Here is a 63,161-nt window from a genome sequence, read left to right as displayed (position 1 = left end):
GTGTAATAATAGGAGGTAAATAATAAGGGGGTGTAATAATAGGGGGTAAATAATAAGGGGGTGTAATAATAGGGATGTAATAATAAGGGGGTGTAATAATAGGGGGTAAATAATAAGGGGGTGTAATAATAGGGACGTAATAATAAGGGGGTGTAATAATAGGAGGTAAATAATAAGGGGGTGTAATAATAGGGACGTAATAATAAGGGGGTGTAATAATAGGGGGTAAATAATAAGGGGGTGTAATAATAGGGGGTAAATAATAAGGGGGTGTAATAATAGGGACGTAATAATAAGGGGGTGTAATAATAGGGACTAATAATAAGGGGGTGTAATAATAGGGGGTAAATAATAAGGGGGTGTAATAATAGGGGGTAAATAATAAGGGGGTGTAATAATAGGGATGTAATAATAAGGGGGGTGTAATAATAGGGGGTAAATAATAAGGGGGTGTAATAATAGGGGGTAAATAATAAGGGGGTGTAATAATAGGGACGTAATAATAAGGGGGTGTAATAATAGGGACTAATAATAAGGGGGTGTAATAATAGGGGGTAAATAATAAGGTGGTGTAATAATAGGGGGTAAATAATAAGGGGGTGTAATAATAGGGATGTAATAATAAGGGGGGTGTAATAATAGGGGGTGAATAATAAGGGGGTGTAATAATAGGGGGTAAATAATAATGGGGTGTAATAATAGGGACGTAATAATAAGGGGGTGTAATAATAGGGACTAATAATAAGGGGGTGTAATAATAGGGGGTAAATAATAAGGGGGTGTAATAATAGGGGGTAAATAATAAGGGGGTGTAATAATAGGGACTAATAATAAGGGGGTGTAATAATAGGGGGTAAATAATAAGGGGGTGTAATAATAGGGGGTAAATAATAAGGGGGTGTAATAATAGGGGGTAAATAATAAGGGGGTGTAATAATAGGGACATAATAATAAGGGGGTGTAATAATAGGGGGTAAATAATAAGGGGGTGTAATAATAGGGGGTAAATAATAAGGGGGTGTAATAATAGGGGGTAAATAATAAGGGGGTGTAATAATAGGGACATAATAATAAGGGGTGCCATTACACCAGCGGTTCTCAACCTGTGGGTCGCGACCCTGGTGGGGGTTGAACGACCACAACACAGGGGTCGCCCAAAGCATACCTCCCAACCGTCCCGATCGGTGGGAGGTATGTCCCGCGCCTACATCTATATGAGTGAGCGAGACTGCGGAGGGAGCGTTGGAAGGTGAGTATAAGTGTTTTCTTTGTTTTAAACATTAAGGTGGAACATAATGAAGGGGCCCATGAAACTGGGGGCAGATGAAGGAAGGGGGGGATGGCATGACACTGGGGACAGAGATGGAGGGACATGAAACTCTGGGCAGAGACGGGGGAACATGAAACTGGGGGAGAGGTGGCGGGGGGATATATAATGTACGGGTGACTGTAGGAGGATTATACTGTGTGCGGGCACAGGAAAAATGAATGAGAATGGGCGGAGTCAGAATAAAAGTGGGTGGAGCTAAATCCGCCACGGCGCACAGAGAGCGCTGCATATTTTGTCCCTCTTTCTGATCTTTAAAAGTTGGGAGGTATGCCTAAAGCCACCAGAAAATACATATTTCCGATGGCTTTAGCCACTGAGAAGCTGCGCTACTGTCTGCAGCAGCGCTATTCAGCTGGAACGCACGCCGTTATGGACACACGTTCCAAACTGAATGGGGTCACCGCAACATGAGGAACTGTATTGGGGGGTCACGGCATTAGAAAGGTTGAGAAGCCGTGCATTACACCCAAGGATCTGCATTCCTCTGCCTGTATTCCTGTGTCTGTATACCGGAGCCGCTCTGTATAGGACGTCTTCAGATACTTCAAGTGGCTTTTGGAATATATAAGCATACATTAGACGCGATCATGTGGCGCTCAAAGTCAGCGCTAAGACAATCCATTGCTATTCATTCCCTGCGAGCCGCTCCTGATAGACTGGAGTGCGGAGGCCATTGTTTGTTTGCATCCTGAATATACAGAAAGATCAATGTATACGACACGTTATATGTCAGCGATCCCCGCGGCGCCACATCTCTCGCCATCAGCCCTGCCTGTTATTATCAGACTATTCCTGCAGATGGAGGAAGCGATTCCAGTCATCAGATTATATTCTCCGATTACTGTTTGGGCTTTGTTCACATTAGTGCCACTCTGCCAGCTCTATTCTTACACGGATCCTGATGGGCACCCACTTACGTATAATAGGAGCCCAAACACCTAGAGAAAGGCGGCGAAGAGATCTCAGCGCTCAATACAGAATCAACGGAAAGAATAAAGTAGTAATGTCACAAATATCATAGAAAAGCAAAAGTTGTTTGAAAGTGAAAGCCAGTATGGCGAAACGTGCGTCAGGGCGCGTTCTCGTACGGTGAGACAGAATGGCGGCGTTTCATTCTGATATTGCACCTTGTATGGCTTTATGTATCCACCTGATTGTATTATTATGCGTTCCCTCTCTAGTTGTACATATTATGTCACTTACTTGTTACTATATAGATACATTTGTGTCACCAGCTGTGTCCTTGTATCATAGTATTGTTTCTATTTCTCCATATGTGATTGGTCTCCCCCTTTCTTTGTTTGTTCCTTTCACTATTTGTCTATCTATCTATCTATCTATCTATCTATCTATCTATCTATCTATTTATTTATCTATCTCCTATCTATCTATCTATCTATCTATCTATCTTCTATCTATCTATCTATCTATCTATCTATCTATCTATCTCCTATCTATCTATATATCTATCTATCTATCTATCTCCTATCTATCTATCTATCTCCTATCTATCTATCTATCTATCTATCTATTTATCTCCTATCTATCTATCTATCTATCTATCTATCTATCTCCTATCTATCTATCTCCTATCTATCTATCTATCTATCTCCTATCTATCTATGTATCTATCTATCTATCTATCTATCTATCTATCTATCTATCTATGTATCTATCTATCTATCTCCTATCTATCTATCTATCTATCTATCTCCTATCTATCTATGTATCTATCTATCTATCTATCTATCTATCTATCTATCTATCTCCTATCTATCTATCTATCTATCTATCTATCTATCTATCTATCTATCTATCTATCTATCTATCTATCTATCTATCTATCTCACTTGCCAGTAGTCGCTGTCCTTGGTGCTGAGTCTTCTTCTCCCTCCTATATATGTGGATGTAGTTGGTGCAGCAGGTAGAGGTGATTCTCAGCTCTGTCCAGCTCCAGATGGGTTAAGGCTGTTTGTCACTAAAGCCATAAAGTTTGCTTATCTGGGCCAGAGATTCCCAGGAGAGCTGCAGCCTGCAGAGTGTGAGTGGGAGGACTGTGTGATGGCTGGGTATATGTGTAATAGCTGTGTATATATGTATATGTGTGTAATGGCTGTGTATATGTGTAATGGCTGTATATATATATATATATGTGTATATATAAGATAAGATAAAATAAGATAATCCTTTAATAGTCCCACAGTGGGGAAATTTCAGCATGTTACACCAGAAGAGTAAGGTACAGGATAATAGACAGTAATATATTACAGACGTAGACACACATAAGCTGAGGAGAGAAGATATACTAGGAGTCCATGGCAGCTAAGGAACAGAAGAAGAAAGAAGCAAGACTTCATAGTCATAACCTTTAGTTTTCTGTGCGGGGTGTATGTAGCTGTATATATGTGTATATATTTAACTGTCTATATGTATATATGTGTGTGTATGTAGCTGTGTATATGTATATATGTGTGTATATGTAGCTGTGTATATGTATACTGTATATGTGTGTGTATGTAGCTGTGTATATGTATATATGTGTGTATATGTAGCTGTGTATATGTATATGTGTGTATATGTAGCTGTATATATGTATATGTGTGTGTATATGTAGCTGTGTATATGTATATGTTTGTATATGTAGCTGTGTATATGTATATATGTGTGTATATGTAGCTGTGTATATGTATATGTGTATATATGTAGCTGTATATATGTATATATGTGTGTATATGTAGCTGTGTATATGTATATATGTGTGTATATGTAGCTGTGTATATGTATATATGTGTGTATATGTAGCTGTATATATGTATATGTGTGTGTATATGTAGCTGTGTATATGTATATATGTGTGTATATGTAGCTGTATATATGTATATGTGTGTGTATATGTAGCTGTGTATATGTATATATGTGTGTATATGTAGCTGTATATATGTATATATGTGTGTATATGTAGCTGTGTATATGTATATATGTGTGTATATGTAGCTGTATATATGTATATATGTGTGTATATGTAGCTGTATATATGTATATGTGTGTGTATATGTAGCTGTGTATATGTATATATGTGTGTATATGTAGCTGTATATATGTATATATGTGTGTATATGTAGCTGTGTATATGTATATATGTGTGTGTATGTAGCTGTGTATATGTATATATGTGTGTATATGTAGCTGTATATATGTATATGTGTGTGTATATGTAGCTGTATATATGTATATATGTGTGCATATGTAGCTGTGTATATGTATATGTGTGTATATGTAGCTGTGTATATGTATATGTGTGTGTATGTAGCTGTATATATGTATATATGTGTGTATATGTAGCTGTGTATATGTATATATGTGTGTATATGTAGCTGTGTATATGTATATATGTGTGTATATGTAGCTGTATATATGTATATGTGTGTGTATATGTAGCTGTGTATATGTATATGTGTGTATATGTAGCTGTATATATGTATATATGTGTGCATATGTAGCTGTGTATATGTATATGTGTGTATATGTAGCTGTGTATATGTATATGTGTGTGTATGTAGCTGTATATATGTATATATGTGTGTATATGTAGCTGTGTATATGTATATATGTGTATATGTAGCTGTATATATGTATATGTGTGTGTATATGTAGCTGTGTATATGTATATGTGTGTATATGTAGCTGTATATATGTATATATGTGTGCATATGTAGCTGTGTATATGTATATGTGTGTATATGTAGCTGTGTATATGTATATGTGTGTGTATGTAGCTGTATATATGTATATATGTGTGTATATGTAGCTGTGTATATGTATATATGTGTGTATATGTAGCTGTGTATATGTATATGTGTGTATATGTAGCTGTGTATATGTATATGTTTGTATATGTAGCTGTATATATGTATATGTGTGTATATGTAGCTGTGTATATCTATATATGTGTGTATATGTAGCTGTGTATATGTATATGTTTGTATATGTAGCTGTGTATATGTATATATGTGTGTTTATGTAGCTGTATATATGTATATGTGTGTGTATATGTAGCTGTGTATATGTATATGTGTGTGTATATGTAGCTGTGTATATGTGTGTATATGTAGCTGTTTATATGTATATGTTTGTATATGTAGCTGTGTATATGTTTGTATATGTAGCTGTGTATATGTATATATGTGTGTATATGTAGCTGTGTATATGTATATGTTTGTATATGTAGCTGTGTATATGTATATATGTGTGTATATGTAGCTGTGTATATGTGTGTATATGTAGCTGTTTATATGTATATGTTTGTATATGTAGCTGTATATATGTATATGTGTGTGTATATGTAGCTGTGTATATGTATATGTGTGTATATGTAGCTGTATATATGTATATGTGTGTATATGTAGCTGTATATATGTATATGTGTGTGTATATGTAGCTGTGTATATGTATATATGTGTGTATATGTAGCTGTGTATATGTATATGTATGTGTATATGTAGCTGTGTATATGTATATGTTTGTATATGTAGCTGTATATATGTATATGTGTGTGTATATGTAGCTGTGTATATGTATATGTGTGTATATGTAGCTGTGTATATGTATATGTGTGTGTATGTAGCTGTGTATATGTATATATGTGTGTATATGTAGCTGTGTATATGTATATATGTGTGTATATGTAGCTGTGTATATGTATACTGTATATGTGTGTGTATGTAGCTGTGTATATGTAGCTGTGTATATGTATACTGTATATGTGTATATATGTAGCTGTGTATATGTATATATGTAGCTGTGTATATGTATATATGTGTGTATATGTAGCTGTGTATATGTATATATGTGTGTGTATGTAGCTGTGTATATGTATATATGTGTGTATATGTAGCTGTGTATATGTATACTGTATATGTGTATATATGTAGCTGTGTATATGTATATATGTGTGTATATGTAGCTGTGTATATGTATATATGTGTGTGTATGTAGCTGTGTATATGTATATGTGTGTATATGTAGCTGTGTATATGTATATGTGTGTGTATGTAGCTGTGTATATGTATATATGTGTGTATATGTAGCTGTGTATATGTATATATGTGTGTATATGTAGCTGTGTATATGTATACTGTATATGTGTGTGTATGTAGCTGTGTATATGTATATATGTGTGTATATGTAGCTGTGTATATGTATACTGTATATGTGTATATATGTAGCTGTGTATATGTATATATGTGTGTATATGTAGCTGTGTATATGTATATATGTGTGTGTATGTAGCTGTGTATATGTATATATGTGTGTATATGTAGCTGTGTATATGTATACTGTATATGTGTATATATGTAGCTGTGTATATGTATATATGTGTGTATATGTAGCTGTGTATATGTATATATGTGTGTGTATGTAGCTGTGTATATGTATATATGTGTGTATATGTAGCTGTGTATATGTATATATGTGTGTGTATGTAGCTGTGTATATATATATATATATATATATATATATATATATATATCAAATCAAATCAAATCAAAAAAGCTTTATTGGCACGTCCGAATAGATATTTGGCATTGCCAAAGCTAGTAGAGTGGGGGGGAGGGGGGAGTTGGACTCGGGTGGGTGAGTGGTGGGGGTGGTGTGGGTGGTTTGGGGTATAACAGTCCATGGAGTCTCATCTTCCTCTTCGTTGGTGACCGTTATATGGGGAGGTGGGGCGGGGCGGTTGGTTTGGAGTATAACAGTCCGTGGAGTCTCATCTTCCTCTTCGTTGGTGACCGCTATATGGGGAGGTGGGGGTGGGGTGGGGCGGGTGTTTTGGGATAAATATAACAGTCCATGGAGTCTCATCTTCCTCTTGTTTGGTGACAGCTGGACACGTATTGGGCAGCGATCTCCACAGTGGCCTCTTGTTCTCCCAGTAGGATGTAGAGTTTCCTCTTCTCCCAGTCTGGGATGTGGGCAGAGAGTCTTTGGTAGTAGACGACCCTCACAGCTGAGTATTTGGTGCAGTGTAGCAGGAAGTGGGTCTGGTCTTCTAGGACCCCCTGGTCACAGTGCTGGCACAGTCTCTTCTCCCGTGGCTTGTACGTCTGCCTGTATCGCCCCGTCTCTATCTCTAGGTTGTGGGCGCTCAGTCTGTACCAGCTCAGGGTCTGTCTGTGCTTGGGGTGGCGTACTCTCTCCAGGTAGGTGGCCATGGTGTAGTCCCTTTGTAGGGATTGGTACACGGTGAGTTTCTTGGAGTTATTTATTTCGTTTCTCCATTCTTCAATGTACCGCTCTCTGTTTGCCTCTGTGGTCGCCTTTATTTCGGCCTTGGTTATCATCTGTTGGAGTTTTTGGTTTGGTGGTTGGCTGCTGTTTGGTTGGTGAGTGTCTGGTTTGCTCGGGTGGCTTAGCCAGGCTTGGTGGTGGTAGGAGTCGCTCCCCTGGATGTGTGCCTGGAAAGCTAGCGCCCTCTTCTGTATGGTGAGCCATAGGGGGAGTCTGCCTAGCTCTGCCCTGCAGGCTATGTTGGTGGTGTTGCGATGGACATGTAGCAGGTATTTGCAGAACTCCAGGTGGAAGTTCTCTGTTGGGCTGGAATCCCATTTTGACTGGTCTGGGTAGGTGGCTGGGCCCCAAACCTCGCTGCCATAGAGAAGGATCGGGGAGATGACTGCGTCAAATATCTTCATCCAGACCCTCACCGGTGGTTTGAGGTGGTACAGTTGTCTTCTGATGGCGTAGAAGGTTCTGCAGGCTTTTGCTTTCAGGGTTTCTATTGCTGCTTTGAAGCTTCCTGATTGGCTGAGCTCCAGCCCCAGGTAGGTGTAGCTGTTGGTTTTCTCCAGTGTGGAGCCGTTCAGTGTGAATTGTGGGGTGGTGGAGGCTTTATTGTGGCCCTTCTTCTGGAATACCATGACTTTGGTCTTCTTCTGGTTGATGGGTAGGGCCCATGTGGTGCTGAATTTTTCCAGCACTGACAGGCTTTCTTGGAGGTCTTTCTCGGTGGGGGCCAGGAGTAGGAGGTCGTCGGCATACAGCAGGAACTTCACCTCTCGATTGTTCAGGGTGAGGCCTGGGGTTGGTGAGGCCTCCAGGGCTGTAGCCAGTTCATTGATATAGATGTTGAAGAGCGTTGGGCTCAGACTACAGCCTTGTCTGACCCCTTGGGCCTGTTGGAAGTATGCGGTCCTTTTCCCATTCACCTTCACACTGCACTGGTTTCCGGTGTAGGAGCTCTTGATGACGTTGTACGTTCTTCCTCCTATTCCACTCTCTAGGAGTTTTAGGAGTAGGCCTGGGTGCCATACTGAGTCAAACGCCTTCTTAAAGTCCACGAAGCAGGCGAATATCTTGCCTCTTCTGGTGTTGTGGACGTGCGTCTTGATGAGGCTGTGCAGGGTGTAGATATGGTCTGTGGTGCGGTGGTTTGGCATGAACCCTGCTTGGCTCTTGCTGAGGACCCCGTGTTGTGTGAGGAAGGTGAGGATTCTGTTATTGATGATGCTGTTGAACAGTTTCCCCAGCTATGTGCTGCTGACGCAGATCCCTCTGTAGTTGTTGGGGTCATATTGGTCCCCATTCTTGTAGATGGGGGTTATGAGGCCTTTGTTCCAGTCTTCGGGGAAGTGTCCAGCATTGAGCACGAGGGTGAATAGCTTTGCCAGTGCCGCGTGTATTGCTGGAGGGCTGTATTTGATCATCTCTGGTAGGATGCCGTCAGGGCCACTGGCCTTTTTGCCTTTCAGCAGGGCAATTCTTTCCTGTATATCTTTTATGGTGATTGGCGAGTCCAGAGGGTTCTGGAAGTCTTTGATGACTTTCTCCGTGTCCCTCAGTTTGGTGATTATCTGTTGCTGTTCTGGAGTTAGTTCTTCTTCTGGGATGTTTTTGTAGAGACCTCTGAAGTAGTTGAGCCAGATATTGCCATTTTGGATGTGGAGAGAGTTTTTCTTGGGCTTTGTGCCCATGTGGTGCCAGGTCTCCCAGAATGAGCTGTCCTGGAGGGAGTCCTCTAGTTGCTCTATTTTGTGGGAGAGGTATCTCTGTTTCTTCTCTCTGAGGGTGCCCTTGTATTGCTTGCATAGATTGTTGTTGGCTTCCCTCGTCTCTCTGTTGTTGGGGTCTCTGTGTTTCTGGTTGGAGGCTGCCCTTAGAGAACGGCGTAGAGCCTTGCAGTTGCTGTCAAACCATTTGTGAGACTGTTTGTTAGTCGGTCTCTTGGGCTTTGTCTGTTTCAGGCCTGCTAGTTCTGCCGTGGTGTACAGGATGTTACTGAAGTCCTTCACTGCTCGGGTGACCCCTTGTTGGTCTGGCTGATAGGAACTCATATAGAAGTTTGTGAGCAGTTCCTTGATTTCGGGTCGGTTAGCCGCATTGGTGTATTCGGTGGCCCGGTGACTGGCCCATTTGAAGAATGGTGGCAGGTTGTAGAGACCAATCTGGTGGGGCTGCTGTGTGAGGGGCTTGTCAGTGGATCTCATGTACAGCAGGATCTGATTGTGGTCTGACAGGTGTGTCTCAGGGGTGACTATGAGAGCATCTATGTCTGACCGGTCTGCGTCTGTGATGACATAGTCCACCACGCTGTTGCCCACATGGGAGTTTAGTGTGAAGCGTCCCTGAGTGTCCCCTCTGGTACGCCCGTTCATTATGTACAGTCCCAGACTCCGGCACAGGTTCAGCAGCTGTCTCCCGCTCTTGTTGACGACTATGTCATAGCTATTTCTTCTTCTCTGTGTAGACTCCAGGTGGTGGACCTCGCCTACCGGGATGTGCAGGTTTCCATCAGAGGACAGGTAGTCTATCTCTGTTCCAGTCCTGGCGTTTAGGTCGCCGCAGATCAGCACTCTGCCTTGGGACTGGAACTGTGCAGATTCCCTTTGTAGGACCTCATAGATGTCTGGGTTGTGGTAGGTGGACTCAGATGGGGGGATGTATACTGCACAGAGATAGATGTCGTGTTGGCCGTTGAGGATGGAGTTGCTTATTTTTATCCACATGTGGTTGTCACCGCGTTTGATGGCTTTCACATGTTCTTTAAGCTCCTCCTTGTACCATATTAGTATGCCTCCTGATATATGTATATGTATATATATATATATATATATATATATATATATATATATATGTATATATGTGTGTATATGTATATATGTGTGTATATGTGTATATGTGTGTGTATGTAGCTGTGTATATGTATATATGTGTGTGTATGTAGCTGTGTATATGTATATATGTGTGTATATGTAGCTGTGTATATGTATATGTGTGTGTATATGTAGCTGTGTATATGTATATATGTGTGTATATGTATATATGTGTGTATATGTATATATGTGTGTATATGTAGCTGTGTATATGTATATATGTGTGTATATGTAGCTGTGTATATGTGTGTATATGTAGCTGTGTATATGTATATATGTGTGTATATGTATATATGTGTGTATATGTAGCTGTATATATGTATATGTGTGTGTATATGTAGCTGTGTATATGTATATATGTGTGTATATGTAGCTGTGTATATGTATATATGTGTGTATATGTAGCTGTGTATATGTATATATGTGTGTATATGTAGCTGTGTATATGTATATGTGTGTGTATATGTAGCTGTGTATATGTATATATGTGTGTATATGTAGCTGTGTATATGTATATATGTGTGTATATGTAGCTGTGTATATGTGTGTATATGTAGCTGTGTATATGTATATATGTGTGTATATGTATATATGTGTGTATATGTAGCTGTATATATGTATATGTGTGTATATGTAGCTGTGTATATGTATATAGGTGTGTATATGTAGCTGTGTATATGTATATAGGTGTGTATATGTATATATGTGTGTATATGTAGCTGTGTATATGTATATATGTTTGTATATGTAGCTGTGTATATGTATATGTGTGTGTATATGTAGCTGTATATATGTATATGTGTGTGTATATGTAGCTGTGTATATGTATATATGTGTGTATATGTAGCTGTGTATATGTATATATGTGTGTATATGTAGCTGTATATATGTATATGTGTGTGTATATGTAGCTGTGTATATGTATATATGTGTGTATATGTAGCTGTGTATATGTATATATGTGTGTATATGTAGCTGTGTATATGTATATGTGTGTGTATATGTAGCTGTGTATATGTATATATGTGTGTATATGTAGCTGTGTATATGTATATATGTGTGTATATGTAGCTGTGTATATGTGTGTATATGTAGCTGTGTATATGTATATATGTGTGTATATGTATATATGTGTGTATATGTAGCTGTATATATGTATATGTGTGTATATGTAGCTGTGTATATGTATATAGGTGTGTATATGTAGCTGTGTATATGTATATAGGTGTGTATATGTAGCTGTATATATGTATATATGTGTGTATATGTAGCTGTGTATATGTATATATGTGTGTATATGTAGCTGTGTATATGTATATATGTGTGTATATGTAGCTGTGTATATGTATATGTGTGTGTATATGTAGCTGTGTATATGTATATATGTGTGTATATGTAGCTGTGTATATGTATATATGTGTGTATATGTAGCTGTGTATATGTGTGTATATGTAGCTGTGTATATGTATATATGTGTGTATATGTATATATGTGTGTATATGTAGCTGTATATATGTATATGTGTGTATATGTAGCTGTGTATATGTATATAGGTGTGTATATGTAGCTGTGTATATGTATATAGGTGTGTATATGTATATATGTGTGTATATGTAGCTGTGTATATGTATATATGTTTGTATATGTAGCTGTGTATATGTATATGTGTGTGTATATGTAGCTGTGTATATGTATATATGTGTGTATATGTAGCTGTGTATATGTATATGTGTGTGTATATGTATATATGTGTATATGTATATATGTGTGTATATGTAGCTGTGTATATGTATATATGTGTGTATATGTAGCTGTGTATATGTGTGTATATGTAGCTGTGTATATGTATATATGTGTGTATATGTATATATGTGTGTATATGTAGCTGTATATATGTATATGTGTGTGTATATGTAGCTGTGTATATGTATATGTTTGTATATGTAGCTGTGTATATGTATATATGTGTGTATATGTAGCTGTGTATATGTATATATGTGTGTATATGTAGCTGTGTATATGTATATATGTGTGTATATGTAGCTGTGTATATGTATATGTGTATATATGTAGCTGTATATATGTATATATGTGTGTATATGTAGCTGTGTATATGTATATAGGTGTGTATATGTAGCTGTGTATATGTATATAGGTGTGTATATGTATATATGTGTGTATATGTAGCTGTGTATATGTATATATGTGTGTATATGTAGCTGTGTATATGTATATATGTGTGTATATGTATATATGTGTGTATATGTAGCTGTGTATATGTATATATGTGTGTATATGTAGCTGTGTATATGTATATGTGTATATATGTAGCTGTATATATGTATATATGTGTGTATATGTAGCTGTGTATATGTATATAGGTGTGTATATGTAGCTGTGTATATGTATATAGGTGTGTATATGTAGCTGTGTATATGTATATATGTGTATATATGTAGCTGTATATATGTATATATGTGTGTATATGTAGCTGTGTATATGTATATATGTGTGTATATGTAGCTGTGTATATGTATATATGTGTGTATATGTAGCTGTATGTATGTATATATGTGTGTATATGTAGCTGTGTATATGTATATATGTGTGTATATGTAGCTGTATATATGTATATATGTGTGTATATGTAGCTGTGTATATGTATATATGTGTTTATATGTAGCTGTGTATATGTATATATGTGTATATGTATATATGTGTGTATATGTAGCTGTGTATATGTATATATGTGTGTATATGTAGCTGTGTATATGTGTGTATATGTAGCTGTGTATATGTATATATGTGTGTATATGTATATATGTGTGTATATGTAGCTGTATATATGTATATGTGTGTGTATATGTAGCTGTGTATATGTATATGTTTGTATATGTAGCTGTGTATATGTATATATGTGTGTATATGTAGCTGTGTATATGTATATATGTGTGTATATGTAGCTGTGTATATGTATATATGTGTGTATATGTAGCTGTGTATATGTATATGTGTATATATGTAGCTGTATATATGTATATATATGTGTATATGTAGCTGTGTATATGTATATAGGTGTGTATATGTAGCTGTGTATATGTATATAGGTGTGTATATGTATATATGTGTGTATATGTAGCTGTGTATATGTATATATGTGTGTATATGTATATATGTGTGTATATGTAGCTGTGTATATGTATATATGTGTGTATATGTAGCTGTGTATATGTATATGTGTATATATGTAGCTGTATATATGTATATATGTGTGTATATGTAGCTGTGTATATGTATATATGTGTGTATATGTAGCTGTGTATATGTATATGTGTATATATGTAGCTGTATATATGTATATAGGTGTGTATATGTAGCTGTGTATATGTATATATGTGTATATATGTAGCTGTATATATGTATATGTGTGTGTATATGTAGCTGTGTATATGTATATATGTGTGTATATGTAGCTGTGTATATGTATATATGTGTGTATATGTAGCTGTATATATGTATATATGTGTGTATATGTAGCTGTATGTATGTATATATGTGTGTATATGTAGCTGTGTATATGTATATATGTGTGTATATGTAGCTGTATATATGTATATATGTGTGTATATGTAGCTGTGTATATGTATATATGTGTGTATATGTAGCTGTGTATATGTATATGTGTATATATGTAGCTGTGTATATGTATATATGTGTGTGTATATGTAGCTGTGTATATGTATATAGGTGTGTATATGTATATATGTGTATATATGTAGCTGTGTATATGTATATATGTGTGTATATGTAGCTGTGTATATGTATATGTGTATATATGTAGCTGTGTATATGTATATATGTGTGTGTATATGTAGCTGTGTATATGTATATAGGTGTGTATATGTATATATGTGTATATATGTAGCTGTGTATATGTATATATGTGTGTATATGTAGCTGTATATATGTATATAGGTGTGTATATGTAGCTGTGTATATGTATATAGGTGTGTATATGTAGCTGTATATATGTATATAGGTGTGTATATGTAGCTGTGTATATGTATATAGGTGTGTATATGTAGCTGTGTATATGTATATAGGTGTGTATATGTAGCTGTATATATGTATATAGGTGTGTATATGTAGCTGTGTATATGTATATATGTGTGTGCAGGTCTGGGCTGCCGGGTGACAGCTCTTGGCTCTGCTAATGATCCTCTAAGTGATTGAGACAAGGATCAAAGTGTTGTGCAGACATCTATAGGCAGGACTGAAATACCAAATAAACCTTCTCCTGCCGGCCAAGACAATGTTCTGGAGGTTGCTGAGGAGGGGGTGAAAGTCTCCAGAGAAGGACTGAGGAGGGGGAAGGGGTGCAATTTTAGCAAAGCTTTCATTTCTCTGATTCTGTTTGCTAGAGATTGATTTTTTTGTTGAATAGTTGTCAGATTATTGGTTTACAATTAATAAACTCAGGAGCAAATGTCGGGATAAGCAATTGTCAGGATATGAATGAGGCTGCTGTATCCTCCTGTATCTGCTGTATTTGCTGTATCCTCCTGTATCTGCTGTATCCTTCTGTATCTGCTGTATCCTCCTGTATCTGCTGTATCTGCTGTATCCTCCTGTATCTGCTGTATCCTTCTGTATCTGCTGTATCCTCCTGTATCTGCTGTATTTGCTGTATCCTCCTGTATCTGCTGTATTTGCTGTATCCTCCTGTATCTGCTGTATCCTTCTGTATCTGCTGTATCCTCCTGTATCTGCTGTATCTGCTGTATCTGCTGTATCCTCCTGTATCTGCTGTATTTGCTGTATCCTCCTGTATCTGCTGTATCCTTCTGTATCTGCTGTATCCTCCTGTATCTGCTGTATCTGCTGTATCCTCCTGTATCTGCTGTATCCTTCTGTATCTGCTGTATCCTCCTGTATCTGCTGTATTTGCTGTATCCTCCTGTATCTGCTGTATCCTCCTGTATCTGCTGTATTTGCTGTATCCTGCTGTATCTGGGCTCTGCAGTGCTGAACTGTCAGTGAATCCTGAAATCAGCAGAGTATGGAGGAATCTAGTCCATGCATCCTTGCACAGCACTTCTGTCTATTTGCTATGTACATTATGTTCCCTTTGCATTATTGCCCCCCTACCTCCCTTGCTTTGCATTGCATGCTTTACCATAGGCTTTCTTGCCCCCACCTCCCCTAATAGAATGTAACAGCCGTCAGCTTAAGTGATTGCCCCTTGTCCTGATCTATGCTGGGCTATGGCGCTGTCCTGGACCTCTGGGATGATGATGATGATGATGATGTGCAGGCTTCCTTGCTTTGCAGTCTTTGGAGATAGGGCTGTCAGTGACTTGCAGCTTTAAGTCAGCTGGTGGGAGTGCGCCTGCTCTCCTCCATATGTATGAAGCAGATCCTACTCCCCCACATTCAGTCTGCCAGAGACAGGCTGAGAAGAAGACCACAGAGCTCTGTACACACCTGACAGCTGAGCACAGCTCTGGACTAGCAAGCTGGAAAATGCAAGGAGGACATTGAGTAGCCTGAGTGCTTAGCCACATATTCCTAAACCCTGGAGAAACCCGGAGAACAGCCTCTGGAGTCTTGGCATCTGGAATCCATCTTCTTGTGCTGACTTCACAGGTGCTGAGATGCTTTTCTTCCTGGATTCTGTTGTAGATATTGTGGAAAGAGAGAAGATTCCCAGTGAGGAGGTCCCCAGGGTCCCTGTCATGTAGCTCAGACTTGGCTGCTTCTAACAGGACCCCATAAGCATCCAGACCTCTCTGCTCTCCCATACTTCTCAGATTGTCACCTCCTCCCTTACGCCCCCTTGTGTTGTGTGATTAGAGTGGTGCAATTCCTGACCTTACAGGAATAACAAGAGTCTTACAAGACCATATGGTAAAGGAATGAATCTGATCCGACCACTGTCTCCTCTCATCATACATGGTGCACGATGATCAACTTACCCTGAGGACCAAACTCATGCCATGCACAGATATCCCGAGGACCACCTACTCAATGACCCCTTCTTCTGAGGACCAAAGCGCAATCTTGGACACAGTAGTCCCAGAACTAGATTAGGACCTTGGAGCGATCCCACCACAAACACCATGTTCTGAATTCTTCTCATCCAGAGTAAACAGATTCTTGCTGAACAAGGTGGCATCTTAACCATTGCTACTCCAAGTCTACAAGCCAGGCCGACCACCTCTATATCCTTCTTTATAGACTCTCATTGGTATCAGGATGAGTCTTCAGAGGGCCAGTGGGGCTCATTCAGCCTTTGTCCCAAATGACCTTTCATCATCTACGGGGTTCTGGTGCAATTCTGCAGGGTCAGATAAAGAGTGAACCCCAAACCCCACTGGCGTCCAAAGAGTTTCCCATGATGAGACAACTGGATGTGTCGCTGAGACCATGAGCTGACACTTCTGCTCTCAACTTCCCATCTCCTGGGGAAACGCCAGAAATCCAGTGCGAACCAAAATGTGATCCTCCAATACTGCAAACCAGGTACCCAAAATCTGTTGTTTCTTCTGCCAATATCTTGTGTCGTTGCAAATTTTGTCTGATGGAAAATCTTAATTAAGATCTGCAGATGGTTAACAGGCTCGGACGGGGGATTAACCCTTACAGCAGCCTCATTATCTGCCCCATTAGATGCCCACAGATATTATATATGGTAGGACAGTCAATGTTGGATTCTTCTATATCTTTTTGGATAACCAATCTGTTATTTCTTGACCCAGTGGAAATGAAATCAGGTTGACCCCATGTCCCCCCCAGACCCTTCTCCTGGCCAGATAGATCATCTCTTATCATCAGATTGGGGATTGCACTGGGAGACGATGGAGCTTCTAGTCAATTCCAGACTTGCTGGCAGTTGTAGTCCCACAACCTTATCAGAAGATGATGGGAGTACTAGACTAGGGATTAGTATTTTATGTATACTTTATAATGGATGGCGCCTGGATATAGGATCAATACAACAGTAACCCTAATGAGATCTCCCGTCACCGGTCTACAGGGCTCGATGCAAACTAGAATATGGATTCATTGATTGGTCTTGTATACAAGTGCAATTAACATGTAGATGTCTGACTAGGGGGATCCCTGCACTCCCCTTCCCCTATACACTATAATAAAGTCCTATCTCTTGCAATGAGCAGCACGTCCGTCTATGGTGTCCATAATCATCTGGCCATTAGGAGCACTGTGCCAGGGAAATCTTCACTGTAACGTAATGCAAGGCGATCTGATCAGAATTACATTGCAGTGGGTAATACCCATCCAGATGTAGCAGAGCCCAGCCGGTATCAATATCCTACATTTTCTTTTTAATGACCCTATAGCGGTGCACAAAACATGTTAAGCTCTGCTACATCTGTCACATTTGTTTATTTATGTAAATTAGCTTCAAGGGATTCTCCTCCCATACTGCAAAACCTAATCAAATAAGACGTCTTGTCAAAAGTAATATTGCAGCCTATCCCCCTCCCCCAATGGAGGTCTGCCGGCTAAGGCCAAATACTATTTGTGAAATGCCCAACCAACGCTGCAGGGAAAGGCAATTGAAATCTGAAATTCAGGCTGTGTGACACCTTTAGTGCTGGGAGTGTGTCTTGGATTAGTGCCCGGTTGTGCACAGCGCCTGCCATGCAGGAAGGCTCAGAGGTATACAATCCTAGGAAAAGTGACGGCTTGTCAGGTACCAGGGGGCAAGTGGCGCACAAATGTTCCACCATCAATAGTCACTGAAGCAATACCAGGACTCTTATTACAGGGCGCAACCAGCACACCATAGGAAAAGATGGGGCGGCACCAAGGTTGTGGGGTTCAGCCGCAGGAACCCTGAGCAGTCCAAACAGCGAGCAGCCACCCCATGGACACTTTTCAGTCCCAGGACCCAAATGTGTCACCATCAATAGTTATTAAAGAAGGACTTTTATTACAGGGGTGGGGAGAGCACAATAAATGGTGACTATTGCAAATCTCAACAAGGGTCCAACTGGAGGAGCCCCGACCCCCATGAATGGAAAATGGCCCTATGAATCCCATTGAAGTGGTATCCCAGTGCCCAGGTGGAAACCATCAGCATGTGCTACAGTGTGGAGCTGCTTCTGATGCTAAGCAATGACTGAACCTTCCATGTCCTGTGTATGTTCATGCCGGGGGGAGATGAGTGATCACCTCTGTAGCATACAGTGTATATATATATATATATATATATATATATATATATATATATATATATTATATTAACTAAGAAATCATGAAGAGAATGTGTCACCAAGATGCAGCCGCACAGATAGATAGACTAGGATTGCCTGCATCAGTGTTGCTGAGATATCGCTGTTTTTATCAATATGCAAATGATATCAAGGGCGATGTCATTGCTCCAAAAAGGTAAGCGGTAATGCCCTCATTGTTTAACAGAGTTCATTTGCATATTGACAAAAAAGGCAGCAATACAGAAGGAAAATGCACTGTTTGTTTCAGGTGACAGTAACCTATCTATCTGCAGGACTGGGGTGATATGCTGGGTCTGGTGACAGTAACCTATCTATCTGCAGGGCTGGGGTGATATGCTGGGTCTGGTGACAGTAACCTATCTATCTGCAGGACTGGGGTGATATGCTGGGTCTGGTGACAGTAACCTATCTATCTGCAGGACTGGGGTGATATGCTGGTTCTGGTGACAGTAACCTATCTATCTGCAGGGCTGGGGTGATATGCTGGTTCTGGTGACAGTAACCTATCTATCTGCAGGACTGGGGTGATATGCTGGGTCTGGTGACAGTAACCTATCTATCTGCAGGGCTGGGGTGATATGCTGGGTCTGGTGACAGTAACCTATCTATCTGCAGGACTGGGGTGATATGCTGGGTCTGGTGACAGTAACCTATCTATCTGCAGGGCTGGGGTGATATGCTGGTTCTGGTGACAGTAACCTATCTATCTGCAGGACTGGGGTGATATGCTGGGTCTGGTGACAGTAACCTATCTATCTGCAGGGCTGGGGTGATATGCTGGGTCTGGTGACAGTAACCTATCTATCTGCAGGACTGGGGTGATATGCTGGTTCTGGTGACAGTAACCTATCTATCTGCAGGTCTGGGATGATATGCTGGTTCTGGTGACAGTAACCTATCTATCTGCAGGGCTGGGGTGATATACTGGTTCTGGTGACAGTAACCTATCTATCTGCAGGACTGGGGTGATATGCTAGTTCTGGTGACAGTAACCTATCTATCTGCAGGGCTGGGGTGATATGCTGGTACTGGTGACAGTAACCTATCTATCTGCAGGGCTGGGGTGATATGCTGGTTCTGGTGACAGTAACCTATCTATCTGCAGGGCTGGGGTGATATGCTGGGTCTGGTGACAGTAACCTATCTATCTGCAGGACTGGGGTGATATGCTAGTTCTGGTGACAGTAACCTATCTATCTGCAGGACTGGGGTGATATGCTGGTCCTGGAGACAGTAACCTATCTATCTGCAGGGCTGGGGTGATATGCTGGTTCTGGTGACAGTAACCTATCTATCTGCAGGACTGGGGTGATATGCTGGTCCTGGTGACAGTAACCTATCTATCTGCAGGACTGGGGTGATATGCTGGTTCTGGTGACAGTAACCTATCTATCTGCAGGGCTGGGGTGATATGCTGGGTCTGGTGACAGTAACCTATCTATCTGCAGGGCTGGGTGATATGCTGGTACTGGTGACAGTAACCTATCTATCTGCAGGGCTGGGGTGATATGCTGGTTCTGGTGACAGTAACCTATCTATCTGCAGGGCTGGGGTGATATGCTGGGTCTGGTGACAGTAACCTATCTATCTGCAGGGCTGGGGTGATATGCTGGTTCTGGTGACAGTAACCTATCTATCTGCAGGGCTGGGGTGATATACTGGGTCTGGTGACAGTAGCCTATCTATATGCAGGACTGGGGTGATATGCTAGTTCTGGTGACAGTAACCTATCTATCTGCAGGACTGGGGTGATATGCTGGTCCTGGTGACAGTAACCTATCTATCTGCAGGGCTGGGGTGATATGCTGGTTCTGGTGACAGTAACCTATCTATCTGCAGGACTGGGGTGATATGCTGGTCCTGGTGACAGTAACCTATCTATCTGCAGGACTGGGGTGATATGCTGGTTCTGGTGACAGTAACCTATCTATCTGCAGGGCTGGGGTGATATGCTGGGTCTGGTGACAGTAACCTATCTATCTGCAGGGCTGGGGTGATATGCTGGTACTGGTGACAGTAACCTATCTATCTGCAGGGCTGGGGTGATATGCTGGTTCTGGTGACAGTAACCTATCTATCTGCAGGGCTGGGGTGATATGCTGGGTCTGGTGACAGTAACCTATCTATCTGCAGGGCTGGGGTGATATGCTGGTTCTGGTGACAGTAACCTATCTATCTGCAGGGCTGGGGTGATATACTGGGTCTGGTGACAGTAACCTATCTATCTGCAGGGCTGGGGTGATATACTGGGTCTGGTGACAGTAACCTATCTATCTGCAGGGCTGGGGTGATATGCTGGTTCTGGTGACAGTAACCTATCTATCTGCAGGGCTGGGGTGATATGCTGGTTCTGGTGACAGTAACCTATCTATCTGCAGGGCTGGGGTGATATGCTGGTTCTGGTGACAGTAACCTATCTATCTGCAGGGCTGGGGTGATATGCTGGTTCTGGTGACAGTAACCTATCTATCTGCAGGGCTGGGGTGATATGCTGGGTCTGGTGACAGTAACCTATCTATCTGCAGGGCTGGGGTGATATGCTGGTTCTGGTGACAGTAACCTATCTATCTGCAGGGCTGGGGTGATATGCTGGTTCTGGTGACAGTAACCTATCTATCTGCAGGACTGTGGTGATATGCTGGTTCTGGTGACAGTAACCTATCTATCTGCAGGGCTGGGGTGATATGCTGGTTCTGGTGACAGTAACCTATCTATCTGCACTGCTGGGGTGATATGCTGGTTCTGGTGACAGTAACCTATCTATCTGCAGGGCTGGGGTGATATGCTGGTTCTGGTGACAGTAACCTATCTATCTGCAGGGCTGGGGTGATATGCTGGTTCTGGTGACAGTAACCTATCTATCTGCAGGAGTAGGGTGATATGCTGGTTCTGGTGACAGTAACCTATCTATCTGCAGGGCTGGGGTGATATGCTGGTTCTGGTGACAGTAACCTATCTATCTGCAGGGCTGGGGTGATATGTTGGTTCTGGTGACAGTAACCTATCTATCTGCAGGTCTGGGGTGATATGCTGGTTCTGGTGACAGTAACCTATCTATCTGCAGGGCTGGCGTGATATGCTGGTTCTGGTGACAGTAACCTATCTATCTGCAGGACTGGGGTGATATGCTGGTTCTGGTGACAGTAACCTATCTATCTGCAGGGCTGGGGTGATATGCTGATTCTGGTGACAGTAACCTATCTATCTGCAGGGCTGGGGTGATATGCTGATTCTGGTGACAGTAACCTATCTATCTGCAGGGCTGGGGTGATATGCTGGTTCTGGTGACAGTAACCTATCTATCTGCAGGACTGGGGTGATATGCTGGTTCTGGTGACAGTAACCTATCTATCTGCAGGGCTGGGGTGATATGCTGGTTCTGGTGACAGTAACCTATCTATCTGCAGGGCTGGGGTGATATGCTGGTTCTGCTGACAGTAACCTATCTATCTGCAGGGCTGGGGTGATATGCTAGTTCTGGTGACAGTAACCTATCTATCTGCAGGGCTGGGGTGATATGCTGGTTCTGGTGACAGTAACCTATCTATCTGCAGGGCTGGGGTGATATGCTGGTTCTGGTGACAGTAACCTATCTATCTGCAGGGCTGGGGTGATATGCTGGTTCTGGTGCTGGTAACCTATCTATCTGCAGGGCTGGGGTGATATGCTGGTTCTGGTGACAGTAACCTATCTATCTGCAGGGTTGGGGTGATATGCTGGTTCTGGTGACAGTAACCTATCTATCTGCAGGGCTGGGGTGATATACTGGTTCTGGTGACAGTAACCTATCTATCTGAAGGGCTGGGGTGATATGCTGGGTCTGGTGACAGTAACCTATCTATCTGCAGGGCTGGGGTGATATGCTGGTTCTGTTGACAGTAACCTATCTATCTGCAGGGCTGGGGTGATATGCTGGGTCTGGTGACAGTAACCTATCTATCTGCAGGGCTGGGGTGATATGCTGGGTCTGGTGACAGTAACCTATCTATCTGCAGGGCTGGGGTGATATGCTGGTTCTGGTGACAGTAACCTATCTATCTGCAGGACTGTGGTGATATGCTGGTTCTGGTGACAGTAACCTATCTATCTGCAGGGCTGGGGTGATATGCTGGTTCTGGTGACAGTAACCTATCTATCTGCAGGGCTGGGGTGATATGCTGGTTCTGGTGACAGTAACCTATCTATCTGCAGGGCTGGGGTGATATGCTGGTTCTGGTGACAGTAACCTATCTATCTGCAGGAGTAGGGTGATATGCTGGTTCTGGTGACAGTAACCTATCTATCTGCAGGGCTGGGGTGATATGCTGGTTCTGGTGACAGTAACCTATCTATCTGCAGGGCTGGGGTGATATGCTGGTTCTGGTGACAGTAACCTATCTATCTGCAGGGCTGGGGTGATATGTTGGTTCTGGTGACAGTAACCTATCTATCTGCAGGGCTGGGGTGATATGTTGGTTCTGGTGACAGTAACCTATCTATCTGCAGGGCTGGCGTGATATGCTGGTTCTGGTGACAGTAACCTATCTATCTGCAGGACTGGGGTGTTATGCTGGTTCTGGTGACAGTAACCTATCTATCTGCAGGGCTGGGGTGATATGCTGATTCTGGTGACAGTAACCTATCTATCTGCAGGGCTGGGGTGATATGCTGATTCTGGTGACAGTAACCTATCTATCTGCAGGGCTGGGGTGATATGCTGGTTCTGGTGACAGTAACCTATCTATCTGCAGGACTGGGGTGATATGCTGGTTCTGGTGACAGTAACCTATCTATCTGCAGGGCTGGGGTGATATGCTGGTTCTGGTGACAGTAACCTATCTATCTGCATGACTGGGGTGATATGCTGGTTCTGGTGACAGTAACCTATCTATCTGCAGGACTGGGGTGATATGCTGGTTCTGGTGACAGTAACCTATCTATCTGCAGGGCTGGAGTGATATGCTGGTTCTGGTGACAGTAACCTATCTATCTGCAGGGCTGGGGTGATATGCTGATTCTGGTGACAGTAACCTATCTATCTGCAGGGCTGGGGCGATATGCTGGTTCTGGTGACAGTAACCTATCTATCTGCAGGGCTGGGGTGATATGCTGGTTCTGGTGACAGTAACCTATCTATCTGCAGGGCTGGGGTGATATGCTGGGACTGGTGACAGTAACCTATCTATCTGCAGGGCTGGGATGATATGCTGGTTCTGGTGCTGGTAACCTATCTATCTGCAGGGCTGGGGTGATATACTGGTTCTGGTGACAGTAACCTATCTATCTGCAGGGCTGGGGTGATATGCTGGTTCTGGTGACAGTAACCTATCTATCTGCAGGACTTGGGGATATGCTGGTTCTGGTGACAGTAACCTATCTATCTGCAGGACTGGAGTGATATGCTGGTTCTGGTGACAGTAACCTATCTATCTGCAGGACTTGGGGATATGCTGGTTCTGGTGACAGTAACCTATCTATCTGCAGGACTGGAGTGATATGCTGGTTCTGGTGACAGTAACCTATCTATCTGCAGGGCTGGGGCAATATGCTGGTTCTGGTGACAGTAACCTATCTATCTGCAGGGCTGGGGCAATATGCTGGTTCTGGTGACAGTAACCTATCTATCTGCAGGACTGGGGTGACATGCTGGTTCTGGTGACAGTAACCTATCTATCTGCAGGGCTGGGGTGATATACTGGTTCTGGTGACAGTAACCTATCTATCTGCAGGGCTGGGGGGATATGCTGGGTCTGGTGACAGTAACCTATCTATCTGCAGGGCTGGGGTGATATGCTGGGTCCGGTGACAGTAACCTATCTATCTGCAGGGCTGGGGTGATATGCTGGTTCTGGTGACAGTAACCTATCTATCTGCAGGGCTGGGGTGATATGCTGGGTCTGGTGACAGTAACCTATCTATCTGCAGGGCTGGGGTGATATGCTGGTTCTGGTGACAGTAACCTATCTATCTGCAGGGCTGGGGTGATATGCTGGTTCTGGTGACATTAACCTATCTATCTGCAGGGCTGGGGTGATATGCTGACTCTGGTGACAGTAACCTATCTATCTGCAGGGCTGGGGTGATATGCTGGTTCTGGTGACAGTATCCTATCTATCTGCAGGGCTGGGGTGATATGCTGACTCTGGTGACAGTAACCTATCTATCTGCAGGACTTGGGGATATGCTGGTTCTGGTGACAGTAAGCTATATATCTGCAGGGCTGGGGTGATATGCTGGTTCTGGTGACATTAACCTATCTATCTGCAGGGCTGGGGGGATATGCTGGGTCTGGTGACAGTAACCTATCTATCTGCAGGGCTGGCGTGATATGCTGGGTCTGGTGACAGTAACCTATCTATCTGCAGGACTGGGGGAATATACTGGTTCTGGTGACAGTAACCTATCTATCTGCAGGGCTGGGGTGATATGCTGGTTCTGGTGACACAAACCTATCTATCTGCAGGGCTGGGGTGATATACTGGTTCTGGTGACAATAACCTGTCTATCTGCAGGGCTGGGGTGATATGCTGGTTCTGGTGACAGTAACCTATCTATCTGCAGGACTGGGGTGATATGCTGGTCCTGGTGACAGTAACCTATCTATCTGCAGTGCTGGGGTGATATGCTGGTCCTGGTGACAGTAACCTATCTATCTGCAGGGCTGGGGTGATATACTGGGTCTGGTGACAGTAACCTATCTATCTGCAGGGCTGGGGTGATATGCTGGGTCTGGTGACAGTAACCTATCTATCTGCAGGGCTGGGGTGATATGCTGGTTCTGGTGACAGTAACCTATCTATCTGCAGGGCTGGGGTGATATGCTGGTTCTGGTGACAGTAACCTATCTATCTGCAGGATATACTGGGATTTGGTGATTTTTATAGGTCTGGTCTTTAGGATCTTCCTTAGCCTTAGTATAGTGTAGTTATGAAGAGCGTTTCTCTTTGGAGGATTGGTCCTGTCCATTACACACATCCCACTGATCTGACTGTTCCTGTGTAATGCTCAGTTCCTCCTGTTGTGGCGCTGTACACATATGACTTACTATTGGGCTCCTCCACCAGTAGAGCTGATCTTCGGGGATCTCCATCAGTGTGACTTAGAGCGATTTGTTTATTGTCCATTGTCGGTGCACCTTGAATGTTTCTCCCCCAGGGGCTGAGCATGCAGGTACTGTGGGGTTCTTGGACACGGGGTGCAGGTTGTATTTGATGCTACCGTGTGCTGAGAACCTGCGCAGACCATCCCTATCTTATCTTATCTTATACAGAGGATCTGCATTGTCACTGTGCAAGGGGTGGGGAATTGGTTGAAGGGTCTGAAGCGGAAGTAAATCCCAGACCCTTCTGTCCTGGCGGCTCATTGTAGCGCCATTTTGTATTTCCTACTTTGGTCTCGTACACATTTCCCCGTCGCCTCGTCCGCTTATGACCATGAGGTAACACGCTCGCGACACGTAAAGCCGCCATAAAATTAGATCAAAGCAATTAATCCTAAAGCCATTTAATACCATCGCCATATGCAGTTGCTTCCGCTGATCCGCTGTCACCCTGTGGATCAAACACTCACCTCAATGGCCGGGTATCTGCAGCCGATGACTCTGGGTTACTATCCCCTCCCAAAGTCACAGCGAAGTGGTCGCCTTCCATTATAGGACCGTATGTCCCTGGATTAACCCCGTACACTCTGCAGCCCTTAGAGGACTATGATGCCGCTCAGTCCTATTATAATAAATGGGGCTGAGTTACAACATTGAGCACAAACTATACAAAGTGCTCGGTAGTCAGTGACGAGGACACGTGGCTTCTGCTATCCTTCACTCCCCACGTATATTAATGAGCCATGGGCCACCCAGAACACATCAGTTTTAACTGACTGGGAACTTGCTGCCTAATATATCACACACAGTGACAGCCGCCATTGTAATAAGACAGTCAAAGTAATTCGCTTTACCTGTCAGCGGTTATAATGTTACGGCTAATCCATGTGCATAGGATGCAAGAAGGTGCAGTGAGACTAAATGGCCCATAGAAGGTGCAAACTGGTCCACTGGGGTACAACACCACCACTGCTGGGCGCTAGACATCCCAGTCCAACACTGCCCAATGTATTACAAACTTGGGTCCATTAAGTCTATTGCCGGCCAATTCTTGCTGTAATTCCTGCACCCGATGAGACCTATTAGTGGCCTCAGTGGTCGCTGGTAAGTCACTGGTGACGTATGTAGATGATGTCCCTGGTCCCTCTCCAGCGGCCCCTGCTCTTAGTGGTGACATGGGTGCAGGACTATCAGGAATGAGGAGCCAGTCTAACAGTAAATGGACGATGGGGCAATGGGGTCTGGGGAAAGGCGGGGATGTTTTTTGTTTTTTCTATTATTCATCTGTCTGGCCTCAGGGGTGCTCCAGTTCATGGACAACTCCATTAATATTCCCCCCTAACCCTCAACACAATTTATTGTTGCCCCCACAGGATATTTGCCTCATTATTGCCTCCACCCATCACTATTCAGTATTGGAGACCAGTGAAGGGGAAACTGTAGAAGAGGGGAGCAGTGCAGGGACCTCTGTATGGTGGACCAGCCAAGGGGCCATTGTATGGGGGGACTAGTGAAGGGACCACTGATTGGAGAGATCCAGTAAAGGGGAAACTGTAGAGGAGGGGAGCAGTGCAGGGACCTCTATGGTGGACCAGTCAAGGAGCCATTGTATCCAGTGACTGATTGGGGAGATCCAGTGAAGGGGAAACTGTAGAGGAGGGGACCAGTGCAGGGAACTCTGTATGGGGAGACCAGTGAAGTGGCCACTGTATGGGGGGATACAGTAAAGGGGCCACTGATAGGGAAGATGCAGCGAAGGGGTAACTGTAGAGGAGGGGACCAGTGCAGGGACCTCTGTATGGGGGACCAGTGAAGGGGCCACTGTATGGGGAGACCCAGCGAAGGGGAAACTCCAGAGGAGGGGAGCAGTGCAGGGACCTCTGTATGGTGGACCAGTCAAGGGGCCATTGTATGGGGGGGACTAGTGAAGGGACCACTGATTGGAGAGATCCAGTGAAGGGGCAACTGCAGAGGAGGGGACCAATGCAGGGACCTCTGTATGGTGGACCAGTAAGGGGCCATTGTATGGGCCTCCCATAATGGAATTTTCTCATTACTTACCTGTCTCTTGGTCCTGTTCTGTCTCTCTGCTTCTGGCTCCAGGCACACGTGACGTTACAGCCGTGTGGCTGGAGGGAGAAGGAGCGGGACTGGGGGGCAGACAGGAAACTACTGATACTTACCTTTTTTGCATAATGTGCACTGTGGCCTACAAGTTGAAGAGTGGTGGAGCAAGAAGTCCGGGGCTTCCTGCTCTACCAGTAGCAGACTAAGTAATCATGTTACTTTGAAGTTGGCGTTGGTAACTTTTTGTATCACTCTGACCCCACCCAAAAATGGTCTAGGACTAAGACTCCACAGCCCTGCAAGATAGCAGGTGTCAGGGAAAAGAAGAAATTAATATGTTGTATTTCAACATGTCCGATCCATTTACCTTTAGAGTAAGTAAGCTACAGTCAGAGGTCATGGCTTACACCCGATTCCCTATAGAGAATACATTCATCAGCCAGGGACCCAACACACTCACATGGTATGCCAATATGATAATACTATAATACAGCATTAGATTGAATTGTTCTGCACACGTTTCCAGTATTTGGCTCTTTCTAGAGTCCACCGCTCTACCATGGATGGCTGACATTGCTTGGTGACAAGGGCTCATGGCCTCCAGCCGCTCTGTTATACATACCTTGCTGGCCCAGGGTGAAAATCCTGCCTTTGCTCGGTGTCTGCATAGCAGTTGCAATAAATGATATTCATAATATTTGGAGTTGACATTGAGAATCCGAAATTATGGGCTTATGTAGAAACTGGTGGGGTTAACCTCAACTCTAATGATAGGCTGAAGCTTAATCCCTGATCATTATTACACACGGCACCAAGAACGTGAAAGCCTTCAATTCCTATCACATCGCTCCCAGCACAGATCCTAAAAGCCTGCGCCTCGGTTTATCTTTGCCCCTGGGAAGGAGACATTTCAAATTCTTTTTTTTTCCCCTTTGCTTAATACATGGCGGTGCTTGACAGGGTATAACACGGCGCCATTATCTATAGAGGAGATCAAGTACAATGTGTTCCTTACAGAAGAAGATAAATAGAATATGCTTCACTTCTATCCATTCATTCTCCAATTTCATTTCAGTAGATTCTGTTCCCGATACCTACGCAGCCTTCCAATATTTCCATGATGCAGAGACCACAAGGTTGCGTTATTATGATGTCAAGTCTTCTCCTCTTCCTCATCCTCAACCTCTCGTGAGGCTCTTCTTGATTCCTTCCTTCCAGGATGATTTATTTCTCATCTCCTGCTCTTCTTACTTGTCTCTTTTTTTCTTTGTATCTAAGGGGAAGGTTTCTTTTTCGTCTTTCGAGAACTTGCGCGTCCACTTCAAGTCCATGTACTTTGGTGGCACAAACTGTTGACTTCATAGAAAAACGTAGCAAACTAGAGCTTGGATTTTCGCCATGAATGGAAGATGCTTCTATATTTCCCTGTATTCCTTCCATATTCTTTTTATTCCTCATCACTTCTATCCATTCATTCTCTGTCTCAGAAGATTCTGTTCCGGATACAAGCACAACCTTCCAATATTTCGGTGATGCACAGACCACAGGGTTGTTATTATGATGTCAAGTCTTCTCTTCTTCCTCATCCCGTCAATTTATTTCCACTTGTGTTCCACCCTGAACCTCTCGTGAGGCTCTTCTTGATTCCTTCCTTCCGGAATGATTTATTTCTCATCTCCTGCTCTTCTTGTCTCTTTTTCTGTAAGGGCAATTGTATCTAAGGAGAAGGACAACCGGCAAGTGTAGCCAATTTTACCTTCTTATCTTTCGAGAACATGTGAGTCCACCTCAAGTCCATGGCACACATTGTTGACCAGAGCTCTGTTCCCCATCACAGATGGAAGCCACATATTTCGATCCTCTTAAACAACTTTCTACATCCTTCTTATTTTTCATCGCCTCAATCCATTTATTCTCCAATTTTCGGTAGATTCTGTTCCAGATACAAGCGCAGCCTTCTGACATTTCCTTGCTGCAGAGACCACAAGGCTGTGTTATTATGATGTCAAGTCTTCTCCTCTTCCTCAACCTGTCAATTTATTTCTACCTGTGTTCCATCACGAGCCACTTGTGAGGCAAACCTTGATGTCTTCCTTACAAAATGATTTGTCGTGTTTCCTGCTCTTACATTTTTCTTCCTTTTCACAAACGATTGTCTCTTTTCTTGTGAGGATATTTGCACCTAACGGGATGGACAACGTACAAGTGTAGACACTTTCACCTTCTTCTCTTCCGGGGACTTGGGAGGTCACCTCAAGTCCATGAACCTTGGTGGCACAAATTGTTGACTTCATAGAGACAATGTATCGATCTAGAGCTCAGTTTTTTGTTATGGAAGACATAAACATCCTTCCTTATTCCCTTTATCCATCATCCATTTGTCCCTTAGGATTTATTTAGATGGGCCATTGTACCAAGGTGTAACAGTCTCTATCTGGGTGTAAAACCTGAAACCCTCATGGGTCTACAGTCCAGATTTACGGACGTGTCCTCTCTTAGAGTATCTCTCCTCGTGGTTTTGGATATCCCAAGATGAGAGTCATAAGATGACCAGCTTTGAACCCCCCTCCATGGTTGTATGTTATCTTGTTGGTCTATGTTCACAGTAGATGTGTCTGCAGAAGGTTTGTATAGTGACATGTCCGCCATGGAATTTGCTGTAGTTTTTGTTCAGGATAATGCCTTGATATTTCAGAGGTTACATGTCCCCTCTACTGTGACCATCACCAGCCAAGCTCCTGCAGACTAGACAAATATGGTGACCGGCTATCTCCGACATTGCAACGACTGGCCAGATGTTGCATCCACAATGTAGATAGACAGGTACCAATGCACTTATGGCTACATTCTGTAAGACTATTTCTTCCCTAGAAGAAGGATGCCTTCTTGATCAGATCCCTTCTTCTGTGGTCTCTCATTGTCTTTCCTTGGAGTCTTCTTAGGATTCACTATTTGTTACTTAGAACTCCTGCTCCAAACTTTCCATCACGGAGCGCGGCTTCTCCCCGTCCATCATATCCCGCTGTCATACAGGACAGTAGAAATCACTTGGCACACTCCTTCTAAATCCTATAGACATCTTTATAGACTTTCTGTTCTTGTCTCCACTTTCTTGTTCATTTGTCCTCCACCGTATAATAAATGATTCACCTAGGAAGACGAAGGAGACCTGTCTAGGCAGACAATGGACTATCCTGTGTTTGGGGAACTTGGCCGACTATCCAAGGCTAAATCTGGCTCAGGTGCTGGCACTAAATTTTGTAACTTCTCCAGGACGATGCGATGTGCTTCATATATGTCACTCCAAGGTTATTTTTATGCAATGAGCTTCTTTTTATTGTATTAAACCTTCTATTCTCTGGTGGACCTAGAGTACTGAGCAAAAGTTTTAGGCAATATCGGAATGCTTTCAGAAGTAGAAGGGTTAATAGTTTATTAACTAAATTTGGAGTGACCTTTAACATTTGGAGGAAGAGTCCTGGAAGGGATGATATAGCTCTCTCTGAGCCCTGATCTCATCATCCAGTCTGTCTGGGGTGACACGAAGAGACAGACAGATTGGAGCAAGCAATAACCACAGAAGATCTGGGCTTAGTTCTCCAAGATGGCGATGGGTACAACCTCCCTGCCTGGTTCTACCAAAACCTGTCTGCAAGTACCAAGAAGAACCGATGGAAGGTAAAGGGCAAAGGTCACACTGAATATTGATACAATTTATCTTTTCTTCATTCCCTTCATTTTATTAATAGACTGAATGAAATTCTTATCACGACTGCTGTAACATTGTTTCCATATCTTGACACAGTATTGTAATTGTTACCGATTTGGGTTTTTAGAATTCAACCATTATGCGTCGTGATATTCGCAAACGCAGCCGATAATTTCATCTCCTTTCCATGGAGTCCAAATCCCCGGCTTCTTAATTATCCCCGAATCTTTCTTCCTTTCTTGTATCGTAGCCTTACCTTCCTTATCCTCCCATCCCCCCCCCTTCCTCGTCTTCAGGTCTATCTGTTCTCAGCACGTCTCTGAGATTCTGTCTGTCACCGTCTCCCTCCTCCTTCATCCTTGTCTTGCCTCTATCGCAGCTCATCTCTCCCTCCCTCGCCCAGCCATTAGCTGGCTCCGGGCAGAGGAAATTGAACCATTACTATAAACTCTTCATATTGAATCATGTATTTCGCCCACAGATAATTTGCTCGTTAGCCTCTCATTAAAGGCTTGTTCTATCTGGCAGCATTAGGGTATGGCACATTGACTTCATAAGGTTAGCCAAATACGAAAAAAAAAAAAAAAATTGGTTGCAATTGGTGTTAACGTTGAATGACGTATATTTATTTAATGGCCACGAGGTCGTCGTGACATTATGTTGCATAGAGATGAGCGAATTAAGAGCTTGTATTCTGTCGCTGGTGGCTAATTGTAGAGGAAGATGATTCAGTCCTCGCAACGTTCCGCCGCTCCATCGTGGCCCGTCTCACATACATTAATGATATCTTACTTGTCAATTCATCAAAACAATAGTCACCATTAGAGGGAAGGAGAAGCCACCCCAAGGGCGGGATATACTGGCGGAGCCTTGGAGACGTGCACAGCGCCGAATGCAAAGTGCTTGCTTCAAAAACACTTTCAATCTTGATTCTGCCAACAGTTGGATTCCGCCGCTACCGAGGCGCTTGTACGTATAGGAGCAAATTAAAGCGAGTGTCATGGGGCCGGGGAAGCACTCAAGCCACGGGACAGGAGCTAAAAGCATCCCTGGCATACAAATCACAGCAGCCGGCAGTCACTTACACCAGGCCAGAAAGTTTTAGAAAAGGGGAAGAATTCGCAGAGCTTCTTATTGTTGTACCCAAAAGACTTGTGGCGGCCCATCCCCCGTAATCACTGGTATTAAGGCAAAATGGGAAGCGGAATTAAGTAGGAAACATATATTAGAAAGAGTCAGAAGATCAGACAAGAACACGGGGCCGTAATAGGGGCGAAATAACAGAACACGGGGAATATCAGCGGTAAGGGAGGAATATCTAATAAGATACATGGGGAGTGAGTGATACAGAGGCAAGAAATACTCCACTATACTGTGACATCACTGTGTGTATTATCCTGTACTGTGACATCACTGTGTGTATTATCTCTGTACTGTGACATCACTGTGTGTATTATCCTGTACTGTGACATCACTGTGTGTATTATCTCTGTACTGTGACATCACTGTGTGTATTATCTCTGTACTGTGACATCACTGTGTGTATTATCTCTGTACTGTGACATCACTGTGTGTATTATCCTGTACTGTGACATCACTGTGTGTATTATCCTGTACTGTGACATCACTGTGTGTATTATCCTGTACTGTGACATCACTGTGTGTATTATCCTGTACTGTGACATCACTGTGTGTATTATCTCTGTACTGTGACATCACTGTGTGTATTATCCCTGTACTGTGACATCACTGTGTGTATTATCCTGTACTGTGACATCACTGTGTGTATTATCCCTGTACTGTGACATCACTGTGTGTATTATCTCTGTACTGTGACATCACTGTGTGTATTATCTCTGTACTGTGACATCACTGTGTGTATTATCCTGTACTGTGACATCACTGTGTGTATTATCTCTGTACTGTGACATCACTGTGTGTATTATCTCTGTACTGTGACATCACTGTGTGTATTATCTCTGTACTGTGACATCACTGTGTGTATTATCTCTGTACTGTGACATCACTGTGTGTATTATCTCTGTACTGTGACATCACTGTGTGTATTATCTCTGTACTGTGACATCACTGTGTGTATTATCCTGTACTGTGACATCACTGTGTGTATTATCCTGTACTGTGACATCACTGTGTGTATTATCTCTGTACTGTGACATCACTGTGTGTATTGTCCTGTACTGTGACATCACTGTGTGTATTATCCTGTACTGTGACATCACTGTGTGTATTATCTCTGTACTGTGACATCACTGTGTGTATTATCCTGTACTGTGACATCACTGTGTGTATTATCTCTGTACTGTGACATCACTGTGTGTATTATCTCTGTACTGTGACATCACTGTGTGTATTATCCTGTACTGTGACATCACTGTGTGTATTATCTCTGTATTGTGACATCACTGTGTGTATTATCTCTGTACTGTGACATCACTGTGTGTATTATCCTGTACTGTGACATCACTGTGTATTATCTCTGTACTGTGACATCACTGTGTGTATTATCTCTGTACTGTGACATCACTGTGTGTATTATCCTGTACTGTGACATCACTGTGTGTATTATCCTGTACTGTGACATCACTGTGTGTATTATCCCTGTACTGTGACATCACTGTGTGTATTATCTCTGTACTGTGACATCACTGTGTGTATTATCTCTGTACTGTGACATCACTGTGTGTATTATCTCTGTACTGTGACATCACTGTGTGTATTATCTCTGTACTGTGACATCACTGTGTGTATTATCCTGTACTGTGACATCACTGTGTGTATTATCTCTGTATTGTGACATCACTGTGTGTATTATCTCTGTACTGTGACATCACTGTGTATATTATCCTGTACTGTGACATCACTGTGTATTATCTCTGTACTGTGACATCACTGTGTGTATTATCTCTGTACTGTGACATCACTGTGTGTATTATCCTGTACTGTGACATCACTGTGTGTATTATCCTGTACTGTGACATCACTGTGTGTATTATCCCTGTACTGTGACATCACTGTGTGTATTATCCTGTACTGTGACATCACTGTGTGTATTATCTCTGTACTGTGACATCACTGTGTGTATTATCTCTGTACTGTGACATCACTGTGTGTATTATCTCTGTACTGTGACATCACTGTGTGTATCATCCTGTACTGTGACATCACTGTGTGTATTATCCTGTACTGTGACATCACTGTGTGTATTATCCTGTACTGTGACATCACTGTGTATTATCTCTGTACTGTGACATCACTGTGTGTATTATCTCTGTACTGTGACATCACTGTGTGTATTATCCTGTACTGTGACATCACTGTGTGTATTATCTCTGTACTGTGACATCACTGTGTGTATTATCCTGTACTGTGACATCACTGTGTGTATTATCTCTTTGTATTAGTGAGACCATGATAATCATAAGTTTTTAATATTCTGTACTTTTTGCTGCAGACATTCCTGGTGTATTGGGGCTCTCTCTATATCACATTATGTTTAGGGGTCACATCGCTATTATTGTACATCTGGTCTTCACCTTATTAATCTCCAATTTCCGGCTCCACAGCTGTAATAAAGCTACAAGTTCTGTATAATAACAGCTTTGCTTTCAGCAGACAGAGAGTCATGTCTTACCTATTACAGTAAATATCTCTTATAGGAAGGCTGCTCTGACACAAGTGATAGTGTATGACAGGATGAATATGGTATGATCCATCAATGACCTTTGGATGGTGGGGTCAGTAGTGCACCCCCACCTAAATGTATCGGTACAGGAATTTGCCCAGCTCAGTAATGGACATCACTATATGGCACTTTTATTCTGGGATCCATTAAAACCAGTCATGGACAAAAGTGCAACAGAGGAGGTCCGGTCATGTCATGTGTTTTAAAAACCATAAATGTTCTTTTTCCAGGTGGATAATGTGAACAGTCACAGATCATAGGGGTGGTGTCTAATATTAGTCAGAGAAGATCATGTGGACACGAGGTAGTGCCCAATACTCACGGTCGTAAGAGGTCCCATGGACACAGTGGATGGCGCCCATTACTAATAGTCACAGGAGGTCACATGGACACAGTGGATGGTGCCCATTACTAATAGTCACAGGAGGTCCCATGGACACAGTGGATGGTGCCCATTACTAATAGTCACAGGAGGTCACATGGACACAGTGGATGGTGCCCATTACTAATAGTCACAGGAGGTCACATGGACACAGTGGATGGTGCTCATTACTAATAGTCACAGGAGGTCACATGGACACAGTGGATGGTGCTCATTACTAATAGTCACAGGAGGTCCCATGGACACAGTGGATGGTGCTCATTACTTATAGTCACAGGGGGTCACATGGACACAGTGGATGGTGCCCATTACTAATAGTCATAGGAGGTCACATGGACACAGTGGATGGTGCCCATTACTAATAGTCACAGGGGGTCCCATGGACACAGTGGATGGTGCCCATTACTAATAGTCATAGGGGGTCACATGGACACAGTGGATGGTGCCCATTACTTATAGTCACAGGAGGTCCCATGGACACAGTGGATGGTGCCCATTACTAATAGTCATAGGGGGTCACATGGACACAGTGGATGGTGCCCATTACTAATAGTCACAGGAGGTCACATGGACACAGTGGATGGTGCCCATTACTAATAGTCATAGGAGGTCACATGGACACAGTGGATGGTGCCCATTACTTATAGTCACAGGAGGTCCCATGGACACAGTGGATGGTGCTCATTACTTATAGTCACAGGGGGTCACATGGACACAGTGGATGGTGCCCATTACTAATAGTCACAGGAGGTCACATGGACACAGTGGATGGTGCCCATTACTAATAGTCACAGGGGGTCCATGGACACAGTGGATGGTGTCCATTACTAATAGTCACAGGAGGTCCATGGACACAGTGGATGGCGCCCATTACTAATAGTCACAGGAGGTCACATGGACACAGTGGATGGTGCCCATTACTAATAGTCACAGGAGGTCACATGGACACAGTGGATGGTGCCCATTACTAATAGTCACAGGATGTCACGTGGACACAGTGGATGGTGCCCATTACTAATAGTCACAGGGGGTCCATGGGCACAGTGGATGGTGCCCATTACTAATAGTCACAGGGGGTCCATGGGCACAGTGGATGGTGCCCATTACTAATAGTCACAGGAGGTCACATGGACACAGTGGATGGTGCCCATTACTAATAGTCACAGGGGGTCCATGGGCACAGTGGATGGTGCCCATTACTAATAGTCACAGGGGGTCCATGGGCACAGTGGATGGTGCCCATTACTAATAGTCACAGGAGGTCACATGGACACAGTGGATGGCGCCCATTACTAATAGTCACAGGAGGTCCCATGGACACAGTGGATGGTGCCCATTACTAATAGTCACAGGAGGTCCCATGGACACAGTGGATGGTGCCCATTACTAATAGTCACAGGAGGTCACATGGACACAGTGTATGGCGCCCATTACTAATAGTCACAGGAGGTCACATGGACATAGTGGATGGTGCCCATTACTAATAGTCACAGGAGGTCCCGTGGACACAGTGGATGGTGCCCATTACTAATAGTCACAGGAGGTCACGTGGACACAGTGGATGGTGCCCATTACTAATAGTCACAGGGGGTCACGTGGACACAGTGGATGGTGTCCATTACTAATAGTCACAGGAGGTCACGTGGACACAGTGGATGGTGCCCATTACTAATAGTCATAGGAGGTCACATGGACACAGTGGATGGTGCCCATTACTAATAGTCACAGGAGGTCCCATGGACACAGTGGATGGTGCCCATTACTAATAGTCACAGGAGGTCACATGGACACAGTGGATGGTGCCCATTACTTATAGTCACAGGAGGTCACATGGACACAGTGGATGGTGCCCATTACTAATAGTCATAGGAGGTCACATGGACACAGTGGATGGTGCCCATTACTTATAGTCACAGGAGGTCACATGGACACAGTGGATGGTGCCCATTACTAATAGTCATAGGAGGTCACATGGACACAGTGGATGGTGCCCATTACTAATAGTCACAGGAGGTCACATGGACACAGTGGATGGTGCCCATTACTAATAGTCATAGGAGGTCACATGGACACAGTGGATGGTGCCCATTACTAATAGTCACAGGGGGTCCCATGGACACAGTGGATGGTGCCCATTACTAATAGTCACAGGGGGTCACATGGACACAGTGGATGGTGCCCATTACTTATAGTCACAGGGGGTCCCATGGACACAGTGGATGGTGCCCATTACTAATAGTCACAGGAGGTCCATGGACACAGTGGATGGTGCCCATTACTAATAGTCACAGGGGGTCCCATGGACACAGTGGATGGTGCCCATTACTAATAGTCACAGGAGGTCACATGGACACAGTGGATGGTGCCCATTACTAATAGTCACAGGGGGTCCCATGGACACAGTGGATGGTGCCCATTACTAATAGTCACAGGGGGTCCCATGGACACAGTGGATGGTGCCCATTACTAATAGTCATAGGAGGTCCCATGGACACAGTGGATGGTGTCCATTACTAATAGTCACAGGGGGTCCCATGGACACAGTGGATGGTGTCCATTACTAATAGTCACAGGGGGTCCCATGGACACAGTGGATGGTGCCCATTACTAATAGTCACAGGGGGTCCCATGGACACAGTGGATGGTGCCCATTACTAATAGTCACAGGGGGTCCCATGGACACAGTGGATGGTGCCCATTACTAATAGTCACAGGAGGTCACATGGACACGGGACTGGTGCTCTAACTAAAATTAGCTAAAGTTTCCACTCGTGTGGCCAGTTCTGACAATGGCAGGGGATGGGTTTTCCAATGATGGGCAGTATCGGAGAGGACAGACTGCCAGCTCTCGTATCTCCCATATGGAGTTTGTACAGGTACATGCAACTACCTCTGTTCTAGGAGCCGGTCCCGGGCACCCTAATAGTTGGACTCCCATCAATAAATCTTATATGTAATCTCAAATATGTAAAAAATCAATCATGGGCAGAAATACTTTTATCGTTGAGCCTTTATATGAACTGATGTGCATTTACCTGTGTCATACCTATGGCGGTACTAACTCTATCTACCTCTTTCCTCAGCTCCAGAATCATGAAGGGGATCTTCCTCTGGATTTTAACACTCACTTTGGGTGTCACCGGAGCTCAGATCTGTCCCAAGAGATGTGTGTGCCAGAACCTTGCACAATCCTTGGCCATCCTATGTGCTAAAACCGGACTGCTATTCGTACCATCAGTCATTGATCGGCGGACAGTGGAGCTTAGACTCACCGACAACTTCATCACGGTGATCAGAAGAAAGGATTTCACCAACATGACCCGTCTTCTCCACCTCACACTATCCAGAAACACCATTAGCCAAATCACGCCTTACACCTTTGCTGATCTTCGTGGCCTACGTGCTTTACACCTGGACAGCAACCGTATACTCTCCATGGGTTACGAGCAGCTTCGAGGACTGCAGAACCTGAGACATCTTATCCTCAGCAACAATCAGCTCAGTGAAATCTCTCCGGGATCTTTTCAGGATTTTTTAGGTACGTTGGAAGACCTGGACCTTTCCTATAACAATCTGGCTCACATTCCTTGGCAAACTATCTCAAAACTGACCAATGTCAACTCTCTAAGTCTGGACCACAACCTTATTGACTTTGTGCCCAGTGGTGTCTTCACAAATCTTCACAAACTGGCCAGACTGGACATGACGTCTAATAAACTGAAGACTATCCCGCCAGATCCTTTATTCCTACGCATTCCAGTCTATGCCAAATCCAAAGGATCACCTCTGTCATCCCTCGTGTTGGGATTTGGTGGAAATCCATTGCACTGTAATTGTGAACTCTTGTGGCTCAGGCGATTGACGAGGGAAGATGATCTAGAAACTTGTGCATCCCCCTCCAATCTTCTAGGGAAGTATTTCTGGAGTATCGCAGAAGAGGAGTTCATGTGCGACCCTCCGGTTATCACACACCACTCACCGCACATACTGGTCATGGAGGGAGAAGCCGTCATCCTCAAGTGCAAAGCCGTTGGTGATCCTGAGCCTTCCATTCATTGGGTGTCTCCAGAGGGGAAGGTGGTCTCCAATTCCTCCAGAGCCATCTCCTATGAAAATGGGACCTTGGAAATCAGCATCACCACGGTCAGGGACAGCGGCCTGTTCACTTGCATCGCATCCAACACCGCAGGGGATGCCACGGCATCGGTAGAGTTGTCAGTGAGCCCCCTACCTCATCCTGCCAATGCCAGTCAGAGGGGTCACCGGCCCGATAAAGGGCCTTCAGATATTCTCACACCAGCCAAGCCCGGAGCCTCTAGTAACGACTCTACCAACCACCCGGAACGCAAAGTGATCACTGCCGAACTGAGCCACAACTCCGCTCTTATACAGTGGTTTCTAGATCGGAATATCCCCGGGATCCGCATGTACCAGATTCAGTACAACAGCTCGACAGATGACAGTCTCATTTACAGGTGGGTGTCACAAAGACAAAGCTCGCTGTCCAGATACTCTCTATATTGTTGCTTTTACCTGCGAGTTATTGTGTAACACAATTCTTTATGGTAATAAAATTTTGCAACAATTTTTGTAATTATACTGTACATGTCACTCGATTAAAAAAAAATCCTATAAACTTATTAATCTGATCACTAACTAGACTCATAATATGCCGACCTCCTGTTTTATAGAGATCACTTCTCAGCAGTCACCTCTTGTGGATTGTAATGGCAGATAACACAGGATCCACCATTTCCAATGCCCCCCCCCCCGTAATGGGGACGGAGCATGCCCACAATAATCTCCTATCGAATTCAATGCCATGGCTCTCCTGCTCCCCCCCCTCGCACAAGTCACAGAGTACCCCCACCTTTAAATCCTATAAAAGTTAATGGAGATGATTTGTAATGACTTTATCAAGCACCAGAGAATTGGTGTAAAAGCTGTGAAAAAAATTCTCAATTGTTTTTTGCACAATTCCTCATCATAAATTTGGTGCAAACTCCAATGGATAAACAGGATCCAATTGGAATATCCCCACTGAGTGATCTCCTTACAGCAGGTTGCAATGGTCGATGTGACTGCTGTAAAGGAAATCTCTGAATGCTGTTAAAGGGATTTTCTTGTCGTACTCAACAAAAAGTAAAATAAATCTATGGCCCCCTTTACCAATCCCGTTGCTTTATTCCGAGACTACATGGTCTCCTGTCGGCCGCTATATCACCATCCAGCAATGATGTGTTGAACAAGGGCCATGTGACTACGACTACTACAGACAGTCACTGGCTATGGCTGGAAAATGCCTTTAAGAGCAGCCCAGGGAAGATGGCATTAATTGCATAGTCAAATAGTCACCGCTTTACTGATTCCAACGCAGTTGGAATTTTTTCTCTAGACCCCGCCAATCCTGAGCAATTGGTACTGTTAGTTTCAGTCGCCAATAGGCTACTGTAAAGTGGGCGGTCCTTGGCCAGAGCAGATAGTCTGGGACCCGCCCACCTGATGGTAGGGAGCTTCATTAGTATATTGGGTGCTGAAAGTAACAATACCAACTACTCAGGATTGGTGGGGGCTAGAGAAAAAATTCCAACTGTGCTGGAATCGGTGGAATGAGGCGAGGAAGATGATGATGGTAATGAATGATTTTTTTTTAAAGGAAATCATTCTGGCTATGTGTAGTCACCACTAGGAGCGTGACACATACTGATAAACTTTGACCTCTAGTGGTAGGTTCAGACAGGCAAATGTTATTGTCTGCAGCTTTGCATCAGAAATATAAAGCTACAACTACTATAACAATATAAGAATTGAATCAGAAAGGATTTCTGGACCTACGAGTGACATAATGATAAAAAGTGGAAATTGACTTTAAGAGCGTATTTTGTCCAAATTCCTGGAGCGCAGCTGTGAATACGACCATTAGTCAATTGTGGCTAGAATGCTACCAGCTGCATGGCCATCGCACAGCGCACAGATGACCTTTTCTTGGCAGTGGTTTGGTAACAGATGGACATCTGTGGTTACAATCTCATGTTGATCCTGACCTTGCTAGGCTTATCGGTTATGCAGCATCTATGGATGATACAGCGTCTGAATATTGGAATCCACACCATCGAATTCTTCTTCTTCAGGCCGGTGACTACAGGTCATAATGCATCTGTACACAGCAGTACCAATGGTGGCTATTAGATCTCTGCTAGAGCAATCATTGGAAGCCATCCTGTAGGCTGTGTGCGCATGTGCAGGTTTTTTGAAGCAGTTCTTGAAGCCAGATTGATGAGCCCTTTATAAATTTTCTCCCTTTGGCTTCCAAAATTGCATCAAAAATCTGAAAGAAACCTGATCAAAACCTGCGGCTGTACCTAAAATTGTGCCTATAGGTTCATATATTAGTGCACCTTATTACCCAGCCTAACTACTAGGGTTCGGGCTCCATTCTCCATTCCCTTGTTTCCAGCCCCCCTGATATGCAGTTTATAATCTGAGCCTTGTTTTAGACTTGTCTCATGTAGCCTTGTTCCACCATTAATACTTGCTGGATGTGAGACCAGATTGCTACTTTCTTCAACCCTCTACTGATATTTCCTTCAGCAACCCATGACGGATCTCTTCTACCTTGTCTCCCTCACAGACACTGATGCTGAGGAGTATGTAATTCACCTCCAACCTGCCCATTTTGTCATGTGTGCTCTCCTTCTTCTGTACACTGATACACAGTCTGTGAGATTCACTTTCCTCTTCTTGCATTTGTTGCCCCTGATAGCCTAAAACATTCCAGACCTCTCCTCTATCTGATCTGCCATGTTCTCCTCTCCTCTTTGCTACCTCTACACCTGTGAGAAGGAAGGGGCAGAGCAGAGAGAGGCTAAATAGCCAGGGACAGGGGTGGATTAACTCCCTGTATACAGTTCTGGACTAATCCTGCTTGGGACTTGAGCAAAGTGTATTACAGTTTATCCCAAGCAGAGAGACTGGAGACAGTCACTTTAAATGGCTCCCATTCCAGGGGTCTAGAATTTTGGCTTTGCAATAAGACCAAGATCATGTCTGTAGCCCACCTAGATGTCTAGATGTTACTGGTTAAAGTGAAGGTGCATATACTTGCAGCTTCACTTTAACCACACGTACAGGAGAACACGTGCAGGGAGAGGAGGATTATTTTTTATTCTCCTGTCTCTGTCACTTCAGATATCTCCATGGACTTTTGTTCTACATATCACCCCCCATTATCAATATTATGGTCTCTGGAGGACCAGAATAATGCAGAGATGGACCACTAGGAAAGCAGACAGTGGGGAAGAAAGTCCTATGGACAAGAATGTCACTGTGAAAGACCTGGAAGTTTCCGCACTATTCTGTGAGTAGGCATGCAGTACGATGCTGACCCCTTACTTATGGGAATACAACTTGGAGCCATGCGTCTATTTAAGGGTACATGTAAAATTCTGCTACAACCACAGGCCACGCTTGTTGGTGAAAGATTTTATAAAGTTGCCTTCGGGACCTGAGGCTCCTAGAGGGAGCCCAGGATTGCCCAAAAAGACCATATTACAATAATACTACTGGCCAGGAGTTGTATTCAGTCCAATTTATGTAAAATTCAACAGGGCAGCCAGCCATGTGGAGGTGTTACACAGACTCTACAGCAGCAACATGGTAGTAAATGTTTAACAAAGAATTTGCTTTAGAAAGCAAGTAACACGTAATTACTTGTCTCCAATGGAAACCTCCTCTAACCACACCCATGACTGTTCTTCCATCTTAGAGCTTTGTTTCTCAGTTGGAGTTTTCCTTTCAGCAATCTGCCGTCTGAATTCTCGGAAGCGCTGCACAAATAACCTCAATATTGAACCGTTGTCAAGGAGGTCAGGCGCAAATGTGACAGAGGAATAGCTACTGGACTGTGTTTGTCTGTTCTTGTCTTATCTGCTGCTTGTATGAAATCTCCTGGCCTTTATGGATTCTTATTGTGAAGCTCAGAGAAAACAGAGTGATTATTGTGTAGTCTGTGCCGCTCGCCTGTGCGCTTATGTAAGAATCTGGTTTACAGAACATCTGTCAGCGGGATATGTCAGGGCAGCAGCATCTTGCAGGGACATGTCCGCTCTCCAATTAGCCATCGTGGCACATAAAACTTTCTGCCGTTTGGCTAATCGTAGCCATTAAAGAATACAGCATGCTATTAGCTGTGTATGTGCCGTATTCACAAGGGGAGCAGATCCTCGCTTCTCCCCTGCTGGGTATACAGGTATATAACCGCTCCGCTGATGAATACACCGGCTCTGTAACAATCCCTCCGCTCTATACTGTGATTGCTCCTATTAGCCAAATGGCACCGTTTTTGTGAGTGCCATTTTGACTAATAGAACAGATCTGTAACGGTGCTACGTTGCATTCACAAAAGGAGTCATATCCAGATCTGCTCAATGGTACGAGCCCTAGTAAGCGGCACCATTAGGATACGTTCACATGTGTGGCTCTTTGCATGTTGCTGAGGCAGTCACTTTTTTTTCTGCAGCGACCATATGTTATATCGGAGGAAGTAGAATTCGGAAAATTATTCACACACACCAGCAAAAACCTAGGAATTTTTCCTTGTGTTAACTCTTTGATTTCAAGTATACATGGCATCAGGTTTTTCATAGCAATCATAAGACTATTTCCTAGTATTATCGCTTTAAAGCTAACCCTTCACCACCTTCACCAGCTCTAGATCTTTGCATCCTTTAATAGGCGCCGCGCCACTGATTCCGGCGCAGTTGCAATTTTTTCTCTAGCCCCCGCCATTCCTGAGCAATCAGTGCAGTCAGTTTCAGCAGCCCAGGACTGCCCACTTTTCAGGTGGGTGGTGCTACGCTGGAGGAGATAGTCTGGGACCCTCCCACTTGATTAGAGAGTGTAAATAGCGTATTGGGTGCTGAAACTAACTGCACTGATTGCTCAGGAATGGTGAGGGGTAGAGAAAAAATTCCAACTGTGTCAGAATCAGTGGAGAGGAGACTATTACCATGCTAAGAACTGGAGTTGGTGGAAAGCCCTCTTTAAAATGGACGTGAGGACGGCAAAGAATAGATGAGGAGATGCAGATCTCAGAGATATATAGGGGCCGATTCATGAAGACCGGGGCATGGTGTGCCAGTTGTGACCATCGGCAGCACCAGAGCAAGATTTGCCAAAATCTATAAATTCATGCTGCTGCTGGGACATATAGTCTGCCAGTCTTGCTTTCCCTTGCAGGGGGGCATTGTAAGCAGAATATCCTTCTCTATGTGTTGGCATCTTCTTTGTATGCGTTCCATTCATGATATATATTTTCCATTGCTTATTCATATCATCATATTGTGCCAAGTCTGTTCTGCCTCTTCCAGTGACGTTGAATAGATCCTTCTCGTCTTGTCCGGAATTGAGTCGGGTCGGTTCAGCCCCGGAGAGGATTGATTTAGTTAATTACTTGTATGATTGCGCTATTGTTGCTGTAACAAGGAGCTGATCAGTGTCTGCGCCGCCAATGTCATTGCTTAGCGAGATCTTTGTCGTATCACTTATTTCTTGGAACATCTTCTTGATGTTATTGTGAGCAGAAAGCGAATGAGCTTCCGAGAACTTGCTGTACGGATGTATACATGGCGTCTGACCTGCGGATAACATGCTATGGAGCAGCAGGAGCTGAGCAGATATATAGCTTGCAGCTTACGCTTATGCACTACGGGGCAGAGTATATCCATGTTATTTGTATGACACTAATATTTCTAATAATAATTCACCATAGTGCATTATTCAGTCCTTTGGACTCTCTACTGGATGTAACCATAGGGGTTGCAACATTGACCAGGCCCATAGGTCCCCCTCACCACACAAGGACTGGATTAACCTCTTCGATGTCCGGATATCTGGGCATCCTATATCTATTTCCCCTGCCCTCTGGTGACCTGGAGCAAGTAGATTTATGATACACAGCCTGACACTGTCAGAAAGGAGAACATTAAACCTTCAATGATATAAATTATCAGTTGGTCAGTAGTATATAGATAAGGAGGGAATCTGTGGGAGAGGTTGTGGCACCAAAGAGGGCACGGTTACTAAGTAGTGGGCAATAACAGGGGATGGGGTGCTAGTGTGCACAGATATGATGTGAAGGAGGAGTCATGGCGATCTGGGCCAGATGGAGAAGAAAAAGGCAAGTATAAACACTGCTAGAATGGGGCACGGATGATGGTTGGGAGAAGTTTTGCAGGGGACCAAGCTTAGCTTTTGCAGCTAGTCCCAGAGGTCAGACACTTATACCTTAATGGTTATTGGTAGGAGAACCCCTTTAATCAATTCTGTAAATGTCCTTCTAATGTATACAGTTATCTTTGTAGACTTCTTGATCTTCAGACCATGACGCCTCCGACCTTCTTAGATGACCCTCTGCTCCGTAGTCCTTCACTAAGCGGCTGGTTTTACATTTTACATTCATGCTTTACTATAATATGAAATAATAATCCCCGGAAAAACGGAATCTCGATATACCGGTATTCTTCTGCAAGTGCTGTGCAGAGCAGCGTCCCCAGGCCTTGCAGATGGGCTATGGTAAGCCCTTGGTGTTATCTCAGGCTCTATGCTCAGCCTACCATCCACTGCTTATCTATGGCTTCGGTCTACTCTCTTCCTTGGGTGTTTCTTGACTTGGTCCAGTAACTTCTTTCTTATTCCCTTGCTATCAGTTTGATTTCTTCTTCCTCGGCCGCCTTCTACCTGTAATCTTGCGTCTTTGGTCTTCACGCTTGCTGTAGTCTGTCCACTTTCTGCCTCTCACCGACATAATCCCCTCTCTATGAATTTCTAATGTTCCAATGTTTTTCTCCTGCCTTATGGAGGTGACGCGGTAATGGCTGACAATGACATCTGCTGGGCGCCGCGGGTCCTCAATGGCTCGCCTGCCCTGTTGTCTGCCCTGTTACTTATTCCATTACCTTGAATATGAACCTTTTTCTAATAGAGCCCATGTAGTGTATCACAATGTATGATGTATTGTATAATGGGTGGGGACAATGAGGTCCGGGTCAGGGATTATACTAGGTGATCCCTACCTGCAGCCCCCACTAGAGGATACTTATTGTATATGGCTTAATAATTGTCATCAGTGGCATCTGTATACCCCCCGTGCAGCGCAGCTCCGCCTAGTGCACCCTGCTTACTGACACTCATATACTCTTCCTCCTGCCCCTTCTAGGGCAACATCTAATATGTGAGAACTGGGTCTGTCTCCTAGAGGACACGTGCACTCATGGGTTAATCTGTGTCCAGTCAATCCCCACTAGTTATATAAGGCTTCCCTCACAAGAACGTGCCATAGCTATAGGTATTCTATCTGCTAATCCCTGACTTCTACATAACCTTGCTTGACCTTGGACTGTTTCATGACTCTTAACCTGTGCTGCCTGTCCTGACCTATTCCCTGGATCACTGACCATGCATTAACTCCTCCAGCCTTGACTTTGGACTGTTTCATGACTCTTAACCTGTGCTGCTTTTCCTGATCTTTTGCCTGGATTAATGACCATGCATTAACTCCTCCAGCCTTGATCTTGGCCTGTTTCCTGACTCTTAACCTGTGCTGCTTGTCCTCACCTACTCCCTGGATCACTGACCATGCATTAACTCCGCCAGCCTTGACCTTATCCTGTTTTCTGACACTTAACCTGTGCTGCTTGTCCTGACCTATTCCCTGGATCACTGACCATGCAATAACTCTGCCAGCCTTGACATTATCCTGTTTTCTGATTCTTAACCTGTGCTGCTTGTATTGACTTATTACTTGGATTACTGACCATGCAGTAACTCCACCCGCCTTGACCTTAAACTGCACCCCTGACTATATTCCTCTCCGTTTCCTTGAGGCTTTGCATAAGTGTCTCTTTTAGTTTCCCTTGGTCAACCAAGTAGCGATCTGGTGGTCCTTTACAGCAAAGTCTAAATATTATTATGGGGGTTAAAGAGTTAAAACAAGGCAGTAGCGCCAAGGCAAACTAGTTGCATTACACATGTCAACAGGATATTCCATAAATGTGTGATATATTCATGTACCACCTCTAGGCCGTGCACCTATATGTAAAATGGAAGTCCCCCAATCCCCTACCCTGCCTGGCTCTATGACCACTAGGAATGTAGATGTGGTCTCATACGTGTGACTTTGGTCATTGACTACTACAAGTATCAGAGTTTCACCTACTTTGAACACCTGCGGCTTCTTTATTTTTGCCTCCACTTGTCTGGTCTGAATTTTGTGGCAAGGTGTCATTAGAGATTATCCAGTAGCCCAATGGTTACCTTAGCATGGGGAAGGCTAGTACTGCAACAATCACAGCAAGGTGGCCGCAAGGCAAGGAAACCACCATACTGCTCTGGTTGGCTCCATTGGTCAAAAATCGTTATATCAACATGAAGGCTCTTGTATAAAAGTGGACGGATCCAACAAGAGAGAGAGCGGCGTGGCACATACTCTTTGTTCTAGCGATTTCACAGTCCACTGCTGGCTTGACTTAGGTGACATGGGCATATCTCAGCGATGGCTCAGCTATGTCTTACATGATAAAATCCTTTAAAGTGTAAACAGTGATATTGCAATGCAAACTAATGGCTCCTTGTAACTCCTTCTTCTCCTGCACTGACCTTGAGTGACGGCGCTCCATGTCAGAAACTCCAATCTGCTTCCAAGCTGCATTGTGAATTCTGCCGGCTTCCTCTGACTGCTGACCTCACATGTCCCAGCAGAGCGAGCACTACTGATTTTCATTCTGGGAAGTGTGGTCTTTACACTCTCATGGTAATGTAGGTTGATATACAAAAAAGATTAACCCTTCCACTAGGCAGAGCGTCAGAAAGCATTGCATTAAAATAAACCAGCAATGACGGACAGAATTGCCAAAGGGTCACATGAGGACGTGACTCTAAGAGCCCGACATTCAGATATAGATTGTGCATGTACAATGTTAGCAACATAATGCATTTGGTTGTTATCACAGCACTTAGGCCATTTCAGCTCTAGATGGGGATATAGACAACTCCCTCTGCTCATGCCCAGATCACACCAGGGGACCACCTATGTTCCTGTGACTTCTGTGTACCCTTTGTTGACCTGAGCCTGTTTCCTGGCTTTGAACCTTGCTGCTTGACCTGACCTATTTTTTGGATTACTTACTATACCCAATCTCTGCCAGCCCTGACCTTAGCCTGTTTCTTGGCTTTGAATCTGTGCTACTTGACCTAACCTATTGCCTGGATTACTGGCTATACTTAGTCTCTGCCAACCCTGACCTTAGCCTGTTTCTCGGCTTTGAACCTGTGCTGCTTGTCCTGACCTATTGCCTGGATTACTGACTATACTCAATCCCCGCCAGCCCTGACCTTAGCCTGCACTTTTGACTACCATGAAACAGCAGCTGGCACTAGTATTGTGTAACCTTGTGAGATTCATCGCCTGCATATTCTCAAGGTTTGCAAGAGAGTTTTGTTGAACTAGAACTGTTATCATTATACTCCGGGGTCTCTTCGCACCCTTGAGTCTAATATGCGAACACCCAGGGGTGATGTATAAACATAACAAAGCCATACGCACTTCCCCTAGACTCTGTAGCTCCTCTTGGGACCTCTTCTAGGTGGCTGAATGATGACAACAATCCTGGGGAAACATAAATAGCACCAAAATCATGATGCATAGACATAGGACTGTTTGTTATCCTTACACTTTCCCTGGGTCTCTGCTTTTTATAATCTGAGGTCTGAAAACAAGTCACAATTTAATAGGGGCTTGTTTGTAGCAAACCCCAAAAAAATGGAAGCCTGTATAGCGGATGAGATCAATTCCTCAAAAAAGTTCAGACCCCAGACTACTAAAATTAATTCAAACATCTAAATTGAATGCAGTCCCCATCCGAGACTTGACTCAAAAGAAGAACAATCTATACTTACCACTCCCATTTCCTATTTGGCTCCAGTTGTAGACAACGTCCTAACACTGCCTTCAACAGGACCTTGGATGACAGTGCCTACAATAGGACCTTGGATGACACTGCCTACAACAGGACCTTGGATGACATTGCCTACAACAGGACCTTGGATGACACTGCCTACAACAGGACCTTGGATGACATTGCCTACAACAGGACCTTGGATGACACTGCCTACAATAGGACCTTGGATGACACTACCTACAACAGGACCTTGGATGACACTGTCTACAACAGGACCTTGGATGAAATTGCCTACAACAGGACCTTGGATGACACTGTCTACAAGAGGACCTTGGATGACACTGCCTACAAGAGGACCTTGGATGACACTGCCTACAACAGGACCTTGGATGACACTACCTACAACAGGACCTTGGATGACACTACCTACAACAGGACCTTGGATGACACTGCCTACAACAGGACTTTGGATGACACTGCCTACAACAGGACCTTGGATGACACTACCTACAACAGGACCTTGGATGACATTGCCTACAACAGGACCTTGGATGACACTATCTAGAACAGGAGCTTGGAAGACACTGCCTACAACAGGACCTTGGATGACACTGCCTACAACAGGACCTTGGATGACACTGCCTACAACAGGACCTTGGATGACACTGCCTACAACAGGACTTTGGATGACAATGTCTACAACAGGACCTTGGATGACACTGCCTACAACAGGACCTTGGATGACACTACCTACAACAGGACCTTGGATGACACGGCCTACAACAGGACCTTGGATGACACTGCCTACAACAGGACTTTGGAAGACACTGCCTACAACAGGACCTTGGATGACACTATCTAGAACAGGAGCTTGGAAGACACTGCCTACAACAGGACCTTGGATGACACTGCCTACAACAGGACCTTGGATGACACTGTCTACAACAGGACCTTGGATGACACGGCCTACAACAGGACCTTGGATGACAGTGCCTACAACAGGACTTTGGATGACACTGCCTACAACAGGACCTTGGATGACACTACCTACAACAGGACCTTGGGTGACACTCCCTACAACAGGACCGTGGATGCTCTACTGGGCAAAACATCAACAATGTCCCGGTTTTAGCCAGGGCCGTGGTGTTTGTTCTTCCTCTGATGGCAGACCTAATGCATTGTCTCTGTGATAGCAGGTCTGCAGGGTTCAGACATTGGCAACCCTGGTCCAAATTTTAACCCTGGTCAACATAAAGACCACCATCTTTCAGCAAGCAATGACATACCCTAGAGGGTAAATAGAAAATAGAAACAGGGTAGACCAAGACCATAAAACGAATCAGCCCCCCTCTAATGCATGGACTGTGTCTGGTATTCAGTAGAATGTAGCTGAGCTTCAATTCTGGACACAACCTATGGACATCGGTGGCGCTGGAGAAAGAATAGACCCTGTTTCCTAATGTTGGAAAAGCCCTTTAAAGTATTTAAGGAAATGCAAGAAATATTCTCTTCCTCACCATAAAATAAAAAGAACGAAAATATTTGAAGCCATTTGAGGTTATTTGGGAACAGATGGTTCTCTCCACCAGGATTACACCAGAGCTTTTTTTCCTTCTTGTAATATCTGATGACTGTTTCTACAAGCGTTGGGCCTGATTTCTTTCTCTCTCACAAGTTTGAGACATTGCTGTTTTTCTTTGCAGACGTTAATCTTTACCGGGGCTAATGGGCAGATCAGAAGATCAGAGTGTCCCTTATCTATATCAGTATCACACAACGGGCAATGCGAAAATTAAAGGGGCAGTCTCAATATGCTAAATTCCTCTTTAGATATTGACTACCAACTTCCATTGGACCTGTTTCCTATATGGTGCCAACTGGGGTGACTATGAATGTGTTCTTGTCCCTTCCTTGCCCTCACAGTAGATCCAGCCAAGGTCAACCATAGATCTGTGCATAGGAATAAATGGGGCATATGCAGTCTCCTGGCATTGTCCAGCTTCTATGTCCTTGGATCTGATTGAGTCAATCAGATGTCTCTATCACTCTCCCCTCTCACAGCAGGAAGTCTCAGGAAGAGAGAAAAAGAGGGAGGGACAGAGGGAGAGAAACTGCAGCAGCATCCCCCTCCTCATTGTCTATTGTTATAGACAGTAGGTTTAATATATTAGGAAATAGGGATAAGCAAAATGGTTTGCAAAAAGCCAAGTTTATTGCAAATTTTCCAGATATTTAGCGATTGGTCAAACCCCACATTTTTGGGGTTCACTGTCCCCAAACCACTATAATACTCTCTTCAGACCCAAGAGTATAATAAGCAAAGGTTCAAGGGAAAGTGAGCAAGCATACAGTCCTATGAAAAAGTTTGGGCACCCCTATTAATCTTAATCATTTTTAGTTCTAAATATTTTGGTGTTTGCAGCAGCCATTTCAGTTTGATATATCTAATAACTGATGGACACAGTAATATTTCAGGATTGAAATGAGGTTTATTGTACTAACACAAAATGTGCAATATGCATTAAACCAAAATTTGACTGGTGCAAAAGTATGGGCACCTCAACAGAAAAGTGACATTAATATTTAGTAGATCCTCCTTTTGCACAGATAACAGCCTCTAGTCGCTTCCTGTAGCTTTTAATCAGTTCCTGAATCCTGGATGAAGGTATTTTGGACCATTCCTCTTTACAAAACAATTCAAGTTCAGTTAAGTTAGATGGTCGCCGAGCATGGACAGCCCACTTCAAATCATCCCACAGATGTTCAATGATATTCAGGTCTGGGGACTGGGATGGCCATTCCAGAACATTGTAATTGTTCCTCTGCATGAATGCCTGAGGATTTGGAGCGGTGTTTTGGATCATTGTCTTGCTGAAATATCCATCCCCGGCGTAACTTCAACTTCGTCACTGATTCTTGAACAATATTCTCAAGAATCTGCTGATACTGAGTGGAATCCATGCGACCCTCAACTTTAACAAGATTCCCGGTGCCGGCATTGGCCAGACAGCCCCAAAGCATGATGGAACCTCCACCAAATTTTACAGTGGGTAGCAAGTGTTTTTCTTGGAATGCTGTTTCTTTGGACGCCATGCATAACGCCTTTTTGTATGACCAAACAACTCAATCTTTGTTTCATCAGTCCACAGGACCTTCTTCCAAAATGAAGCTGCCTTGTCCAAATGTGCTTTTTCATACCTCAGGCGACTCTATTTGTGGCGTATGTGCAGAAACGGCTTCTTTCTCATCACTCTCCCATACAGCTTCTATTTGTGCAAAGTGTGCTGTATTGTTGACCGATGCACAGTGACACCATCTACAGCAAGATGATGCTGCAGCTCTTTGGAGGTGGTCTGTGGATTGTCCTTGACTCTTCTCACCATTCTTCTTCTCTGCCTTTCTGATATTTTTCTTGGCCTGCCACTTCTGGGCTTAACAAGAACTGTCCCTGTGCTCTTCCATTTCCTTACTATGTTCCTCACAGTGGAAACTGACAGGTTAAATCTCTGAGACAACGTTTTGTATCCTTCCCCTGAACAACTATGTTGAACAATCTTTGTTTTCAGATCATTTGAAAGCGGGCTGTCCATGCTCGGCGACCATCAAACTTAACTGAACTTGTATTGTTTTGTAAAGAGGAATGGTCCAAAATACCTTTATCCAGGATCCAGGAACTGATTAAAAGCTACAGGAAGCGACTAGAGGCTGTTATCTTTGCAAAAGGAGGATCTACTAAATATTAATGTCACTTTTCTGTTGAGGTGCCCATACTTTTGCACCGGTCAAATTTTGGTTTAATGCATATTGCGCATTTTCTGTTAGTACAATAAACCTCATTTCAATCCTGAAATATTACTGTGTCCATCAGTTATTAGATATATCAAACTGAAATGGCTGTTGCAAACACCAAAATATTTAGAACTAAAAATGATTAAGATTAATAGGGGTGCCCAAACTTTTTCATAGGACTGTAACAGTCTTAAACTCGTAACTTCTTTGTGGTGTCCGGTGGTATCTCAACGTCCTCTTTGGCCCCTTGAATGACGTCATCGGTCAAGGAGGAGCACTGATGTCATTGAGAAGGCTGGAATACTCCTGGAGAAGATGCAGAGGGACCACTGGAGGTGACTAAAACTTCTTGTTCTGTTTACGTTCCTCCACTTATTATACCCTGAGATCTGAAGACGATGCAGAGGGACCAATGGAAGCGACTAAGACTTTTTGTTCTGTTTACGTTCTTCCCCTGGTCCTCCACTTATTACGAACCCATCAATATTCATTGCAAGGAATCTCGTGCCGCTTATGAACCTTTGCATAGAGTCCACCTACAGAGGACCTACCAGCTGCTGGAAGGTGGGACCCTGCCTCTTCCCTAAGTAATCATTTTATGTATAGAATTCACATTTCTTCCCAAAAAGTTTTGTAATTTTCCATATTTAAATATTTTTCGTATGTTGAGCCTTGCATAAGAGCGCGTCATAGGCAGGAGACTTGGGATGTGAAGGTCACTGAACGCTAGGACCCTGCGTTCTCATTACCGGTGGAGGCAGGGAGTTAATTACTGTAATAAATTATAAGGGATAGCTTCTTAATATGTATGATATGGAATTATTCACATATCATCCCCTTCTGCGAAAAGCAAACTGTTCACACCATCTTGGCCTTTCTAAACAAAGTCGTGTATAAATAGGATATTAATACATTCGCCACTTGTACGATAATCATTCTCCAACTTTTATAAATCATTTCCTAAAGGTCGATGTTTTTTTTTTAATGCGAGAAGTGCGACTCTCTCTCGTGCGCCACATCCAGCGGAAATGGAACCAAATGAACAACGCGTAAATTAATGAGACGTCAAATCGTGTAGGATATTTCCATTAGCGTGGACAATGTGGGAATTTACGGCTGGAGGAAAGGGCGCAACGTGCAACACATTTATCAAATAGGACACAACCTAGACATATTAGACTCGAGTCTTCCTCGTACCGCCATATGGCTGGAAAATATGTGTTTAGCATCAAAAACGTCTTTGGGAATTGGTGCATTTTTATGTCTTTCTTAGTCAGGTTCCTTCTTGTAGACACTTGATGCGGACGGAACATGACACAGGCATTCAGAGAATACGAAATACAGCCCCACTGGCTCTGTTACGGAGAGCGTTTCTTTAGAGGGATTCTCCAGAGAGTCTATTCATTACTTTCCTATATGGGTTTTGTATGCAAGGCTAATTCCAATCCTAGGTCACAAGAGCGTAACCAGAACCTGCTTTTTCCACCTCCAACAACTTCCTTGTTTCCCACGAGTTACTCAATAGACTTGATCTCAATAGAGGGTATGAGCTGAAGCAACATTGCCCTGGTGGTACCGCATCTCATCGGAGGACAAAAGGATTGGGCATGGTGAAATCCAACCGCCCAGTCTGGCAAATGTCAAGAGACACCTCCAATGGTTGGTTTGTCTCAACAAAATCGTCAAGTTTGGCTGGTCGTCATCCCATTGGGTGGGAGTAGGAGATAGAGAAGTTACAGTAGCAAAGATCTTGAGCAGATCCTCCAGTGTTCCTTCTAGGGTGGCTCAGTGTTGAGGAGGCTTGTAGGGTGCATGTTGGTAGTTGTGTTTTCCTGGGGAATGTCCTAATAGTAGCAAGCCCATCTGAGTCTGATGGTGACTGGTGTACAAATGAGACCTCCCATCACCTACCATGAGAAGACAGGGTTTGCAAAATGTAGAAACAAACTGAACCAAACAGCTTCCAGAAACTGGAGATAAATAAGTTCAGAGCTTTCTTGGGGCTGGGGCTCATGGCATTCCCTGTCTCCCTTGCTAGGGCTGCCTTTCTCTTTATCATGTGTGCAACGACCAAATTGCAGAGCGCTGATCCAAAAGGGTTGCCGTAACAGACAGTCAGGGTCATAGCTATGGGGTCCATGCAATGCTACCATCACAGACCTACCTTGCAAACAATCTTCCAATCGGCAGGGATAAATCCCATCTCCTGACTGCAGAACAACCCTATGGGGGGGAACAGTCAGCAAATGGTTTCCGTCAAGACTATAACATCATTTGCATATCATTTCTTTCATCGTGGGCTTGATCGGAATGGAGCCGTATCAAATTCATCAAGGATTTGCGACTATTTGATACATTTGCACCCTCTAATTGATATTTGATGTAGCGGTAAGTTAATCCATGGTCCGTACACGTAATGCAGGGAGAGCCGGCTCCTCCGGGGACAGAGAAATCATCTCTCAGACAGTTTTCTATCTTAGACAACCCTTTATAACCCTAAATGGGAAAACAGTGAAATACGAGCGTCTATACAATGCTGTTAATTCTTAGTAGCTGTTTTATGGCCTAAAATATACCATTAGATTAGGGGAAGGGGCTAATTACCATCCTCTCCGCCCGGGGTAGGAATTTTCCTCGTTATAATGTTGATTATTTACTGTTAATTGATTCAGATCCTGAAGCGACTATAAAGCGGGATCTTTTCTCTGCTAATGGCTTCTATGTATATAAAACCTCTCATGATTTACAAAGGCCTTGTGTTTTTTCCGAGCTTCATGTGTCATTACCGCGCGGTCTTGGGTTTGCTTGTGTTGGAGAGTCATTAGCAAAAGACCCTTTAAGAAGACTATGGCTATTGTACACATTATATAGGAAAATGGAAACGAGGATGAGGATGAAGAATTGCACTTTTAATGATGGGTGTCCTCCAATAGAAAGGGGGCTCCATCCTAAATGAACTTACGATATACCTTAACTTTAGTATGTACGTGGCGTTGTTTAATGCCAAGAGGCTCATGTTGTAGGTGACAAACAGGGCTCCATGCCAAGGTGATTGGTCTACAGTGGTAGGTGGCAAATGTAGGGTCACTGGGTGGTCTGACTAGTGGGACCCCCAACAGTCATGACAACAGGGCCCCGTGCTTGAAAAGAGTAGAGGTCATATGTATACCTGCTTGTAGACCCACTAGGACATAAAACCAATTTGGCTTGGGGCATTGAGTAAGTGGCCCACTAGTATTCACCCTTTAAGCCCCATACAAGGATCAGGACTTTACTGCAGGACGACCACCACATTGCTACTAGGGATGAGCAAATCTATTTGGATAGAATTTTTGGCGTTTTTTGGTCTCCACATAGTCACCTCTCCTGGGTATCCGGAGGTCTCCTGGCGTCCACTTTAGGCCTCCGGCTGGTGTCACGTGCCCTGGGGTTACCACTGAGGGACACAAACAAAGGTTATACACAAAATATCAGGCACTAGGAAACTAGTATATCTTTGCAGGATACTAAAGAGGCTAAGAACCTTGCTCAGGCATGGCGTGGCAGATGTTTATACACACAGCAACTGGCTGGGGAAGGATATAGTGGGGTACTGTGAGCAGGTGCAACCTTTTAGGGTCTTTAAGGGTCTTTAAGCCCAGCAATATGAACAGCAGAAAGAAGTGCCTATGTAGGTGTTGTGGAGGAAGAAAGCCATACATGCCAAGTCTCATGAACGTCCCACAATAAGGGGGTGACTTCTCGGTGTCCTAAAATAGTGGGGTACTCTCCCAGAGCTGGAACCATGGCCTATCATATTATATATGACATGGGCATCTTTCCTTTCTCCCCTCTCATACACATGCATGCTCGGTCTAGCTGAGTGTGAGGGTGTTGGGAGAGGGAGCTATAGATTATGTCCGACCAATCGTAGTGCTAATGTTACCAAACCTGCCACCAAGATGGACAAACGGTCATATTTGTGGGGCGTAACGCAAGCCCATGGAGCCAGTACACTGCGACTGTAATGCTAAGCGCCCATCCTCCGCCACAACGCTCTGCATTTTTCTTTCTCATTACCGCAAACAAGGCAATTTGAAGAATTGGTTAATATTAAGGACAAACACTCGCACCGAACCGCATAAAACACATAAAACTCAGCATCACCGAAACGTGAGATTCATAATCACAGAGAACTTGGGAAAGAACATCCCGTAAATCACAGGAAGACGCCGAAAACGCCCGTAAATCAGAGAATCTCCTCAAGGAGAAGAAGTTACCGAGCCCGGAAATAAATCCATGTTAATAAAATAATAAGTAGTCGCTAAATAATTAAGAACCCTGAGAAGTTCTGCAAAAGTCTCCTCTCTAGTCAGCAGGTAGAGCTGTGAGACGCCGGAACGTAGAAACAAAACTGCATAGATTAATAATGGTCAGGGCGGGGGCCGGGGAACCGAATCAGGGCGGAGGCCGGGGAACCGAATCAGGACGGAGGCCGGGAACCGAATCAGGGCGGAGGCCGGGGAACCAAATCAAGGCGGGGGCCGGGAAATGAATCAGGGCGGAGGCTGGGGAACTAAATCAGGGTGGGGGCTGAGGAACCAAATTAGGGCGGGGGCTGGGGATCCGAATCAGAGCGAAATATGACCACATCATATACCTTAGACATACTGCAGGCCATAATTAGAGTACAGAGGCGTGACTTCCGGGATAGCAGATATAATAGCAACTACAGGGCCACACGTACCCCCAAGGGTCACTCTTTAGGAGGGACAGTCCTACATTTGAGGACCAAGAACTTCAGTTTCTCTTTGCTGGTTAAAGGTCCCACTTTTTGATATTGGAAATAGATGAACGTTAAGAGACAATTGTTATTATTTGTATAATGGAAATGTATCCAACTGTGACATCACTGTGTGTATTATCTCTGTACTGTGACATCACTGTGTGTATTATCCCTGTACTGTGACATCACTGTGTGTATTATCCTGTACTGTGACATCACTGTGTGTATTATCCCTGTACTGTGACATCACTGTGTGTATTATCTCTGTACTGTGACATCACTGTGTGTATTATCTCTGTACTGTGACATCACTGTGTGTATTATCTCTGTACTGTGACATCACTGTGTGTATTATCCCTGTACTGTGACATCACTGTGTGTATTATCTCTGTACTGTGACATCACTGTGTGTATTATCCTGTACTGTGACATCACTGTGTGTATTATCCCTGTACTGTGACATCACTGTGTGTATTATCTCTGTACTGTGACATCACTGTGTGTATTATCCTGTACTGTGACATCACTGTGTGTATTATCCCTGTACTGTGACATCACTGTGTATATTATCCCTGTACTGTGACATCACTGTGTGTATTATCCCTGTACTGTGACATCACTGTGTGTATTATCTCTGTACTGTGACATCACTGTGTGTATTATCTCTGTACTGTGACATCACTGTGTGTATTATCCCTGTACTGTGACATCACTGTGTGTATTATCTCTGTACTGTGACATCACTGTGTGTATTATCCCTGTACTGTGACATCACTGTGTGTATTATCCCTGTACTGTGACATCACTGTGTGTATTATCCTGTACTGTGACATCACTGTGTGTATTATCCTGTACTGTGACATCACTGTGTGTATTATCTCTGTACTGTGACATCACTGTGTGTATTATCTCTGTACTGTGACATCACTGTGTGTATTATCTCTGTACTGTGACATCACTGTGTGTATTATCCCTGTACTGTGACATCACTGTGTGTATTATCTCTGTACTGTGACATCACTGTGTGTATTATCCTGTACTGTGACATCACTGTGTGTATTATCCCTGTACTGTGACATCACTGTGTGTATTATCTCTGTACTGTGACATCACTGTGTGTATTATCCTGTACTGTGACATCACTGTGTGTATTATCTCTGTACTGTGACATCACTGTGTGTATTATCCTGTACTGTGACATCACTGTGTGTATTATCCTGTACTGTGACATCACTGTGTGTATTATCTCTGTACTGTGACATCACTGTGTGTATTATCTCTGTACTGTGACATCACTGTGTGTATTATCCTGTACTGTGACATCACTGTGTGTATTATCCTGTACTGTGACATCACTGTGTGTATTATCCTGTACTGTGACATCACTGTGTGTATTATCCTGTACTGTGACATCACTGTGTGTATTATCCTGTACTGTGACATCACTGTGTGTATTATCCTGTACTGTGACATCACTGTGTGTATTATCCCTGTACTGTGACATCACTGTGTGTATTATCTCTGTACTGTGACATCACTGTGTGTATTATCTCTGTACTGTGACATCACTGTGTGTATTATCCTGTACTGTGACATCACTGTGTGTATTATCTCTGTACTGTGACATCACTGTGTGTATTATCCTGTACTGTGACATCACTGTGTGTATTATCTCTGTACTGTGACATCACTGTGTGTATTATCTCTGTACTGTGACATCACTGTGTGTATTATCTCTGTACTGTGACATCACTGTGTGTATTATCTCTGTACTGTGACATCACTGTGTGTATTATCTCTGTACTGTGACATCACTGTGTGTATTATCTCTGTACTGTGACATCACTGTGTGTATTATCCTGTACTGTGACATCACTGTGTGTATTATCCTGTACTGTGACATCACTGTGTGTAATATCCTGTACTGTGACATCACTGTGTGTATTATCCTGTACTGTGACATCACTGTGTGTATTATCCTGTACTGTGACATCACTGTGTGTATTATCCCTGTACTGTGACATCACTGTGTGTATTATCTCTGTACTGTGACATCACTGTGTGTATTATCCTGTTCTGTGACATCACTGTGTGTATTATCTCTGTACTGTGACATCACTGTGTGTATTATCTCTGTACTGTGACATCACTGTGTGTATTATCTCTGTACTGTGACATCACTGTGTGTATTATCCTGTACTGTGACATCACTGTGTGTATTATCCTGTACTGTGACATCACTGTGTGTATTATCCTGTACTGTGACATCACTGTGTGTATTATCCTGTACTGTGACATCACTGTGTGTATTATCCTGTACTGTGACATCACTGTGTGTATTATCTCTGTACTGTGACATCACTGTGTGTATTATCTCTGTACTGTGACATCACTGTGTGTATTATCCTGTACTGTGACATCACTGTGTGTATTATCCTGTACTGTGACATCACTGTGTGTATTATCCCTGTACTGTGACATCACTGTGTGTATTATCCTGTACTGTGAAATCACTGTGTGTATTATCCTGTACTGTGACATCACTGTGTGTATTATCCTGTACTGTGACATCACTGTGTGTATTATCCTGTACTGTGACATCACTGTGTGTATTATCCTGTACTGTGACATCACTGTGTGTATTATCCTGTACTGTGACATCACTGTGTGTATTATCCTGTACTGTGACATCACTGTGTGTATTATCCTGTACTGTGACATCACTGTGTGTATTATCTCTGTACTGTGACATCACTGTGTGTATTATCCTGTACTGTGACATCACTGTGTGTATTATCCTGTACTGTGACATCACTGTGTGTATTATCCTGTACTGTGACATCACTGTGTGTATTATCCTGTACTGTGACATCACTGTGTGTATTATCCTGTACTGTGACATCACTGTGTGTATTATCCTGTACTGTGACATCACTGTGTGTATTATCCTGTACTGTGACATCACTGTGTGTATTATCTCTGTACTGTGACATCACTGTGTGTATTATCCTGTACTGTGACATCACTGTGTGTATTATCCTGTACTGTGACATCACTGTGTGTATTATCCTGTACTGTGACATCACTGTGTGTATTATGGGCTGGGTTCCTCTTGCAGCTTTTCTATAGGGTTACTTCCCTGCCATGTCCCCGTCCTCTCTGGTTCGCTCTCACAATATCCTTTTCTCTCTTTTGTGCAGGATGATACCTCCAAACAATCGCAGCTTCTTGATCAATGACTTGGCTCCAGGTCGGGAGTATGACCTCTGTGTCCTGGCGGTCTATGATGATGGGATGACGTCACTCACGGCCACCAGAGTTGTCGGCTGCGCTCAGTTCAATACTAAAGAGGAGAATGGACAGTGCCAACCTCTTCATACCCAGTTTCTGGGCGGCACCATGATCATCATCATTGGAGGAATCATTGTGGCTTCTGTGCTGGTCTTTATCATTATCCTAATGATTCGATATAAAGTATACAGCGGTCAGGAGGAAGGCGGGAAAGCCAGGGTTAATAATGTATATTCCCAAACCAATGGACAACAAGGCATGGCCTGTGCTCACTCCTGTGTCAAGCTGACCGGAGCCCCCGAGGAGCTGCCCCTCAATGCAGATTTTACGAGAGAAGAAGAAGTGTCACAAAGCACAAAACCTACACAAGACGCATGTGATCCCAAAAGTGCTGCGGCCAAGCAAGGTGAGCCAAAAACCGTCCAAGTATATAGGGCGCCAGGTGACCCATAGAGGAGATAGAATCTATAAAATACTCTCTGTTATATCGATGCTCCATGTATATTTACAGTGTGAGTTAAAGGATCACTGACCCCCGGGGGTGCAGGGTGGTTTGGGGATTGAAGTGGTTGTCCAGCCTTTCGACTGTTACCCACTTTCCCTTGGTTAGGTTATCAATATCAGATCAGGAGGGACCAAAACCTGGGACCCCAACGAGCACTGGGCAAAGCCAGAAGCAGACAGCGCCATTCATTGTGTAGTGGCAGTACAGGGGTACTACTGCTCACCTCCCATTAGGAGCGAATTTGACTGCGACTCTGTCTTTTGCAACTCCTTCACAGAGTCATATAGAGACCCCAAGAGTGTGGTGACTGCGGCTTCTAGTTGCAACAAAATCCACTATTGTTTGATCTTTTTGATACTAGAAGTCAGTCATTGGGGAAGGAGTCGCAAGGTGTCATGGCAATCTTTCGCTGTGCAATGGGGGACACGGTCAAAGTTGCTCTACAGCACTACTAGGCTTCCATCTCCAATTAAATTCTGCACAAGGGAGCTCCCCCTAGTGGTGGCCGTAGGCAAAAATATTTTATTTATGTCATTTTATGGTCACAAGACTCTTCTAAGCGGGTGTGAAGGGGGAAGTCAGGGGTGTTCTGGTTACCAGGAAAACCTACAAGGTGCGGCCCTGAAATTGTACATGGACCCTTAATAATATAACGGATTACTGTAACGGACACTTTTAAGTTAAGATCCCTTTACATACAATTAGAAGAGAGATTCATTATAGTATTCTTTGACTTTGGCAGCTTGTAAAAATGCTGGGGAGAAGAGGCTCTCGTGCGAGTGGACAGATGTTAACATCTGATGGAGACCTACAAGGTAAGAAGAAGCAAACACAAGACACGATGATAACATTACAGGACACATAATCTGATATAACTGAGTATAAAGACTACAGAGGGTTTGCTTCGTAGTCTGTTACCATTGTGATATAGAAACCCTGTGAGTCCTGCTCCCCCACCACTCATATAGAGCCTGTGAGTCCTGCTCCCCCACCACTCATATAGAGCCTGTGAGTCCTGCTCCCCCCACCACTCATATAGAGCCTTTGAGTCCTGCTCCCCCTACCACTCATATAGAGCCTGTGAGTCCTGCTCCCCCCACCACTCATATAGAAAGCCTGTGAGTCCTGATCCCCCACCACTCATATAGAGCCTGTGAGTCCTGCTCCCCCACCACTT

General features: G+C 43.6%; 1 protein-coding gene across 1 annotated transcript; it reads left to right on the top strand.

Moving 5' to 3' along the window:
• Positions 1 to 15,926: 15,926 nt before the first annotated feature.
• On the top strand, positions 15,927 to 62,843 carry LOC142185189 (leucine-rich repeat and fibronectin type III domain-containing protein 1-like protein). The gene is made up of 4 exons (XM_075260466.1): positions 15,927 to 17,001; positions 38,763 to 40,154; positions 61,389 to 61,885; positions 62,727 to 62,843. The coding sequence occupies exons 2-4, from the start codon at positions 38,773 to 38,775 to the stop codon at positions 62,783 to 62,785; spliced, it is 1,938 nt and encodes a 645-aa protein (XP_075116567.1). The 5' UTR covers positions 15,927 to 17,001; positions 38,763 to 38,772; the 3' UTR covers positions 62,786 to 62,843.
• The last annotated feature ends 318 nt before the right edge of the window (positions 62,844 to 63,161 follow it).

This window comes from Leptodactylus fuscus, chromosome 11 (genome assembly GCF_031893055.1).
Source record: "Leptodactylus fuscus isolate aLepFus1 chromosome 11, aLepFus1.hap2, whole genome shotgun sequence".
NCBI lineage: Eukaryota > Metazoa > Chordata > Amphibia > Anura > Leptodactylidae > Leptodactylus > Leptodactylus fuscus.
This window is presented reverse-complemented; position numbering and strand designations above follow the sequence as displayed.

Coding starts and splice junctions, on each gene's coding strand:
- LOC142185189 (XM_075260466.1), top strand. CDS start 38,773: ATGAAGGGGATCTTCCTCTGGATTTTAACACTCACTTTGGGTGTCACC. Junction 40,155..61,388: donor GATGACAGTCTCATTTACAG/GTGGGTGTCACA, acceptor TCTTTTGTGCAG/GATGATACCTCCAAACAATC. Junction 61,886..62,726: donor AAGTGCTGCGGCCAAGCAAG/GTGAGCCAAAAA, acceptor TGACTTTGGCAG/CTTGTAAAAATGCTGGGGAG.